The sequence below is a fragment of the Spermophilus citellus genome (genome assembly GCF_964194105.1).
Source record: "Spermophilus citellus genome assembly, chromosome: 5".
In the NCBI taxonomy this organism is placed as follows: Eukaryota; Metazoa; Chordata; class Mammalia; order Rodentia; family Sciuridae; genus Spermophilus; species Spermophilus citellus.
The window spans coordinates 26,095,865-26,167,953 of NC_138186.1; the positions used below are offsets into that span (position 1 = coordinate 26,095,865).

General features: G+C 44.4%; 1 protein-coding gene across 1 annotated transcript; it reads left to right on the forward strand.

Moving 5' to 3' along the window:
* Positions 1–24,354: 24,354 nt before the first annotated feature.
* On the forward strand, positions 24,355–37,660 carry LOC308649295 (PRAME family member 12-like; the record flags this gene model as incomplete). The annotated part of the gene is made up of 5 exons (XM_081294927.1): positions 24,355–24,399; positions 35,395–35,639; positions 35,999–36,242; positions 36,401–36,579; positions 37,399–37,660. The coding sequence occupies 5 exons, from the start codon at positions 24,355–24,357 to the stop codon at positions 37,658–37,660; spliced, it is 975 nt and encodes a 324-aa protein (XP_081151053.1).
* Between the last annotated feature and the right edge of the window lie 34,429 nt (positions 37,661–72,089).

Below are 72,089 nucleotides of genomic sequence, written 5' to 3' on the forward strand. Positions count from 1 at the left end.
ACGTACTTTTGTGGTTCTGGGGTTGGAACCCAGGTCCTTCCACATGCTAGGCAAGTGCTCTACCACTGAGCTATGTCCCCAGGCCCTCAGTTAATTTTTATGAAGTTCACTCATTTCTGTAGAAAAGTATGGGTTCTGGGTTCCTAGATTGTACAGGTGAAATTGGCCAGTGTTCCAGAAGGGGATCTAGACTCTTTTGATGCAGATGCACAAAGGAATGTGCATCTTTGACTAGCACTCCAGGAAGTGGAACCAAGTCCCCTTCAGACCCGGCCACCCTTAAACACCCGGTCATGTTTGTCATGACATCCTACAGTCCTGTGCTCTCTCACAGCACAGATGAACCTAGAGTCAAAAGAAGAGTAATTCAAAGAGCAGTCTGGGTGCTTTATCCCCAGAGCTATGTGGGGATACATGGACCTCGCAGTCCTTATACAATTCAAGGAGTCTGGACACACCAGAATATCTTCAAGTCCCTTTTTGGTCATGAAGATCCTTAAAAGAACAAATGATGACAAATCTTGTACTGCAGATCTTCCTTGCCTTTATTTGATCCTAAATCCAGCAGCAACGCAGAATGAATGCTGTTGAAATTTCCACCTGCCCCACATACAAGCTAGACTTAGAGCCCAAGGAAAGCAAGTGTCATAAACAGTGATGAAGCACAAAGATCGCTGTGTGGGGGCCAGATGGGCTGGCTGTGCTTGGCTGGGACTCTGCTACCTGTTCCTAGAGGGAGCTGCAGTCTGCTTACACATCAAATTGGGTTCCCATTCACTATGTGTGGAGAAGCCTTCAGGTTCAAATTAAAACACACATACAGGCAGCTTTAGGAAACCTCAAATAAAGATTGGGTGACTTCCTTCACCTCAGATGGGAAGCTAAGGCTAAGGTCACTGCACAACCCCACCAGCGTGAGTTCTCAGCAGGAGCTGTCACTTAGGGGATCATGGTCTCAGACCAGGCACCAAGTCAGGGTCACGCATTTCCCCAGAGCTACCCTATCCTTACTCGTCCTCTCACCATCTGCTGATTAAAAGAGGCCATCTTGTGTCCCTGGGTAGGGAGAGACTGGAAGTGTTTAAGGAAGATCTGTCAGTCATGAGCAGCCCCCACCTCACCAGAGGTTGTAATTTATTCAGTTTGAGTTAGAAATGCTTGCAAGTGTCATCTGTGTATATGATTCTACTATTTTGCTGAAAGGTAATCTGGATACCTTTATTGGTATACATTGCTGGTTTAATTGAGTAAAGACTACCCAGCAGGATGGCAGGCAAAGTTTGGTGAGGCCCAGAGGCTCTGGCCTGTTGCCAGTGCAGCCAAAGCCCAGGACCCAAGGCTTCTGGGTCTACACAGAGACCCATAAGAAGGGGCCAGTGCTGAGTTTCTGGCACTGAAGTCCCCTGAGGAATGGTTTTCTTCTAATTTCACTGAGCACTTAGAATGTTCAAGGCCTGCTGTGGGCACCTGTATGCCTTAAACCACAGAGTAGCCGCTACACATAATGACCAAATTTCAGTTTGATACCTTGAGTTCCTGGGGCTGAACCTCATTGAACACCAAGAACCCAGGGCCATCTTTCTCCATAAGCACCTGGAGAATCCCAAGGTTTAAATTAGAAATCCAGGTAAATCCATCACAAAGGATATGAGAAGACTAACCTTAAGATTCCTTTCATTTCTGACTATTTATTTATGCACCACCCATGAAAAAAAATAGCTTCTTCATATGTGCATGAAGCCTAAATCCCATTCTAGAAATCCAGGTCCCTAGTTATGACCCTACACAGACACATATGGCTGTATACAGAGGGTCTAATCTTCAAGGGGTTCCTTCCAATGTGTCCCCCTGCTTCAGTTTCCTTTCCAAATCTACATTTCAAGCAGTGTCTGAAATGCTGGGCTCTGAGTTTCCTTCACAATCATACTACATCCTGGTTATACCTCCAATTGCCTAGAAGACAGCTTTTTATACACACCCAACTAGGCAGCTGTTGGACAGGAACAGTGAATGAGGCCCTGGTTGTAGAAGAGCATGCTGCCACATTGAGGACATGAGACAGTACAGAACACAAGGACATTTGGCTGCCCAAAGTCCTTCAGTATTGCTGTGAGCTCAGCAGAGTTGAGAACATCTCCCTGGGTGGATGGCATCCTGGGCATCATAGCTCTCCAGAGCAGCAGGGTAGATTTCTATGCTCAACTGACTCAGCCTGGCAGTGTAAAGAAGCAGGTCCCTCAGGACTGACAGGACAGTAGCGGCTCAAGGCAGGCAGGATGGCTTGGAGCTGGGAGTCTGTCATCTCATAGGCTTCCAAGTCTAGGCTCTTCAGGGTGGCTGCAACAGTCTCCAGAAAAATTTGGAGGGGCACTGGACTGAAATTTGTCAGTTTGATGCCCCTTAGATCCAGGAGTCTGAGCTGGCTGGTCTTTGGGCAGCGGGAAAGATAACTCCAGTCAAAATCTGAGAGCAGGCAGTTGGTTATTGAGAAGGCCTCCAGGGGGGTCTTCAGGTGCCTAAGGAGAAACTGGCAGTGATTTCTGAGGGAGAAAATGAATTGGCCTAAACCTAATGTCTCCATGGCCATCTGAACATGGTTGACATTTTGCAGAATCTGCCCGTTCAGATCACTGCATTTCAGTCTGAGCCTTTTACCATCAATTTTGTGACCAGGTGGATCCACGATCTCTAAGAACCCCATCCTCAATAACAAGCAGAAAGCCACATCTCTGGTCAGAGGAGGTCAAGGGGAGTCATGTACGAAGGACAAACCAGGCAAGATGTGACGAACCTACTGGGGTTAACTCCCGCAGTGTTCACACCCTGCACCCTCAGCAAGGTCTCCATCCCTTCTCCTCTCCCTGGACTGCAGAATCACTACCTGGAGCTCAGAACAACCTTCCTTACATGGGCATTAGAGGTGGGTCTCTGTGATACCAGATGGAGAGCACAGAGCTTCCCTGTTGGGGGTACAGGTGTAGGGACTTCCCCTCCTTTCCTGCCCTCTCCTCTACCCTGCTTTGCACCTCTGTTGCTAGACAGGCCTCCCAGAAAAGGATCCTCACCCACCCTCACTAGCTCGTGTTCTCCTCAGCTGGCTTCCAAGAAGAGTTATGCTTCCCAGACCATGGACCCTGGTTTAGCCCTTTGCTCTAACACAGGTTAGGAGATCGAGCTTCAGGATACAACAGAAACAGATGATGGGTTATTTACCTTCCAGTGTTTTGTTCACCATGAGAGTGTCAGTGGCTGGCACACAGTATGTGCCCTTTCATATATACTGATGCTGGTCTGCAGAGGATGCTCACCCCCCTTACTCACCTCAGCACCTGTTCCATGTGGCCCTCGAGGAGGAGGACAGCATCCACACAGAACTTCCGCAGGTAGTCCATCTTGAGGAACTGAGAGATGAGCTGGGTGAGCAGCCGCTCCTGCTCCTCTGGGGAGATGTGGGCAGGCACGCGGACCTGGGAGACAAGCAGCTTCCTCAGGTTCCTCATCTGGCCCAAGAAAGAAGCACAAGCAGCCAAGGTGGAGGGCGCCCAGGTGCAGTGCATTTCCACCTTCTTGACAGAGTCCAGCTTCAACAGTCTCAGGACCTTCCTGGTGTGACCGGTGGGTTTCCCAAAGATCTTCAGCCTATTGCAACACAGGTGCAGCCTGTCCCTTCTCTGTGTGACCCACAGGAACAAGTGGGTCAGGAATTCATCCAGGGGCCTTTTTGTGAGGTTCAAGTTTATGAAAACCTTCAAGGGCAGCTTAGCTGCCATTGTTGGAACATGTTTCAGCATTTGATTCTTTTTCATTGCATCTGGTGAGCAGGCATTGACCATGGCTCCTGACCCCGTCCTCCAGAAGTTGTGGCGAACATTCTGCATATCCAGCACCTGCAGTTTCCACCTCCTGCAGGGAGGACAGCAGGGTCTCAGCCCTGAGGCCCCTTCCTTCACCTCTCAGCCTCTGCCCCCTGCCCCACCTCTTTATTCTGTCTTGCTTTCCTCCACCCACTTCCCTCCAATACAGGCTGCTGACTGGACCTGTAGGAGCTGAGGGAGGGGCAGATTCAGCCCTCTTCTATGGTCACCGCAGCTGCCACAAGCACCCTTCACATCTGGGGCACGTTCCCAGATGGGGCTCAGCATGGGCAAGGTCTCTCCAAAACGTCTCTGGTGGCACTCTTCAGCACCCAGTCTTTCCACCCACAGCCATCACTTCCCTGGTCCCCAGGGCACTTCCAGGCCACCTGGGTCCCCCTCACCTGGGGCGATCCTGCTGGGCAAGCAGCATGTACAGCCCATCCAGTGCCACTCGGAGCATCTCCAGCTATGGCTTCCTCATCAGGGCCCCCAGGGGCAGGCAGGTAAAGGGCCAGGCCTGCACCATTTTCTTCAGGACCTCAGTGTGTCCCCTGCTAAAGGCCTCCACAAAGAGTGGTGGGAAGAGCTCTATGGGCAGGTCCTCCAGATCTAGGATGGCCTTGGACTTGTTGCTCTGCAGGCTTCGCCCTGCCAGCTCCAGCAGTGTGGGTGGGGACTGGATGCTCATCCTGGGGAGTCTGAAAGAAGAAGGATCCTGAAAAATGGTCCAGAGAAAAAGGCCACTATCTCATACATGTGCAGCCACTGGTAAGGGGGTACTGGGTAGTCTAAAAGCTCACATCACCTGTAATGGGGGAAAGCCTTTGATTATTATTTTGTGCTTATAAAATGGGAAGTGGAATGTCATGTGACCTAATGCAGTAGGCTTCTCAGTTTCAACAACTACCAAGGCTGGGAAAGGACCAGCCCTCAAATGGATGATGTTACTTATAATTTTAAAAAATTAAATATACAATTATAAAGCATGTATCCATATTATAAAAGATTGGAAGTTACAGCAGAGTCACAAGGATATCTGTTACCCATGTGAGATTCTGCCATATTTGGGGGAGTTGAAGAGACAAAATGAATTAGAATAGAATCTGTGAATTGTTACATAATATGGTTTTAAGGTTTTTGTTTAATATGTTTAAACAAATTATAAAATTACAAAACACATAGGCCATAGAGTATCATGTTTTGGAGGGATAGTATTGGGGATTGAATTCAGGGCATTCAACCACTGACTCATTTCTTCAACCCTATTTTGCATGTAGTTGGAGACAGGGTCTCACTGAGTTGTTTAGCACCTGATGTTGATGTGGCTGGCTTTGAACACTAATCCTCCTGCTTCCTCAACCTCCTAAATTTCTGGGATTATAGGCTTGTGCCACCAAGCACAGCAAAAAGTATAATTTTAAGGATGCACAATATAAATATTTTTATTATCAGAAAATAGAATTCCAGGGCTGGGGATGTGGCTCAAGCGGTAGTGCGCTCGCCTGGCATGCGTGCGGCCCGGGTTCGATCCTCAGCACCACATACCAACAAAGATGTTGTGTCCACCGAGAACTAAAAAATAAATATTAAAAATTCTCTCTCTCTCTCTCTCTCTCTCTCTCTCTCTCTCTCTCCTCTCTCACTCTCTAATAATAAAAAAAAATAAAAAAAAAATAGAATTCCAGGGCTGGGGATATGGCTCAAGCAGTAGTGCACTTGCCTGGCATGCATGGGGCACTGGGTTCAATCCTCAACACCACATAAAAATAAAAAAATAAAGATATCATGTCTACCTAAATCTAAAAATTAAATATTAAATACAAATAAATAAATAAATTTTCCTTAAAAATTAAAATAGAATTCTAATCAATTAGATTGAAACAGGATTGCAATCTACTTAAGACATTTTAAAGTGAGTGGGGCTGGAGCTCAGTGGAAGACCAGTTGCCTGGGACGTGTGAAGCACTAGGTGTGATCCTCAGCAGCACATAAAAATTAATAAATGGTGGTCTTGGGATTAGGTCAGCTAGTATATTCTTGCCTCATATGCACAAGGCCCTGGTTTCAATCACCAGCACTGCCAAATAAATAGATAGATAAAAGAATGGAGTCCATGTAAACTTATTATTATTTTTTTTTAATGCGGGACATGCGTGCACAAGCCTATAATCTCAGGGGCTCTGGAGATTGAGACAGGAGGATGATGCATGCAAAGCCAGCCTCAGCAAGAGCAGTGCTAAGCAATTTAGTGAGATCCTGTCTCTAAATAAAATACGAAATAGGGCTGGGGTGTGGCTCAATGGTTGAGTGTCCCGGAGTTCAATCCCTGGAACCAAAAAAAAAAAAAAAAAGAAAGAAAGAAAGAATGAAAATTGAAAGAGACATAAAATAAAGTGGAAATCTTAATGTTCAGGATAAATGTAAAACCACACTGAGAGGCAAACCCTAAGTCCTAAATTGGTTCATGAGAAAAAACAGAAAATTGTTTCTGAATCCGCACAGGTGAGGAGTTGATGGGTGGTGCTCATGGAGGTGTGGGATTTACGGGATCTGTCCAGGTATGCGGGGTGATCGGAGCCTCAGCATGTGGTGATGGTTCTCCTTGGGCTCCAGGACTCTTATGTTTCTCCTCTGGCTCCGCAGAAACTTTTATGGACCTCCCAGACCACACCCCCGCCTCCACCTTTTGACTAGTATCCAATCAGAAAGCAGTATCTAATCATATTTCCCAATCTCCACCCACATAATCCTGATCGGATTTTCTTTCTCCAGATTAATTGATTGAATCCCATGTTTTTTTCAGGAGTGCAGAATCAGGGAGAGTGAGGGCCAGAAATGACTCCCTCCATGCACTCCACACGCAGAACTGAATTTTGCCCATATGTGACTCTCCTGTTCCTGCCTGGAAGACAGAAAAGCACTGAATCCCTACAGTAAGAAAAAACAAAACCTCCCAAATATCATTGTGATATCTTTGCCATATCCAAAATATTTTTAAAAAAATATTTCCTAAAGATTCCATAGTAAAAACAGCTTTTTGAAGATACTAGCATCATCCACGAAGAAAACAGATGGAAACCAGGTGTCCAAAAGTCACATAGGTGTGACATTACCCTGCAGTAGATCAGGGCCACTCAGGAGGAAGAATGGACACCAAGGGTGAAATCAGTCTTCTAGACTTGGGGCAAGACTTGTCCTGTTTGTCTGTATGAACTGGGGATTGAACCAATTGCTGCTCTACCACTGAGCCACATCCTAACCCTTCTCCTTTTTTTTTTTTTTTTTGTATTTTAAGACAGGGTCTCACAAAATTGCTTAGGTCCTCCCTAAGTTTCTGAGGCTGGCCTCAAACTTCCCATCCTCCTGCCTCAGTCTCCAGAGTCACTGGGATCACAGTCATGGGCCACCATGCCCCCACCAGAAGGAAAAATTGAAATCCACAGAGGGTGGAAACTGTGGGCAACTTGGAATGTTGGACAGAAAGACACAGGTTTGGATACCAGGTGTCCCTGACTTCAGGACAGCCACCACCTGAGACCCTTCCTTCAGAATCAGGGACCCCCCAGGGCACATCTCCCAGGCAAACTTGGCCCCAGGCAATTTCCAGGGCCCTTTGGGCTGTGAGAAGTACACAGACAGAGGAAAATATGAAGAGTCTGAAAAACATAATTCAGGAATTGAGGACAGAGAGACAGAAAGAGAGGGAGTGCTTGGATGATGAGCCATGTGATGGGAGGACTTACAGGGAAAATGTAGAAGGAATGGTTTGATTGGCGGCAGTTACAGGATTGCATTTCTGCTTTGTTGTTCTGTCTTTGTGTTAGTCAGTTTTTTCACGCTGTCACTACAACACCGAACCCCAACAACTACAGAAGAGGAAAAGTTTATTTGGGGACTCATGGTTTTAGCGGTCTCAATCCAGTGACTGCAGTCCATTGCTTGTGGCCTCACCTCCAAATGAGGCTGAACATCATGGTGGAAGAGTGTGGCAGAGGGAAGTGGCTCACATCATTAGAAAGCAGAGAGAGAGAGAGAGAGAGAGAGAGAGAGAGAGAGGGAGATGGCCATTTGCCAGATACAAAATATAAACTCATATTCACAAACCCCAATGATCAGCTTCCTCCAGCCACACTCTACCCTCCCCCCTTATCACTAATCCCATCAGGGATTGATTCACTAAGTCTATAAACCAATCATTTCTCGTCAAAAACATTGTCACATGTGAGCTGTTGGGAGACACATCATCTAAACCATTAAAGTCTTTTGGGGTCTCTTGTTGGGAAATATCCCTGCTCACATCACATAATCGTATGTTGGTTGGATATTTACAATTGTCTGAGGTTATCTTTGGTTTCTGTTTCACATAATGACTTACCACAAATGACCCACATTTCATCTCCTATGTGTGTAGTGAAGTAGGGCTAAGGCTATTTCAGAGACCTCATTGCTTTTTAAGCTCCACAACATTTGAGGTCTAGTCCCTGACTGAATTCTAAATTTCTCTGCCATTTGTCTGTGTTTCACCAGCTGAAAGGGTGCCTTTACTCCACAGCCCAGCCTTCTCTTACCACCCTTGACTTGGTGCAGGAGGCAGGTAGATGTTACTGTCAACCTAAGTCACAACAGACAGTGGCTCTCCAAAGAACAAGTGCAGTCAGACATAATAGGGTAGGAAGGCAGGACACCTAAAGAAAGATGAGTCAGAGCCCCATCCAGGAGGCAAAGGGAGACAGGGTGTCAAAGGCAGCTTTGAATCAATTATCACTGACTCCACAGATTCAGTACCAAGGGTGGCCTGAGTTCAAGGACAACAGGCAGCAACTGGCCAGGTGTCCTCCTAGAAAACATGGGGGTACAGGTTGGGGAAGGTTTTATGCACAGCTGAGGTTGTGGCTGACAGGTTTGTGATAGTTGTTGCATGAGGCAGTGCTGCCCACCAACCTTCTCCTCGAAGCACCCTCGCTCTCCCTCATCAGGATTTGACACATGTTACTCCCTGTTGATTTGGACACCATTTATATTTCCCTCTTGTTTAGGTGTTCATTTAAAAAAAATATTTAGGTGGTGATTTTATTTAGTTTCAATTTTCTCTAGCAGTGGGGAATAAACCTAGGGAGGGTTTAACAATCAGCTACATCCCCAGCCCATTTATTTATTTATTTATTTATTGAGACAGGTTCTCACTGAATTGCTCAGATTGAGGTCAAATTTGAGATCCTCATGCCTTAGCATCCTAAGAAGATGGGATTACAAGTGTGCACCACCACACCCTATTTTGAATTAAAATTTTAAAAGGTAGAGCATTTGCCTAGCATTCGGAAGAACCTGGATTTGCACCCTTGCATGAAAAGTATAAATAAATATACAGATAAATAAATAAGCAAACAAAAAAATCAGAAACCTGTGTTCAAGTACACTATTTAGAGTTATTTTTCTTCGTTTTCATTTCTTTCTTCTTTAAAAAACTTTTTTTGCATGAAGATGATTATAGTTACTTTTATGGAAAAAATCCAAATGTGTACACTTTCTGATAAACACTTAGAATACCCATGCTTAAAAATGTGTTGAGAATTTGCTTTAACCAGCTATTAACAAGGTGATTTGATTGGCATACATTTTAATATAGTGTCCTGAACTATGTCTGAAAACATATTAGAATTTTTATGAATTTAGTGGAATTTTGAAGCAAATATTAATAAAAGAACCAAATAAGTGTAACTTGAACAAGGTTATACTCATGTCTTATTTGACAGGGCTTCCCATCTCACAAATTAGGCTAATTGCCTTAATGTCTTTCTTCTAGAATTACCTTGAGAAATTCTGGAGCCCTGTGGAACATCCCAATGTTAGCTCAAGGTCAAGTGACAACGTAGAATTTGATCCTAGAGAAGTTAGTCAACAATCTAAAAAGGTTTAAAGCACTTAATGAAAGTAAGGGCTTAGATCATTATGAAAGATAAGTCATTTAGCAAGAGTGATGAAAGATTTTGAAAGCTAATATAGAAAATTGTGTCATAGGAAAAATAATTCAAATTTTAACAGAGATGACTCAGTTTTTCTTTTTCCAAGTAATCAGAGACCTTGTTAAAACCAACCTGAAGCTAGGAAGGCTGAGACAGGAAGACTGAGAGTTCAAAGCCAGCCTCAGCAAAGGCGAGGCACTAAGCAACTCAGTGAGACCCTGTCTCTAAATAAAATACAAAGTAGGGCTGGGGACATGGCTCAGTGGTCAAGTGCCCCTGAGTTCAATTCCTAGGATCAATCAAACAATAAATAATAAAAGGTTACTCCACACAGCTCTAGGACTGAGCATTGAACCAGGGGCACTCTACCACTAAGCCACCCGCCCAGTCCATTTTGTTTTATTTTGAAACAGGCTTGCCAAATTGCCAAGTCTGGCATGAATCTTGCCATCCTCCTGCCTTAGCCTTCTGAGAAGGTGGAATTACATGCATGGCTCATCTCACCTGGCTTAAAATGTACTTGTTAGAGTGCAGCTATTTGGCAGTTGTTCATCTGGAACATTCCACATGAAAGCTATCACCGTTTTGAATTATCTTTGGTATCATTTGTCCACCAATTTCCAAATGTGCTTAAGAATGAACCATAATAATCTCAGTTGGAGTGCAGAAAAAAGGACTTTGCAGGTCCCATTCTGTGTTTTATTAATCTCTTGGGAGCCAAGATAAAATCTTATGATCTTGTTTGGAAAGTCAGGGGTTTGGGAGCTGTGTGTGTGTGTGTGTGTGTGTGTGTGTGTGTGTGTGTGTGTGTGTTTATGTGGTTTTGGCAGAGTCCTCCTGAAAGTTCCTTTGATCAAAATATCAAGCTTAAGGTCCTTCTCTTGCATGGTCCCCTGCCTCCACTTTTGTCAGCTTTTGGTACAAATAAATTCATTTTGTTTCTGCAGAGTTTTACTGTAGCATCATTAGCAGGTAAACTGTGGTCATGGAATATCCTCAGCCATTACATGGTCACCGTTGGCTCCCTTGAGTTGTCTGAATCTGATGGCAATAATTTGGCATGCATGTGGCTGCTGGATCATGTGTGTGTGTGTGTGTGTGTGTGTGTGTGTGTGTGTAGTACTGGAGATTGAACCTGGGAATATTTACTACTGAGAAATACCCCCAGCCTTTTTTTTTTTTTTATTTTGAGGCAGGGTCTCTCTAGGTTGTCCAGACTGGCTTGAAACCTTCAAATCTCCTGTCTCAGCCTCCATGTTGCTGGGATTATAGGTGTGCACCATGGTACCTGGCCATAGAGCATTTAACACCTTTGAGAGATTGCATTGCACCAGGGAGCAAGCACCATACCTATGAGGAGAATAATAGCCTCGGACTGCAAAATTTCTCTGGATGAAGATTCCCAGGAACCAAGATTTATCCAACTGAATAAGTCAATGGTGGAGCATGTTCTCATCTCATGAAAATCACCCCTTTCTTCTTTAAAAACTTTTAGGTTTTTATCAGAAACATCACTTTTCACTAATTAGGGCACAAACTCCTTCCTGATGAATGTCAGGACAAAGAGATCACTTCCTCTCTGGAGTCTGCCTGAGGCCAAATCCCTCTTAGACTGCACTGCTAGTAGGCAATTCAAAGGGTTCAAACTGTTTGTAACAGTTGCTAAAATATTATTAAGTGAATTTTCCAATTTAGAGATTCCTACCTGAGGTAAAATTTCTCCTACAAAAGAATCCCTTCAGATGACTGGTACTGTAGTCCATTTTCTGTTACTGTAATGAAATACCTGAGACAGACTTTGATTTTTTAAAAGAGATTTATTTAGCTAACAGTTCTGAAAGATACAAGACCAAAATCTGGAATCCCCCTTGGTTTGGCATGGGGGAGGAAGCCAAAGAACAACCCTGGACTCAGGGTCAGGCTTGTAAACAACTCTCAGAAGGATGGACTCAGCATCCCAGGAGAACCATTCCTTTCTAAGAACACACAAATCTTCCAATACCTGAAGCTTTGAGGGATAAATTGCATCAAAACATAGCATAGGGATAGAGCTAGACATGATCACAGCCATCTCAGTCATTATGGCCAGTTTGCCCATCAGTTGATCCCAACCCCTAGAGGCCAACAAAGTTGTTAACAATCACAGAAACATGTTGTCCAAGTCACAGATCCCCAGACCTTTACTTCTCTTTCGACATCTATCTTTTGCTGGGGATTTACCTCCCATCATTTTTTATTTTGTATTTTAAGCCAGGATCTCCCTGGGTTGCTGAGGGTCTTTATAAGTTCCCAGGCTGGCCTTGAACTTGCCATTCTCGTGCCTCAGCCTCCCCAGCTGCTGGGATTACAGGCATGCCCTCACCAGGCCTGGCCTGACCTGTTTCTTAATGTCCACTGACGTGTCAGACACAGTATAGTTTTTGAGAATGTCCTGATACTGCCCCGGTGGAATTCCACTGTCTTGCTGCTGCTTGAGACACTTCTGCCTTAAGTCTCCAATAAGGGTTTTAAACTGTTTCTGGCATTAGGGAAGAAAAATGGAATTTATCATTCTTGGGGGTTCATTGTCCATGCAAACAAAACAAAAGAAAAACAAACAACATATATATGTTTACTAGATAAAAAACACAGAGATCCAGGTTTCCACTCCTGTAATTGCAGCAACTCAGGAGGCTGACACAAAATGATTGTGCTCTCGAGGCCAGCCTGGGCAGCTTAGCAAGACTGTGTCTCAACATAAAAAATGAAAAGGACTGGGCATGGAGCTCAGTGGTAGAGCACTCACCTAGTGATCCTGGGTTCCATCCCCTGTACTGAGACAGGAAGGAAGGAAGGAAAGAAAGATAGACCTGAGTGAACACTAGGAGTGAATGGTGGGCTCTTAGGGACATGATAGATAGAAACAGGGCCAAAGGCATCTGTCCTATCTCCATGATGGCTGTCATCTGGAGCCTTTTGAGTTCTTCCCAAAGTGGGATATTTCCCAAGCTGCATCAACCCTAATCAGTTTCTATGTCTCTTGAGCCCATAAGGGAATTCTCTGTAGCATAATGAAAGGAGAGAGTTTGAGTAACAGACAATCAGGAATTGGGGAGCATCAGAGTTAAAAAGTTGAGCACGTTCATGCAACCTGTCAGACACAAGTGCCTATGGGAAAATGCAAAAGGGATCTTTGTTGGTGTGTGTTGGTGTTGCAGCTCCAGGGATTGAATCCAGGGTGCTGTCCACCGAGCTCCACCCCTAGCCCTTTTTATTTATTATTATTTTTAGCTTCAGTGCAATTTTATTCTAATTCTTTGAAAATTGATAAACCATATCATATTGTAAAACTCAAATCACCAAAACATTCTTTCCCGTTCCCCATATCTCCACTCTCTTCGGTCATCTCAGTAAATGACAGTCTCTATAATGAACCTCAAGTAACTAGAACTTTTTTCTTTCATTATCTATCTATCTATCTATCTATCTATCTATCTATCTATCTATCTATTTTAATTAGGCATATATGACAGCAGAATGCATTTTGATTCACTGTACACAATTTCAGCACAACTTTTCCTTTCTCTGGTGGTACACGATGTAGCATCACACCATATGTGCAGTCACACATGACACATCCCTTTATTAAATTTGAGATAGGTCTTGCTATCTTACACAGGCTGGCCTGGAGCTTCTCATCCTCCTGCCTCAGCCTCATGAGTGGCTTTGGTTTGTTTTTGTTGGTTTGGGCTGTGCCCTTTTCTTAAGTGTTTAGCAGAAATCACCCATATTTGTTTCACTTATGTTTGCAGTCAAAACAGGCTTAGGATTATTTTTAAGACCTAGATGGTGGTTTTAGCTGAGGAATATTTGAAGCCCAGCCTTCAAATTTGACTTGTCTATCTTTTTCTTGCTTTGGGGCATCTCTTAAGGCAGCTGAACAAGAGGGTTGAAATGGCAAGGTGTCACTCTCAGTTGCCACCCTTGACTTGGTGCTTAGAACTAGAGACAGGTAGATGTTTCTGCCACACAGGTAACAACAGAGAGTGGCTCTCCAAACACTGTCTTTAGAAGGGATAGGGAATGCATGATACTCAAACAAAGAGAGTCAAGGGGCCCATCCAGGAGGCAAAGGAAGACAGGATTTCAAAGGCCACATAAGGTGCTTTGAAACCATTATCATAGGCTGCAACAATGCAGTAACAAGGGTGGCCTTGGTCCAGGATGACAAGCAGCTGCTGAGAAGGGTGTCTTTTCATAAAAATATAATTTTGTGTGGGACGCAGTGGTGCATGTAATTCCAGAGACTCAGGAGGTGGAGGCAGGAGGATTGCAAGTTCAAAGCCAGTCTGAGCAACTTAGTGAGGCCCTAATCATCTTAGTGAGATCCTGTTGCAAAATAAAAAATAAGAAAGGGTTGGGGATGTGGTTCAGTGGTATAGGGCCATAGGGTTCAATCCCTGGTACCTAAAAAATTTTAAAGAAAGAAAAATATTTTTTATGCACAATTTGTGGTGGATTTTTGCCACAGTCTGGCTGCATGCAGCAAAATAACGGGTGGGGGGGTGGGGGGGTGATGAGCAACTTGTGTAAATTGATACAGCAGGAGTGGGAGCCATTTATTGTAGGACAGGAGGGGTGTATATACATTTATACATTCCACACCGCTTATCTTAATTAACATAAACTAGATACAGCAGTCAACCAATAAGGAATCTCCACACTTAATGGCTCCCTGGAGTTACTTCACAAACCACTCCCTCTGGCAAAATGCCAGGTGCCATTCAGACTTGTTTACAGACTCTAACAGATTTTGCATAAGACTGTGGTTCTGTGAGTCTTTTGTTAAGGCTCTTGTTAGCAGGCAGCTGTGGTCCAGGATTCCCACTTCCTAGCACCCTGCCAGCCCTGCTGTGTTGGAGTAGTGTCATTTTGATGGAAAACTTTCACCATTAGCTTCACCTGTAAGTACACAGTTGTTCACAGCTGATCAACATCCTCAGCAAGGACACAACCAGTGTTGGATTCCTTGAGTTGTCTGAAACTGATGGCAGTAGTTTGGAGTGTGTGGTTGTAGGAATGTGTTTTGAAAGGAAAGTGTTCAGTCTTGAGCAGGGGCTTGGGCATTTGGGCTTGAAGCAAACAGGTGATAAAGAACAAGACAGAAGGGTTGGAGTGGCTAGGTCACCCTGCACCTAACTTTGTTTAGCATGCCCTGCAGGCAGCTTATTCAACCTGTCCTGAACCTAACATGTTTAAAACCCTTTAAAGCCAGGAAGGCAAGCATGGGGACTATATTAGAAATAATTGCCAATGGCCTAGGGAAAGGTATGCTGATCCTGCTTGCTTGCTTGATTATTTATTTTTAGTATTGGAGATTGAACCCAAGGGAGCTATACCATGGTTGCTAATAACTCAGTATCCCTGATGCCAACCCTATAAAAAGTACACAGTATTCAGAAAAAAGAAAAAGAATGTTTGTTAATTTGCTAGCAAAATAGGAAATGAGGGAACTCCTGTTCCAAAGGCTGTATTTCTGCCCATCAGCAGGAACAGGTTTTTTAAAAGAGCAGTTTCAGAGAAAATGGCATTAGAAAGGAGAAACCGGAAGGAGAAGATCATGGAGGAGAGGTAATGAAGAAGATTTGGGGGAGAAAAATGTAAGTTTCAAAGCTACAAGAGATATGTAAAAGTGCATCAAGTGAGCCCCTATTACACACTGAACCAATTCCTAACCTGCTCTTTTTTGGAGAAACTGAGGATTGAACACAAGTTTGTTTGACCACTGAGCCATATCCCAGGTCTTTTCTGTTTTTTATCTTGAGACAGGGTCTCACTAACTTGCCTAGGTTGTGCTTGAACTTACAATTCTCCTGCCTCAGCCTCTGAGTTGGTAGAATTACAAGTGTGTGCCACTGTGTCCACTACAATCTATTAAAAAAAAAGAAACACCTGTGCATCTCACACTATAAGAGGGCAGTGAGGACTGTTTTAAATGGGGGTTAGCAAATCGATATGGGATGCCCTCAAGGTGGGCCACCAATCAAGTGATAAGAATGACACCTGCTAGGGTCCAGTCCACAATTGCAGAGAATTGAGAGGAGGCAGCAGGCTTTGGGGAGTGGTAAAAGTACCAGGTCACCAGGGGACAGAGTGGGAGAAAAAGAAGAGGCAGAATTGGCTTTGCCAGAACAACATCCCTGTATTACCAAAGAAGGATCCTAGTGTATGCAAGAAGGGGCCAGAAAATATGAGGAGCAAGGGGTAGTGGAGAATCAGAGGGAGGTGAGCTGAGCAGGGAGGTGGGCTGTCCATATAGAAGCTCAAAGCGGAGGTGTTGAGTGGCTTCTTTGGGATGGCCTGTGACAGAGGAAGAGCCAAGGAAGGAGTTTAGTTCAGTCTAAATGTAATTCAAGGGGCAGTATACATTGAGGGAAGTTCCGTTTGCCAAAGTGAAGGCTCTGATGAGGACAACAAGTTCAGCCTGCTGATATTGGGAATGGAGGCTCTTACACAACCGAGGCTAGAGAGACTATTGCCTACCCTGCCTGATGAATTCCCTCCTGAAAGAAGAAGGAGCCATCTCTGAACCAAGACTCAGAGTGAACTTCTGAAGGAGAAGGGATGAGAAGGTCGAGAATCTTGGTGCTGGGCCAAGATCTAAGTTAACTTTTGCGTCTCAAGAGGAGACTTGTCACTGCCATCTCTAGGGGGTAGACTTGAGAGGACGAGGGGAGTAGAAGGGTAGAGTCACTTCCCCATGGGAGCCGGTGTGTGGATAAAGAAGAAGAGCGCTAGGTGAATGGAAAAATGTGTGTGGTCATTGTCCTGGGCCCTCAGACCAGGGTCCAAACCAGCTCAAATCCTCAGAGTGGAGAGAAATTCTGTTAGCATCAAGTCTGCTCTGCAGAGAGAGGGACAGCATCAGCAAGGAGGGAGAACAAGTGTTGTGATTGGGCAGAAAATGGAGGAGGTTTTGATAGATGTGAATGGGTTCATGGTGTGAGATGATAGAAGGACTGCAAACGTCCACCTCAGAAGCGGGTCATGGGAAGGTACTGGCCAAAAGAAGAGTGGCTGGTCCTAAGGTAAGGGTGAGGGTCAGGGGAGCAGCAGGGGAGTCTGCATGGAAGCATCCTTGAGGGGAGAAGCAGAGTATAGTCCCCAACTTTGTGACGATGTCCCTTCCCATAAGGGGAACAGGACACTGTGGAATGACCAAAAAGGAATGAGTAAAAATTAGAGAGCCACAAGCACAAACAAGGTTAGGTGTCTGTAAGAGTTGGTAGTCAGCCTCCAGAACACCTTGAGGACTGATTATGGAGCCGTGGTGTCTAGGAGGAAGGAGACATGCCTACCTGACATACACAGTGTTACCCTGAGTTTCCATGGAGTGATGGTAGTGGTTGGGTGATGGGGACCTGGATCTTTTCAGTCCTCTGCAGCCAGTCCTAAGAGTTGGAAAGGGGAACCCAAAGGGCCAGGTGGCTGGGGGGCCCCCATGTGCTCAGGGAATTGAACAGCCCAGTGTCGCTCTTGATGACATTTAGGACAAAAATCCAGAAAGTATGAGGCTTGGGACATGTACAAGCCCAGTGACCCATCTGACCACATTTAAAACAGGGTCTGAGTTGTCCTGAGGGACCATCCCATGGGGCAATGATACCAGGGACAGATGTCTTGCATGAGCATCTGCTATCTCTGCTTTCAGGCCTTCTCACCTCTCTCATCATGCACCTTAAAGGACACTTCCAGACCTCAGCTTTGGGATTTAGAAGCCAATCTCAAAACATCTGTCACAAGGAGACAAAATTGCAATGTATGAAGTCCAGGGGAGAAATAAAGCATGTTCATGTGCCTCTGCCCCTTTTGGCGCTTTATTCACTCAAAATACTCAATGCAATTTCACTCTATAGGTCCTTTTTTAATATTTATTTTTTAAGTGTAGATTGACACAACACCATGCCTTTATTTTATGTGGTGCTGAGGATTGAACCCATGTCCTGCCCATGCTAGGTGAGCGCTCTACCACTGAGCCACAATCACGGCCCTCTATATGTTCTTAGTAAGAAAATGACAATCCTTAATGCTAGGCACTCCAATAGACATAATCAATTCACAGCAAACAATTCTAGATTAATTTTAAGCATTACAAACACACTTAATTATGACATGCTAATGACAGACATTCCCTCTGCATGCTTATACTTCTGAAGCCTCCTTGCTGTGCCAATCCCTCCCCCAAACGCCCTTTATCTTGTAGAGGAACCAAAGAGTGCTTCTCCTTCCCTGTTTTCATGGGTAGGTTTTACAAGTCTCTGCTGTGTCTCTAACAATTAACTTCCAACTGTGTCTTTTCTCTTTAGTAATTATAAGGTTCTTGGTTAGCACCTGGATGGCCATCTTAAATGACAGCTGCCATTTTAAGGAAAACATTTCACTTTCCTGACCAAGAGTGTTTCTGAGAAAGGCTCACCACCATTCAAATTAAAGAATGCATTTCATTGTGTTCATATGGGCTCTGGTTCTCCTCACAGATAATTTTCTTCAAATTAAAACTCCCCCCTGGAGTCACATCAATATTGGATTTACTTGTTCATTTATTTGTTCACATACATTTGTGGTTCTGGAACCCAGGCCCTTCCACATGCTAGGCAAGTGCTTTACCATTGAGCTATGTCCCCAGGACCTCAGTTATTTTTTATGAAGTTCACTCATTTTTGTAGAAAAGCATGGGTTCTGAGTCCCTAGATTGTACAGGGGAAATTGGCCAGTATTTCAGAAGGGGATATGGACCCTTTTTATGCAGATGCACAAAGGAATTTGCACCTTTCAGTAGCACTACAGAGAGTAGAACCCAGTCCCCTTCTGATTTGTCCACCCTTACACACCCGGTCCTGTTTGTCATGACATCCTATAGTTGTGGGCTGTCTCACAGCACACATGAACCTAGAGTCAAAAGATGAGGAATTCAAAGAGCAGTCTGGGTGCTTTATCCCTAGGGCTGTGTGGGGACACATGCAGCTCTCAGTCCAGATACAATCTAAGGAGTCTGGACACACCAGAATATCTTCAAGTCCCTTTTTGGTCATGAAAACCCTTAAAACAACCAGTGATGAAACATCTCATATTTTGGATCTTCCTTGTCTTTATTTGATCCTAGAATCCAGCAGCAGAGCAGAATGAATGCTGTTCAGAATTCCCCACCCCACCCGCCACACATGCAAGTTAGACATAGAGCCAGAGGAAAGGAAGTGTCATAAAGAGGGGTGAGTCCCACAGATTGCTGTGTGTGGGACAGATGGGCTGGCTGTGTAGGACTTGAACTCTGCTACCTGTTCCAAGAGAGAGCTGTAGTCTGCTTACAGATCCAACTGGGTTCTAGTTCACTGTGTATGGAGAAGCCTTTAGGCCCAAATTAGAACATGTACACAGGCAGCTTTAGGATAACTCAAAAGAAGATTGGGTGGACCTCCTTCTCCTCCTTGGATGTGAAGCTAAGGCTAAGGTCACTACATAATCCCACCAGCCTGAGTCCTCAGCAGGAGTCATCATTTAGGGGATCTTGGTCGAGGACCAGGTAGCACAGGCAGGGCCACCCATTTGCCTAGAGCCACCTCATTCTTACTCATCCTCTGATCATCTGCTGATTGAAAACCTTGTGTCTCTGGGTAGGGAGAGATGGGAAGTATTAGGGGAAGATCTGTCAGTTATGAGCAGCCTTCTCCCCCACCAGAATGTGGTAATTTGTTAAGTTATTTTAGACACATTCAGAAGTGTTATCTACCTATATAATTCTACTATTTTGATGAAAGCTAATTTGGATGGTTTCATTGGCCATGACTACATTATTTCAGGAAAGACTTGGTAGCAGGATGACAGGCAAGGTTTTGTGAAGCCCAGAGACCTTCTTTTATTCTCATTTCATCCAAAGACCAAGATGCCAAGTTTCTAGGTCTTCATATGTGCATGAAGCCTAAATCCCATTCTAAAAATCCAGGCCCCTTGTTATGACTCTATACAGTCATATATGGCTCTATACAGAAGGTCCAATCTTCAGGGGCTTCCTTCCAATGTAGCCCCAGCATCTGATTCCTTTCCCCATCCACATTTCAGGCAGTATCTGAAATGCTGGGCTCTGAGTTTCCTTCATGATCCCTCTATATCCTGGTTATATATCCAATTGCGTAGAGGGCAGCTTTTATACACACCCAACTAGGCAGCTGTTGGACAGAAACAGTGATTGAGGCCCTGGTTGTAGATGAACATGTGGCCACATTGAGGACAGGGCACAGTATAGAAAATAAGGACCTTTGGCTGCCTAAACTCCTTCAATAGTGCTGTGAGCTCAGCACGGAGTTGGGAACATCTCTCTCGGTGGATGGCACCCTGGGCATCATAGCCCTCCAGAGGGGCAGGGTATAGCTCTCTGCTCAACTGGCTCAGCCTGGCAGTGTGACAGAGCAGGTCCTTGAGGATGGACATGGAGATGCGATTCCGGAAAAAGCACAAGGTCCTGAGCTGAGAGCAGCGGCTCAGGGCAGGCAAGATGGCTTGGAGCTGGCAGTCTGCAATCTCACAGGCTTCCAAGTCCAACCTGTTCAGGGTGCCTGCAACAGTCTCCAGCAGAAATTTGAGGGGCTCTGCACTGAAATTGGTCAGTTTGATGCATCTCAGATCCAGGTGTCTTAGCTGGCTGGTGTTTGGGCATCGGGAGAGATAATTCCAGTCGGAATCTGAGAGCGGGCAGTTGGTTATTGAGAGGGCCTCCAGGGGGGTCTTCAGGTGCCTAAGGAGGAACCAGGCAGTTACTCTGAGGGAGAAGACAAATTGGCCCAAACCCAAGGTCACTGTGACCATCTGACATGGTTGACATTTTGTAGAAATTGCTTATTCTGGTCACCCCATGTGACCTGAAACTTTCATCACTACTTGTGTGACCAGGTGGGTTTTCCATCTCTATGAATGTCACCCTCAATGACAAGCAGAAAGCCACATATCTAGCCACAGGAAGTCAGTACGAGTCATGCACCAAAGACAAATCCAGGAAAGATGTGTCAAAACACACTGTGGTTAACCCCTGCAGGGCTCACTCCCTGTCCCCTCAGCAAAGTCTTTCTCCCTGCTCTTCACTCACAACCCCTGAGAAATCACCTGGAGCTCAGACCTGCCTTCCCCAGGAGGGCAATAGAAGTGGGCTCCTCTGCTCCCAGAGGGAGGACACAGAGCTTCCTTGTTGAACAGGTACAGGTGTGGGGGCTTCCCTCCCTCAAAATCCTCAACTCTACCCTGCTTTGTACCCTTGTTGCTGGACAGGGCAACCAGAAAAGGAACCTCACTAACTCCTGTCTGCATTAGCTGGCTTCCCAGCATGATGTCACTTCCCAGACCATGAACCCTGGTTTAGCCCATTACTCTAACACAGGTTAGGAGATTGAGCTTCAGGATACAACAGAAACAGATGATGCGTTATTTACCTTCCAGTGCCTTGTTCACCATGAGAGTGTCAGTGGCTGGCACACAGTAGGTGCCCTTTCATATTTACTGATACTGGTCTACAGAGCATGCTCACCCCCCTTACTCACCTCAGCACCTGTTCCAGGTGACCCTCAAGGGGCAGGACACCATCCACACAGAACTTCCGCAGGCAGTCCATCCTGAGGAACTGCAAGGTGAGATGGGAGAGCAGCCACTCCTGCTCCTCTGGGGAGGTGTGGGCAGGCATGCGGACCTGGGAGACAAGCAGCTTCCTCAGGTTTCTCATCTGGCCCAAAAAAGGAGCATAAGCAGCCAAAGTGGAGGGCACCCAGGTGCAGTGCACTTCCACCTTCTGGACAGAGTCCAGCTGCAACAGTCTCAGGACCTTCCTGTTGTGGCCGGTGGGTTTCCCAAAGATCTTCAGCCTATTGCAACACAGGTGCAGCCTGTCCCTTCTCTGTGTGACCCATAGGAACAAGAGAGTCAGGAATTTATCCAGGGGCCCTTCTGTGAGGCACAAGTCTATGAATATCTTCAAGGGCAGCTTAGCTGCCATTGCTGGACCAAGTTTCAATGTTTGATTCTTCTTAATGTCTTTTTGTGAGCAGGCATCGAACAAGGCTCCAGACCACATCCTCCAGAAGTTCCTTGGAACCCTCCGCAAATCCAGCACCTGCAGTTTCCACCTCCTGTGGGGACCACAGCAGAATCTCAGCCCTGAGGCCCCTTCCTTCACCTCTCAACTGATGCTCCCTGCTCCACCTCTTCCTTCTGTCTCACTTTTCTCCATCCACTTCCCTCCAATCCAGCCTGGTGCACCCACTTGTACAGACTGAGGCAGGGGCAGGTACAGCCTCATTCAGGGGTCAGCACAGCTGCCACAAGCACCTCCACATCTGGAAGCCTTTCCCAGATGGGGCTCACCATGGCAAAGGCCTCTCCACTCCTCCTTTTTGGCAGCACAAGTCGTCTGTGGAGCACACTTCAGTACCCACTCTCCCTGCCTATACCCATCCCTTCCCTGGCACTGAGGGTGCTCCCTTCCAGGCCACCTGCATCCCCATCACCTTGGGCGATCCTGCTGGGCAAGCAGCATGTCCAGCCCATCCAGTGCCACTTGGAGCATCTCCAGCTGTGGCTTCCTCATCAGGGCCCCCAGGGGCAGGCAGGTGAAGGGCCAGGCCTGCACCATTTTCTTCAGGACCTCAGTGTGTCCCCTGCTGAAGGCCTCCACAAAGAGTGGTGGGAAGAGCTCTATGGGCAGGTCCTCCAGATCCTGGATGGCCCTGGACTTGTCACTCAGCAGGCTGCGCCCTGCCAGCTCCAGCAGCGTGGGTGGGGACTGGATGCTCATCCTGGGGAGTCTGAAAGAAGAAGGATCTTGGAAAATGGTCCAGAGAAAAGGCCACTATTTTATCTGTTGCCAGCCACTGGGAAGGGGTTACTGGGGAGTCCAAAAACTCACTCCAACCTTAATGGGAGAAAGCCTTTGATTATTATTTTGTCCTTATAAAATGGGAATTGGAATGTCATGTGACTTAATGCAGTAGGCTCCTCAGTTTCAATAACTACAGTGGCTCAGAAAGGAGTTGCCCTCACATGGGTGATGTTATTTTTCATTTCAAAAAATTAAATGGGCACTTATAAAGCATGTGCCCATATTATAAAACACTTGGAAACTGCAACATTGTCTCATGGATATCTGTTACACATGTGAGATTCTGCCACCTTAGAGGGGAGTTCAAGAGAACAAACAGATCAGAAGAACAGAGTCTGTGAACTGATGCATGAGATAGTTTGAAGCTTTTTGTTTATTTGTTCAAACAAATTATAAAATTACAAAACTAAATAAGCCTTAAAGTATAATTTGGGGGATGAGGAGATATTGGCGATGGAATTCAGAACTCTCAACCAGTAAGTCACTGCCCCCAGCCATATTGTGTATTTTATTTGTAGACAAGATCTCACTGATTTGGTTAGCACCTCTTGCTGCAATGGCTGGCTTTGAACTCTAATTCTCTGGCCTCCCCAAACTCTGGAGGTGTAGGGATTCCAGGTGTGTGCCACCACACCCAGCAAAACAGTATAATTTTAAGGGCACACAAAATAAATATTTTTATTATCAGAAAATAGAATTCCAATCAATTAGAATGAAATGGGATTGCAATTCACTTCCTTAGTTAAGTAATTTTAAATTGGCTTTGCCTAGAGCTCAGTGGAAGAGCACATTCCTAGGACAAATGAGGCACTGGGCTTAATCCTCAGCAGCAGGTAAAAATTATTAAATGATGGGCTGGGGACATACCTCTGTTGATAGAGTGCTTGCCTCACATGCACAAGGCCCTGGTTCAATCACCATACCCCAAAATAAATAAATGGATAAATAAATTATATTGTTCATATAAACGTTAGAAAACAACAATTTAGAAAAAGAAAAAGTGCGGGGCCTGTGCGCACAAGCCTGTAATCCCAGGGTCTCCAGAGACTGAGACAGGGGGATCATGCGATCAAAGTCAGCCTCAGCAAGTGCAGGTGCTAAGCAACTCAGTGAGACCACGTCTCTAAATATAGCACAAAATATGGCTGGAGATTTGGCTCAGTGTTTGAGTGCCCCTGGGTTCAATAGCGCATACCAAAGAAAGAAAGAAAAAAACTGAAAGTGGCATAAGCCAAAGTGGAAATCCTAGTGTTCAGGATCAAGGTAAAACTACACTGAGAGGCAAAATCGACGTTCTAAATTGATTCATGAGAAAAGACAGGAAAAACATTGTTTCTTAATCCTCACAGGTGAGGCGGGAACAGGGTGGTACTCAGGGCAGTGAGGGACTTACCGGATCTGTCCAAGTGTGCAGGGTTCTCGGAGCCTCAGCAGGCCAGGCTGGTTCTCCTTGGGCTCCAGGAGTCTTGTGTTTCTCTTCTGGCTCCATGGAAGCTTTTATAGACCTCTCTGACCACGCCCCCACCTCCATCTGGTTGACTGACATACAATCAGAAAGCAGTATCTGATCAGGTTCTCCAATCTCCACCCACTTAATCCGGATTGGATTTTCTTCCTCCAGATTGATTGATTGAATCCGATGGTCATGAAAGTGCGCAGAATCCGGGAGAGTGTGACAGTCAGGGTGCGTCCTTCCATGCACTCCACACCATGGACTCAATTTTGTCAATATGTGATCCTCCTGTTCTTCCCGTGAGACAGAAAAGCACTGAATCCCTAAGAAAAAAACAACACCTGAAAATATCTTTCAAAGGGGTCTTTGGTCATATCAAAATTATTTGATTTTTTTTCCAAAAATTCCATAGTAAAAACAGCTTTTTGAAGACAGTAGTGTCATCCACGAAGACCACAGAATGCAAACCATGTTGACAACAGTCACACAAGTGTCCAGTTACCTTGCAGCAAATCTGGGCACACTCAGAGAGGAAGAGCAGACAAGGAGGGTGGAATCAGTCTTCTAGACTTAGGGCAAGACTTCTCCTGTTTGTCTGTCTGTACTGGGGATTGAACCCATTGGTTCTCAATCACTGAACCACATCCCCTGCCCTTTGAATTTTTTGCTTTTATTTGGAGATAGTGTCTCACTAAATTGCGTAGGTCCTCACTAAGTTGCTGAGGCTGGCCACAAATTTGCCATCCTCCTGCCTCAGTATCCTGGGTTGCTATGATTATAGGCATGGGCCAACATGCCCCATCAGACTTGGAAAAGTCTGAAATCCACCAAGGGTGGAAACTGTGGGCAACTTGGGAATGGTAAAGAAAGACACATTGTTGGACAGCAGATGTTTCTGACATCAGGGAGGCCACCAACTGGAGATTCTTCTTGCAGAATCAGGGACCCAAGGGCACATCCCCCAGGCAACCTTTGCTCCAGGCAGTTTACAGGGCTCTTTAGGCTGTGAGAAGTTGACAGGCACAGGAAAATTTGAAGAGCCTGAGTAAAAAGTAATTCAGGAATTGAGGAAGGAGAGATGGAAAGAGAGGGAGTGCTTGGATGATGAGCCATGTGAGGGGAGGACTTACAGGGAAGATGTAGAAAAAAATGGTTTGATTGGCAGCAGTTACAGAAGTGCATTTCTGCTTTGTTGTTCTGTCTTTGTGTTAGTCAGCTTTTTCACGCTGTCACTACAACACCCAACCCCAACAACTACAGAGGAGAAAAAGTTTAATTAGGGACTCATGGTTTCAGAGGTCTCAATGCACACACAACATTCCATTTCTTGGGCCCTCACCTTCAAGGTGAGGCTGACCATTATGGTGAGAGATTGTGACAGAGGGAAGGTGATCACATTATTAGAGAACAGAGAAGGAGAGAGATGGCCCCTTGCCAGATACAAAATATACACACCATATTCACACCCCCAATGATCAGCTTCCTCCAGCCACACCCCAGCTGCTCCCTGTTGTCACTCAGTTAATCCCATTAGGAATTAATTTACTGACAAGGTTAAGGCTATAAACCAATAATGTCTCTTCCAAAACCATTCTCTTCACAGGGGAGCTGTTGGGAGACACAGCATCTAAACCATGATGATCTTCTTGGGTATCTGTTGGAAAATATCCCTGTTCACATCACAGTTTAATACTTATAGTTGGTTGAGATGATCATTGGTATCTGTTTCACATAATGACTTACCACAAATGACCCACATTTAATCTCCTATGTGTGCAGTGAAGTAGGGCTAATGCTATTTCAGAGACCTCTTTGCTTTTTAGGCTCCACAACAATGGATATCTAGTCTCTCAATTGAATTCTAAAACTCTCTGCCATTTGTCTGTGTGTAGCCAGCTGGAAAGGGTGACTTCATGCCACAGCCCTGCCTTCTCTTACCACCCTTGACTTGGTGCAGGAGGCAGGTTTCTGTCAACCAAAGACACAACAGACAGTGGCTCTCCAAAGAACAAGTGTAGTCAGATACAATAAGGCAGGAATGCAGGACACCTAAAGAAAGATGAGTCAGAGCCCCATCCAGGAGGCAAAGGGAAACAGGGTTTCAAAGGCAGCTTTGAATCAATTATCGCTGACTCCACAGATTGAGTACCAAGGGTGGCCTCAGTTCAAGGACAACAGGCGGCTAGTGGCCAGGGGTCCTCCAAGAGTTTGGGGGGTGCAGGTTGGGGTGGATTTTATGCACAGCTGAGGTTGGGGCTGACTGGTTTGTGATAGTTCCTGCCATCAGGAAGGGCTGCCCAGGGACCCTCCCTTCACAGCACCCTGCTTCCCCTTCATCAGGATTGGACACAGTTCCTGCCTGTTGATTTGAGCACCATTATGTTTCCCCCTTGGGATGAAGATTTTTTCTCTGGATGCATCACATAGTGTTTGATTCTCTCTCAGTACTAGGATGGACATTTCCTGGTTGGTCCAGTCTCCCATTGGAGGGAATTAATAGATGACTAGGAATCAATGTTGAAACTCATTGAGCCACATTTGAACAAGGTGGGTTTGGAGGGAGTGGCTCTCAGTGTTCCTCCACCAGGAAGTCACTGTTAAATTCAATTTTGCCTGTTCATTAGGCCTTAGGGTACCTCCTCTTCAATCTGCAGATTTATTATTCTATGAAGAATTAGACTTTTGCAGAAATTTTATGAGTACAGGTGTTCATTTTAAAAAAAATATTTAGGCCCTGAATTTATTTATTTTTATTTTTTACTTTTTGGCATTGGGGATTGAACCCAGGAGAGCTTTACCACTGAACTACATCCTCAGCTTTTTTCATTTTTTCATTAATTACTTAGTTAATTAAATTATTCATTTATTCAGTTTGGGTACCAAGGTTTGAACCCAGGGGGACTACACCACTGAGCTTCATTACAGCCCATTTTTTTAAAAAAAAAATTGTTTTGAGACAGGTTCTCACTAAATTACTGAGACAGGCCTTGAATTTGAGATCCTTCTGCCTTAGCCTGCTAAGAAGATGGTGTTATGGGGGTCCCTCCAGAAAGCACTCTAAGTCTGAATTTCAAATCAATAGAGACCTTTACTTACCTGACTAGGGACTGTCACCCACCAAAGAGACTCAAGCTCTGTGAGATGACAGCAGCTTCCTGGTTCATCCAAAAACTATATAAGCACAAAATCCACAACTCAGTGACTTGCTTATCGTCATGTAATCTAGCCAATTATAGAAATAAAAACATTAATAAGTGGGGCCTCTGGGCTCTAGTCAGGACCAGAATTTTCCAGTCAGCAAGCCAGCACATTAGCTTTGCAGTTCAGTTGATCATGGTCCTGGATTCAAGCAGGTGCTAGACAGTCACATCCTGAATTTGGGTGGGGTTCAGTTGAGCGAGAATGTACTTCAAAGTCATGTAGACCCACAATAGCATTCAAACCCAGGATGTAGCTCTCCATGACCACCAGTGCATCCTGAGTAGGGTACAATTTGTGGGGTACAAAGTACAGAATGGCAATTTCTTTTTTAATATTTATTGTTTAGTTTTTGTCGGACACAACATCTCTGTTTGTATGTGGTGCTGAGGATCAAACCTGGGCTGCATGCATGCCAGGCAAGCACACTACGGCTTGAGCCACATCCCCAGCCCCGGCAATTTTTTTTTTTTTTAATAAGAAAACAGCTTTCATTTCAGTTTCTCAGAAACAGCTCTTGTAACAGTTTTTCATAGGAGGCAGCAAAATGGAGTCTCAGGTGCTGCCTATGACAGTTCTTGCTTTATAATTGTCTTATCTCAATTTTCAAAATTTTATATCCATCCTCTGTGTTTTATTCTAATCTAGAACCTATAACTGACACTCTTATTGATTATATTTATCAGTTCATACCATAGCAGTTGGGATTACAAGTATTCACCGCCACACCTTTTTTAAATAATAATTTGAAAGGTAGACAATTTGCCTAGTATGAATGAGGCCCTGGGTTTGATCCTTAGCAATTCTAAATAAAGAAATGAATAGATAGATAGATAGATAGATAGATAGATAGATAGATAGATAGATATATGAGGGACCTGTGTTCAAGGAAACATGTTAGAGGGGTTTTCTTCTTAATCAATTAATTTGACTTTAGTTATGTTCAGGGAATAAATCCAAAAGATAACTCTTGATGACATAGATTTAGAATAATCATTATTAATATTTGCTTTAAAATGGAAAAAAAATATAAAAAATCTCATATGTCTTCAGACATAATTCTGAACACTATATTAAAATATATGCCAATCAAATCACCTTATTAATCATTGGTTATAGTAAATTCCTAACAGATTTTTAACCATGATTATTCTAAATCTTTATCATCAAGAGTTATCTTTTGGATTTAATCCCTGAACATAACGAAAATCAGATTAATTGATTAAGACAAAAACCCCTCTAAAATGTTTCCTTGGACACAGATCCCTCATCTATCTATCTATCTATCTATCTATTTATTTATTCATTTTTTATTTATAATTGCTAGGGATCAAACCCAGGGCCTCATTCATGCTAGGCAAATTGTCTACCTTTCAAATTATAATTTAAGAAAGGTGTGGTGGTGAATACTTGTAACCCCATCTACTATGGTATGAACTGATAAATATAACCAATAAGTGTGTCAGTTATAAGTTCTAGATTATAAAAAAATACATAGGATGGATATAAAATTTTGAAAAGTGAGATAAGACAATTATAAAGCAAGAACTGTCATAGGCAGCACCTGAGACTCCATTTTGCTGCCTCCTATGAAAAACTGTTACAAGAGCTGTTTCTGAGAAACTGAAATGAAAGCTGTTTTCTTACTTTAAAATAATTGCCATTCTGTGCTTTGTACCCCACAAATTGTACCCTACTCAGGATGCACTGGTGGTCATGGAGAGCTACATCCTGGGGTTGAATGCTATTGTGGGTCTACATGACTTTGAAGTACATTCTCACCCTCCTGACCTCCACCCAAATTCAGGATGCAACAGTCTAGCACCTGCTTGAAACCAGGACCATGCTCAACTGAACTGCAAAGCTAATGTGCTAGCTTGGTGACTGGAAAATTCTGGTCCTGACTAGAGGCCAGAGGCCCCATTTATTAATGTTTTAATTTCTATGATTGGTAGCTTACATGAAGATAAGCAAGTCACTAAGTTGTGGATTTTGTGCTTATATAGTCTTTGGATGAACCAGGAAGCTGCTGTCCTCTCACAGAGCTTGAGTCTCTTTGGTGGGTGACAGTCCCTAGTCAGGTAAGTAAAGGTCTCTATTGATTTGAAATTCAGACTTAGAGTGCTTTCTGGAGGGACTCCCCATAACACCACCTACTTAGCAGGCTAAGGCAGAAGGATCTCAAATTCAAGGCCTGTCTCAGCAGTTTAGTGAGAACTTGTCTCAAAATAATTTTTTTAAAAATGCTAGGAATGTAGCTCAGTGGTGTAGTTCCCCTGGGTTCAAACCTTGGTACCCAAACTGAATACATGAATAATTTAATTAACTAAATAATTAATTAATAAAATGAAAAAAGCTGAGGTTGTCATTCAGTGGTAAAGCTCTCCTGGGTTCAATCCCCAATGCCAAAAAATAAAAAAATAAAAAATAAAAATAAATAAATTCAGGGCCTAAATATTTTTTTTTAAAATGAACACCTGTACTCATAAAATTTCTGCAGAATCTCACTCTTCCTAGAAGAGTAAAGGCCAGAGCTTGGAGATGAAATACCCAAGGCCTAATGAACAGGCAAAATTGAATTAAACAGTGACTTCCTGGTGGAGGGACACTGACAGCCACTTCCTCCAAACCCACCTTGTTGTTCAAATGTGGCTCAATGAGTTTCAACATTGATTCCTAGTCATCTATTAATTTCCTCCAATGGGAGACTGGACCAACCAGGAAAAGTCTATCCTGGCACTGAGAGAGAATCAAACCCTAACCATTATGTGATGCATCCAGAGAAAAAAATCTTCATCCCAAGGGGGAAACATAATGGTGCTCAAATCAACAGGCAGGAACTGTGTCAAATCCTGATGTAGGGGAAGCAGGGTGTTGTGAAGGGAGGGTCCCTGGGCAACCCTGCCTGATGGCAAGAACTATCACATACCAGTCAGCCCCAACCTCAGCTGTGCATAAAATCTACCCCAACAGTACCCCCCAAAGTCTAGGAGGACACCTGGCCAGTAGCCACCTGTTGTCCTTGAACAGAGGTCACTGATGTTATTGTGGAGCAAGTGATAATTGATTCAAAGCTGTCCCTTTGCCTCCTGGATGGGGCTCTGACTAATCTTTCTTTAGGTGTCCTGCATTCCTGCCCTATTGTATCTGACTACACTTGTTCTTTGGAGAGCCACTGTCTGTTGTGACTTAGGTTGACTGTAATTTTGACCTGCCTTGTGCACCAAGTCAGGGGTAATAAGAGAAGCCAGGGCTGTGGCATGAAGTCACCCATTCAGCTGGTGAAACACAGACAAATTCCAGAGAAACTTCAAATTAAATCAGAGAGTTGACTTCAAATATTGTAGAGCATAAAAATCAGAGAAGGTGTTGGATAGCCTTAATCCTATATAGCTGCATGCACATGAAATTAAATGTGTTTCATTTGTGGTAAGTTTTTATGTGAAACAGAAACCAAATATAACCTTAGACAATTATAAGTATCCAACTAACATATGATTATGTGATATGAGCAGGGATATTTTCCAACAAGATACTGCAAAAGACCATCACAGTTTAGATGCTGTGTCTCCCAACAGCTCACATGTGACAATGTTTTTGGAGGAGAAATGATTGGTTTATAGCCTTAACCTAGCCAGTGAATTAACCCCTGATAGGATTAACTGGGGGATAACAGGGGCAGGTGGGGTGTGGCTGGAGGAAGCTCATCTTTGGGGTGTGAATATGGGTGTAGAGTTTGTATCTGCAAGTGGTCATGTCTCTCTGCTTTCTGGTAATGTGAGCCTCTTCCCTCTGTCACATGCTTCTGCCATGATGTTCAGTCTCACCTTGGAGGTATTGTCTCTGGATTGAGGTCGCTGAAACCAAGCCACCCAAATAAACTTTTCGTCCTCTGTAGTTGTTGTCGTTGGGTCTTTTAGTCACAGCTCCATAAAGCTGACTAAAACAAAGACAGACTGAAAAAACAGAAATGGATTCTCTAACTGCCACCCATCAAACCATTCCTTCTACATGTTCCCTGGAAGTGCTCCCCTCACATGGCACATCCAAGCATTCCATCTCTTTCTGTTTCTCCTTCCTCAATTTTAGAATTTTGTTTTACTCAGACTGTTGCAATTTTCCTTTGTTTCTGTTCTTCTCCCAGGCTAAAGGCCTTGGAAAGTGCCTGGGGCCAAGTTTTCTGGGAGATGTGCCCTGGGTTGGTCCCAGATTCTGAAGGAAGGCTCTCCACTTGGTGGCTGTCCTGAAGTCAAGGACACTTGCTGTCCAACCCTGTGTCTTTCTCTCTAAAATCCCAAGTTGCCCACCGCTTCCACCCTCAGTGGCTTTCAGACTTTTCCAAGTTTGATGGGGCACGGTGGCCCATGCCTGTAATCACAGCAACTCAGGAGACTTGAGGAAGGGGGATGGGAATTTGAGGCCACCCTCAGCAACTAAGTGAGGACCTAAGCAATTTCGTGAGACCCTGTCTCCAAATAAAAACAAAAAATAAAAAGGGCTGGGGATGTGGCTCAGTGGTAGAGGGCCAATGTGTTTCATCCCCAGTACAAAGAGACAGAAGAAATCTTGCCTGAAGTCTAGAAGACTGCTTCCACCCTCCTTGTGTGCTCTTCCTCCCTGAGTGTGCCCAGATTTGCTGCAAGTTAACTTGACACTTGTGTGACTGTTGGACACATGGTTTCCATTGTGTAATCTTTTTCAATGACACTACTGTCTTCAAAAAGCTGTCTTCTCTCTGGAATTTTCAAAATATTTTTGAAAATTATTTTTTTCAAATAATTTTAGTATGGCCAAAGTTCCCTGTAGAAAGGTATTTTCCAGGAATGTTTCTTCTTACATTAGGGATTAAGTACTTTTCTGTCTGACAGTAGAAACAGGAGGGTCACATATGAACAAAATTGAATCCATGGTGGGGAGTGCATGGACCAAGGCATCCCTGACTCTCACATCTCCCTGATTCTGTGCTCATGCATGAGCATTGGATTCAATGAACTAATCTCGAGGAAGAAAATCCCAATAGAATTAAGTGGGTGGAGACTGGGGAAGGTGATCACATACTGCTTTCTGATTGGTTGTCATCAATCAGATGGAGATGGGGGCATGGCCAGAGAGGTCCATAAAGGCTTCTGCAGAGTCAGAAGAGAAGCACAAGAGTCTGGCAGCCTAATGAGACAATCCTGGCCTGCTGAAGCTAAGAGCACCTGCACACCTGGCTAGATCCCTTAAGTCCCTCACTGGCCTAAGCACCAACGCATTTTCTCCTCACCTGTGTGGATTCAGGTACAATTTTGTTCCTATATTTTCTCATGAGCTAACTTAGGACTTTGATTTTGCCTCATAGTGTGGTTTTGCCTTTATGCTGAATATTAGGATTTCCATTTTGTTTTATGTTACTTTCAATTTTCTCTCTCTCTCTCTTTTTTTTTTTTTTTTTTTTTTTTTTTGGTACCCGATATTGAACTCAGGAGCACTCAACCACTGAGCTATATCCCCAGCCCTGTTTAGTATTTTATTTTTTTATTATTTTTTTACAGTAATATAGCCACATCAATGTTTATAGTAGCTCAATTCACAATAGCTACAATATGGAACCAACCTGGTGTCTCTTGATAGATGAATGGATAAAGAAAATATGTTATATATATATATTAAATGGAATGTTACTCAGCTTTAAAGAAAAAAAATGGCATTTTCTGGTAAATGGATGGAGTTAGAGAATATCATGCTAAGCAAAATAAGCAAACCCCCCCTCCCCAAAAAGACCAAATGTTTTCTCTAACATGCAGATGCTAATTCACAATAAGGGGGGATACTAGTGAAGAATAGAGTTATCTTAGATTAGGTAGACGGAGTGAAGGGAGGGAAGGGGAGGGAATATGAGGATAGGAAGGATAGTAGAATAAGACAGACATTGTTACTTTATGTATATATATGACTGCTTGACTAATGTGATTCTACAACATGTTCAATCAGAAAAATGAGAAATTATACTCCATCTATGTATTATATATCAAAGTACATAAATGCATTCTAGCATCCTGCATAACTAATTAAAACAAATAAAAAAATTTTTAAAAAAGGCATTTCAGAAAGAACAACAACAAAAAAGATTGCTATACCAACAAAGCTGTTCTTCAAAGAAGAAAAAATCCTTCTTATTACCCACGTCCCTCAAAGGCGAGGGATTGGGTTTCCCTTCCATGGGATGGGCTGGCTGAGAAATAAAAGCTAAGAAAAGTAGAATGATGAAATGACCACAGAATACAGAAAGTAATTTCAAAGAGGGGGCAGAGACCAGAAGCTGACCAGAATGGTCCAAATTCTAACAAAGAAAGGAGCCCATGTTTGCTGTATTTATATCGGAAGACATCAAAGACATTCTATGGAAGGTTCTTTACCAAAACAGGATAGAGGTGGGGGCATATAGGCTGCTCAGTTCCTAGCAGGTCACATCCATCTCCGGTGCCATGCAGGACCTTTCTGGACAGATTTGCAGGGGAGTTCACTTGCATCAGGCGATCTCTCCTGGTGGGATTGTCACTGGAAGTTCCCAATGCCAGAGTCTACCCCCTCACTGGCTGAGATGCTAAAAAGGTGCTCACACATTTCACGGATGGCTTCTTGCACCTTCTAGTGTGTGTGAGGCACTGGGTTCCATCCTCAGCACTGGGATGCGCTAGGCATCACTCCAGGAGCCAACTAGGAGCACTCTCTCAGAGTTTCTCAGGCCTGATGCGCAACTACTGCATCAGTCAAAGCCACGGACTCAGAGGCTCCGCCAGTTTTGTATTTTATTTACAGACAGGATCTGTTTTGTATTTTATTTACAGACAGGATCTCACTGAGTTGCTTAGCACCTGCTCTTGCTGAGGATGGCTTTGATCCCTTGATCCTCCTCTGTCAATCTCCAGAGCCCCTGGGATTACACATGTACGCTTGCACGCCCAACTTTTATTCATTTGTTTAATTTTTGCTTTTTAAGCTTTATATGGACAAAAAAATTAATTAATTAATTAACTAATTAATTAATTAATTTGGTGGTATGGTGATTGAACCGAGGGCCTTGTACATGTGAGGTAAGCACTCTAATAACAGAGGTATATCCCTAGGTCACCATTTATTAATTTTTATGTGCTGCTGAGGATCAAGCCCAGTTCCACCCCAGCCACTTTCTTCACCAAGGAGATTGGATTCCTATCTCATTCTAATTGATTGGAATTCTATTTTCAAATGATGGAAATATTTATATTGTGTGCCTATAAATTATACTCTTTTGCCGGGTGTGGTGGCGCACACCTATAATCCTGCCAACTCAAGAGGATGAGGAGGCAGGAGGACTAGAGTTCAAAGCCAGACTCAGCAACACAAAGTACTACACAAATCAGTAAGACCCTGTCTCCAACTAAAATACAAAATAGGGTTAGGGATGTGGATCAGTGGTGGAGTGTCCTAAACTCAGTTGCAATATCTGCTCCCTAAAAGAGTATACTGTATGGCCCATGTGATTTTTTTACTTTTATACTTTGTTTAAACAAATTAAACCAAAAGCTTCAAACTATCTGATGGAACAGATCACAGACTCTGTTCCGATCTGTTTGTTCTCTTCAACTCTGCCTAAGGTGGCAGAATCTCACATGTGTAATAGATATCCAAGGGACTCTGTTGTAATTTCCAAGTGTTTTATAATATGGGCACATGCTTTAAAATTGCTCATGATTTTTTAAAAATTAAAACTAACATCACCCATGGGAGGACAAGTCAATTCCCACCATGTAGTTGTTGAATCTAGGAGCCTACCGTTTAGGTCACATGACAGTCCAATTCCACTTTGAGAAGGATGAAATAATAATCGAAGGCTTTCCCCCATAAGGATGAGGAGTGCTTATAGACTCCCCAGTACCGCCCTCCCAGTGGCTGGCAATGGATGGGATAGTGGCCTTTTCTCTGGACCATTTTCCAGGATCCTTCTTCTTTCAGACTCCCCAGGATGAGCATCCAGTCCCCACCCACGCTGCTGGAGCTGGATAGCGCAGCCTGCTGAGCGACAAGTCCAGGGCCAACCTGGATCTGGAGGACCTGCACATAGAGCTCTTCCCACCACTCTTTGTGGAGACCTTCAGAAGGGGTCACACTGAGGTGCTGAAGAAAATGGTGCAGGCCTGGCCCTTCACCTGCCTGCCCCTGGGGGCCCTGATGAGGAAGCCACAGCTAGAGATGATCCGAATGGCACTGGATGGGCTGGACATGCTGCTTGCCCAGCAAGATCACCCCAGGTGAGGGGGACCCAGGTGGCCTGGAAGGGAGCATCCTTGGGATCCAAGGAAGTGACTGATGGATCCAAGGAGAGTGGGTGCTGAAGGGTGGACAAAGGGCTTCCTACTCTGCCAGCAAGGAGGGGTGGAGAGGCCTTGGCCATGCTGAGCCCCATCTGGGAGGTGCTTGTGTCAGCTGTGGTGACCCATAATGGAGGGTGCACCTGCATCTGACTCAGCTGGTACAGGTGGGGGCCAGGCTGGATTGGAGGGAAGTGGGTTGAGAAAACTGAGACAGAAGGAAGAGGTGGAGCAGGGAGCAGCAGCTCAGAGGGGAAGGAAGGGGCCTCAGGGCTGAGTCTCTGCTGTCATTCCCGCAGGAGGTGGAAACTGCAGGTGCTGGATTTGCAGAATGTTCCCCAGAACTTCTGGAGGATGTGGTCTGGAGCCATGGTGGATGCCCACTCACTAGAGGTCATGAAGAAGAATCAAACATTGAAACATGGTCCAGCAATGACAGCTAAGCCGCCCTTCAATGTAGACATAGACTTGTGCCTCACAGAAAGGCCCCTGGATGAATTCAAGGCCCACTTGTTCCTGTGGGTCACACAGAGAAGAGATATGGTACACCTGTGTTGCAATAGGCTGAAGATCTTTGGGACACCCACCGGCCACAGCAGGAAGGTCCTGAGACTGCTGCAGCTGGACTGTCCAGAAGGTGGAAGTGCACTGCAACTGGGTGCCCTCCACCTTGGGTGTTTTGTGCTTCTTTCTTGGGCCAGATGAGGAACCATAGGAAGCTGCTTGTTTCCCAGGTCTTTGTGCCTGCCCACACCTCCCCAGAGGAGCAGGAGCAGCTGCTCGCCCAGCTCACCTTGCAGTTTCTCAGGATGGACTGCCTGCGGAAGTTCTGTGTGGATGCTGTTCTCCTCCTCGAGGGCCACCTGGAGCAGGTGCTGAGGTGAGTAAGGGGGGTGAGCATCCTCCTAAAACCAGTTACAGGAAATTTCCACCGACCAGCCACTGATACTCTCATGGTTAATACGACACTGGAAGGAAAATAACCCATCCTTTTGTTCCTCTTGGATTCTGAAGCTAGATCGCATAACCTGTGTCAGAGCAGAGTCCTAAACCAGGGTCCATGGTCTGGGAAGTGCTACCATGCTGGTAATCCAGTTGGGAGGGACATGAGCTAGGGATGGGACTGATGTTCCCTTTGTGGGAGGCCAGTCCAGTGAAGGTGGTGGAAAGCAGGGTAGAGAAGAGGGCTTGGAAGGAGGGAAGCCCCCACACTTACACCTGTCAACAGGGAAGCACTCTGCTCCCCAGCTGGGAGCAGAGGACCTGCCTCTAATACCCACCTGGGGAAGGCTGTTCTGAGCTCCAGGTAGTGATCCTGGTGTGAGGGTGAGGAGCAGGGGTGGAAGTCTTGCTGAGGATATAGGGTGTGAGCCTCTCAGAGAATTAACCCCTGTGGATTTTGTTACATTCTGCCTGAATTTGACCTTCGTACATGACTCCCCATGACCTCTTGTGGCCAGACCTGTGACTTTCTGCTTGGCAGTGAGGAGGGGACACAGAAATGTGGACTCATCGGTTCACAGGAGTGGTGGTGAAAGGCTCACCTTGACATGGGGTGATGTGAATGACCAGATTCTGCAAAAGGCAGCATCCTGAGTGTGGACAATTGTCAGATAACCAGGATGACTTTGGTTTGGGCCAATTTGCCTTTTCCACCCTGACATTGCTCCTCAGAATTAACTGCCTTGTTTCTCCTTAGGTACCTGAAGACCGCCGTGGAGACCCTCTCAATAACCAAGTGCTGGCTGTCAGATTCTGACTGGAATTATCTTTCCCGATGTCCAAACACCAGACAGCTCAGACACCTGGAACTGAGGGGCATCAGACTGACCAAATTCAGTCCAGAGCCCCTCAAAATTCTGCTGGAAAGCACTTCAGCCTCCATGAAGAGCCTGGACTTGGAAGATTGTGGGATCACTGACTCCCAGCTCCAGGCCCTCCTGCCTGCCCTGAGCCACTGATCCCAGCTCAGGGTTTTGAGCTTCCATGGGAACCGCAACTCCATGTCAGCCTTAAGGGACCCGCTGCTTCACACTGCCAGGCTGAGCCAGTTGAGCGTAGAGCTATACCCTGCCCCTCTGGAGAGCTATGATGCCCAGTGTACCATCCACCCAGGGAGATGTTCCCAACTCTGTGCTGAGCTCACAGCAATAGTGAGGGACTTTAGGCAGCCAAATGTCCTTGTGTTCTGTACTTTTCCCTGGTTGTCATTGTGGCTACAAGTTCATATATAAAGAGGACCTCATTCACTGTTCCTGTCCAACAGCTGCCTAGTTGGGTGTGTTTCAAAAGCATACTTCTAGGCACTTGGATGTATAACCAGGATATAGGGTCACCTTAGAGGGAACACAGAACCCACCATTTCAGACACTGCCTGAAGTGTGGATGCAGAAAGGAAAGTGCAGCAGGGGGCTCCATTGGAGGGAGCCCCCTGCTGCACTTTCCTTTCTCATGGGTCTCCATGTAGACCCAGAAACCTCAGGTCCTGGTCTTTGGATGCGCTGGGCAAGAGCATCTTTGCATACAACAGGCCCCAGTGTCCCACTCCCAGTGCCTGCAGGAGGTGTCCATGCTGCACATTGATCAGAGCTCTGAGTCTCTTGCCTGTTATCTGCCTAGGTAGTCTGTCCTCAGTTAAACTAGTGGTGCCCATTGAAGGTATCCAACTTCCCTTTCAGCAAAATAGTAGAATCATATACGTAGATAACACTTGTGAATATTTCAAAATGAAACTGAATAAATTACAAGCTCTGGTGGGGCGGGGGTGCACATAACTGACAGATCTTCCCCTGACACTTCCCTCCCCTGAGGACTGGGCTGGTGGGCTTGTGCAGCGACCTTAGCCTTAGCTTCCCATCCAAGGATGAGAGCGAGGTCCCCCCCAGTCTTCATTTGAGGTGTTCTAAAGCTGCCTGTGGATGTGTTTTAATTATGGCTTGAATAATTCTCCACACATAGTGAACTGGAACCCACTTGGATGTGTAAGCAGATTGCAGCTCGCTCTTGGAACTGGTAGCAGAGTCTGGGCCAAGCACAGCTGGCCTCTCTGTCACCCACAGAGTGATCTTTGTGCCTAGCTCCCTCTTTAAGGCACTTCCTTTTCTTGGGCTCCAAGACTAGGTTGCAAGTGTGGGACGGGTGGAAGGTTCTGAACGGCATTCATTCTGCTGGATTCTAGGTTCAAATAAAGCCAAAGATCTGCATAATGAGATGTGTCATCATTTGTTCTTTTAAGAGTTATCATGACTAAAAAGGGACTTGAAGATATTCTGGTGCCTTCAGACCACTTGAACACTGGAAGGGTTGTGAGGACTCTTTGTTTTCCCAGAGCCCTGGGGTTAAAGCACCCAGACTGCTCTTTGAGCTCCTCATCTTTTGACTCTAGGTTCATTTGTGCTGTGAGAGAGCACACAACTGTAGGATGTCATGGTAAATAGGACCAGGTTTGTAAGGGTGGCCATATCAGGCAGTGGGGACTGGGTTTCACTCCTTGGCTACTGAAAGATGCAGAGTCCTTTGCATCCAAAGACTCTACAGCCCCTTCTGAACACTGGCCAATTTCTTCTCCATAATCTAGGAAACAAGAACCCATGCTTTTCTGGAGAAATGAGTGAACTTCATCAAAGCTAACTCAGGGATCTGGGGTCATTGGTCAGTGGTAGAGCACTTGCTAGCATGTGGAAGGGCCTGGGTTCCATCCAAGGCATCACAGAAATAAGTAAACAAATAAATAAATCCAAAAATGATATGACCACATTGGGAAGGTTTAATTGGAATAGAGCTGTCTGTTAGAAATACTTGAAAAGAAAAAGCAGAACCCACATGAAAACAATGGAATGCATTCTTTAATTGGTCTGGACAGGTGGGTCAAATAGATTTACTGAAAGGTTCTCTTCCAAAAACAACTGCAAAAGCGGGCTTGGTGGCACACAGCTGTAGTCCCAGCAGCCCAGGAGGCTGAGGCAGGAGGATGGTGAGTTCAAAGCCAGCCTCAGCAATTTAGTGAGGTTGTAAGCAAGTTTGTGAGACCCTGTTTCAAATCCAACCTGGGGATGGGGCTCACTGGTGTGGCGCCCTTGGGTTCACTGCCTGGTCCCCAAAACAATAACAAACAAGTATGAAAAGCCGGTTGCAGTGGCACATGACTGGGATCCCAGCTACTCGAGAAGCTTTATGATTTTATTCCTTCTCCCAATTTTACTAACTGGGGCATGACCCATCCTTATTTTTTCCAGTCCCTTAGATGCCATATTGGGCCATTTAATTGAGATTTATTTTCCTAATGTAGGTATTTCTTCTTGGGAACTTCCCACTTAGAATTTCTTTTGCTGTATCCACAGGTTTGAATATCTTGTGTAGTCCTGTTTATTGGTCTGCAGGCATTTTACACTTTCTTTTTTTATTTTTCTGTACTTTTAAAATTTTGTACATACATGACAATATTTTGATTTCTTCAATGACCCATTGATTGTTGGGGAACACGCTGAAGAATTTCCATGCTTTGTAACTGTCCAGGAGTTCCCCCTGCTATGGATTCCATTCTTATTAAATTTATGGAGATTTATTTTGAGAATAAATGGAGAATGTGCCATGTGCTGTTGAGAAGGATGTTTGCTCTGCAGTGTTGGGTAGGGTGGTCTGTAAATGTCTACTGTGTGCAGAGATTGATCTGTCCAGTGCTGAATAGGGGTGTTGAATCCCCACTTTTATTACTGTGTTGTAGTCAACTTTTTCTTTTACATTCCAGTAATATCTGTTTTGCACATGTGGGTGCTCAGGTGTCGGGTACATGTATGTGTACAATTGCTGTCTCATGTTGCTGAATTGACTCTTGATCATCGTGTGATCACCTTGTCTCTTTTTATTGTGTTTTAATCTCTAGTCTATTTTATCTGACAGGAGTCTAGCCATTCCTGCTCTAGGTTGGTTTCCTTTGTGTGGAATATCTTCTCCATCCCTTCACTGTCACTGTGTGTGTGTCTGAGGTGAAGTGACTTTCTTGTAGACAGCAGGTAACTGAGTCCATTGAAAAAGAAAATCTATTCAGTCACTTTACATCTTATAATTGGGGAGTTTATTCCCTTTAAATTCAAGGTTTTTATCAAAAGATACAGAATTATTTCTGACTGGTATTTTTTATTTTTAGTTTCTTTTTCTGATTTCTCTTTAGTTATTTTTCTCTCTTTTCCTCCCTACTCTCTAGTCTGTTTCTGTGGGTTGGTGTTTTCTTCTGGGATAAGTTTGCATTTCCTTCTTTGTCCTTTGTGAACATGCTGTCATTTTTGGTTTTTCTTTTGGGCTTCCTCTGGGATTTAGAAAATTTTTAGAGTTACCAAAGAGCATTTTAAGCTGAACAGAACCTGCCTCTGCTCTGATACCAGTACTCTGGATTCCATCTTTTTTCTTGTAACTTGTGCTTTGGTTGCCGTGGTTTCCTTCTCCTGGTTTTGTGCATTTCTTAATCTCTTACTGTGGCCATGCTTAACACTCACCATTTTGTTTTTAACTTTCCTATTAGTTATTTAATAGTTTAAATATTCCTGTTATGTAAACCAGGCACACTGCTGTATGCATGTAATCCCTCAGGAAACTGAGGAAGGAGGATTGCAAATTGAAAGCTATCCTTAGCAACTTAGCAAGGTCCTAGACAACTTCATGAGACCTTGTCTCAAAATAAAATATAAAAAGGGCTGACTTCCCATTAGATCCAACACCTTCAAGAGCCTGTACTCTCGCCTGTGGCCTTCACTGGAAGATATGCTGTGTTCCCTTCCTTCAGAAAGCTGGCTGTGAGATACAGCAAGAAATCACACAACACAGAAATAATTTTGAAATGCAAGGGCAGGCCAGCTCTGAGATCTTAAGGATGCTGCTTCCACACTGGAAGGAGAGAGAGAGAAAGAATGTGTGTTTTTTATTTTTCTATGGGGGATACACAAAGGCTTTTCCATAGAACATGCTTCACCAAATAAAGCAATGGGTGGGCTGTCCCAGCTTGACAGGTAACACCCAACCCCAGAGCCACAGAGCAGTCTCTATAACTGAGGGAAGACTGAGGTCATGTGCTTTCTGTAATAAGCCATGGAATGACTTGCAATGCCACACCGAAATCTCCTTGGCTTCAAGGCTGAGTAGAGACTATGCAAATGGCTCAGAGGTGGCCCCCCACACTGGCCCTTAGTGCTACAGTACTGACTGGAGTGGGAGGACAGACTGGGAGAGTTAAAAATGGATATGCACACATAAATATGTGCAGAGGTCTGTTCCTGTACATCTCCATCACATTCCCCTTCTCTGAACTCTCAAGAACTCTGGCGAGGGAGGCCAGCAGGACTCTTCAGGGGTAATAGAATAGGTTAGAGATGGTGCATACATGCATATATAGATAGGTAATATGTGTTAGTTTTTGTTTGTAGCTGAGGTGTAGTTTAGTTGGCCTCTGAATGAAAGCCCTTCCTGTGTCAAGGAATTCCCCACCCAACATGGGAGTCTCCAAGTAAGACAGGGTCCACCGTCAGTTGATAGGAATGAAAAAGTCAAATGTATTTTTCTTCCTCCTGATGTGGTTTGGGGTTAATGCCTAAGGTGTGGCATATGCCACAAATGTGCTATGTCACCTGGCAGCAGGTCCTAATCAGAGTGTCTGTGGGGGGGTCCAAGCTGTGGTCCAGTCTGGCTGTAAGGATGGCCTTAACATAAGAATGGCCTCAGCCTAAGTAATTCCAGTTGAAAATGAACCTGCAAGTCCACCAGGCACAGCCTCCAGAGCCCTCTAGTATGCATCAAGCACTGCTGATAAAGACAAGTCTCTTTCCACAACCCCGTTAAAACTCAAGAGTGAAGTCACGGTCATTTGCCTTCACCCTGATGGGAGTCAGAGGAGAGAGGTCAGGGCGACCTCAGAATGTAAGACGTCACTAAGAAACATGGTAATAGCTGATAGGGACTGAAAGGGTTAGCAGAACCCCAACATTTAGTAGAAATGATGAAGCAAGTGAACAGACATTCAGCCAGCTGCACTCATGGCCACATGCTGGAAAGCCTGATGAGGTCCTGTGCCACCTCTTCTCATCATCTGCCTGATCCTCTGCATCGTCCTCACCGCTCTCAGACTCTACAGCCACATCTCGACCCTGGTGAGAATGGTGACTTCCTATTAAGACTGTCTCCACAACCAGCTGTCACATCCAGCCCAGGAGAAGCCTCCATTGGTTCCTGACCTGATTACTGTGGTCTGAGCGAGTGAGCATCCGCCGGACGTCAACCCTTAGACTTGAGACTCTAAACCTGGCACTTGAGCTGAGCATGCAGAGGGAATGTCTGTAATGAGTCTGGCATGATTAAGTGTTTTCTGTGCTCAGAGTTAACTTCGAATTTTTAGTTTTGAATTGATTATGTGCATTGCAGTGCCCAGCACTAAGGATTATCATTTGCTTGATTAAGAACCTATACAGTGAAATTGTATTGAGTGATTTGAGTGAATAAAGCATTGAAAAAAGCATTAGTGTGTGAATATGATTTATTTCTCCCCTCCACTGCAGATGTCACACCTTTGCCCATCCCAACACTAGCCAGCTTCCCTTGGTCCCTGCCCACTTTCACAGTACTGTCCCAACTTTCCCAGTAATCTTGTGGGCTTTACAACATGCTTACAGTTGTTCTCTCTGCTTAAATGTACCTGGGTTAGTTTTTTGATACTAAGAACCATGTTTGCCAGTCACAGAGCACATGCCTGTAATCCCAGTGTATCAGGAGGCTGAGATAGGAGGATCATGGGTTCAAACCCAGCCTCAGCAATGGCAAGGCACTAAGCTCGTCAGGGAGACCCTGTCTCTAAAATATATACACAATAGTGCTGGGGATGTGCCTCCATGGTCGAGTGCCCCTGAGTTCAATCCCTGGTACCCACCACAAAACCAATGATTGTTGATGTGTGAAAATATGTAGGGTTCAAGTGACCTAAAGAGTAAACATATATGTGAAAATTATACTCCCTAGCCCAAGGTCAAGACAGCCTTCACTCAGTATCCACAGTGAATTGATTCCAGGACACCCCCGCCCCCTTTGTATACCAAACTCTGCACATGTTCAAGGTCAGGTATAAATGATGCAGTGTTTTCATATAACCTATGCACATCCTCTTGTGTGCTTTAAACCATCTCAAGGTTCCTTATAACATTTAATACAATGGGAACATTACATAGCGATTTACACTGTGCTGTTTAGAGAATAATGACAAGAAAAAAGTCTCTACACATTCAGCCCAGATGCACTTATTTTCAACCATGTCCAATCCAAGGTTGATTGAGTCCAAGGATGCAGACCCTACAGCCTCAGAGCCCAGACGAGAGACGCAGTAGCACAGAAGTATGAGCAGAGACAGAAGTGAACAGAGACATCAGTTACAGAAGATGACCAAAGAACCAGGAAGAGCAGCCTTGAGATTTAGAAGCACCACAGCCCTGACATCTGCTTAGTGTTGGCACAAAGAGACCTACACCCCTGGGGCCAGTAAGGGCATTTATGAGAGACAAATAAGACTAGCAAAATGCAACTGGTAAATTTCATTCAGTGCCTAGGTTTCAGTAATGCAGGGAATTGTGTCTCTATTAAGTTTTCAATGAAACATTCCAATGTTTCATCTTACCTCAAAACAATAAGCTTCAGAAATCAGGGAACTGAACTAATAGGAAAGGCCTAATTGCCCAACATTTTGTATAATTAAACTCTTCATTTCCTATAACCTGTATTTACTGAATTTAGAAAAAATGCTAGAACTGCGGCTCAGTGGTTTAGTGTCCTTGGGTTCTCCTCCTGGTACAAAAGGGGGTGGAGGTAAGAAGAGAGGTACAAAACAAAAGTACCTTGTTCTTTTGCTGAATAAAATTTTTGAATGGGGAGTTTTAAAAAATGTGGATTGTAGTGGACACAGTGGCACAACTCAGGAGCTGAGGCAAGAGGATTGCAAGTTCACAGACATCTTGGTCAAGTTAGCGATAACCTCTCTCAAAATAAAACACAAAATGTCCTAGGGAGGTGGCTCAGTGTTAAAGTACCCCTGGGTTCAATGCCCAGTTCCTGCAAAAAAGGGGGAGTTGGGGATGTGGTTCAGTGTGTAACAGGGTTTTGCTTGATGCTTTCACTAAATCCCTTGTGGCTTTGAATCTTACATATGTTTTTCTTTCCCCCAAATCTTCTCCCTAACTTCCTCCTCCCTGATCTTTTTGTCCCTGATGTTCTCCTTCCTGGTTTCTTCTCTCTAATCTAATTTTCTCAGAATTACCTCTTTAAAAACAACCTGTTCAGCAGTAATCTCTAGGGTATATAAAGAACTCAAAAAGCTAAGCACCAAAAACACATGTAATCCAATCAACAAATGGGCCTAGGACCTGAACAGACACTTCTCAGAAGAGGATATACAATCAATCAACAAATATATGAAAAGGTGTTCATCATCTCTAGCATTCAGAGAAATGCAAATCAAAACTACTCTAAGATATCATCTCACTCCAGTCAGAATGGCAGCTATTATGAAGACAAACAACAATAACTGTTGGTGAGGATGTGGGGAAAAAGGCACACTCATACATTGCTGGTGGGATTGCAAATTGGTGCAGCCAATATGGAAAGCGGTATGGAGATTCCTTGGAAATCTGGGAATGGAATTACCATTTGACAAAGCTATTACTCTCCTCAGACTATACCCAAAGGACTTAAAAACAGCATACTACAGGGATACAGCCACATCAATGTTATAGCAGCACAGTTCACAATCACTGAACTGTGGAGCCAACCTAGATGCCCTTCAGTAGATGAATGGATAAAAAAAATGTGGCATATATACACAATGGAATTTTATTCAGCATTAAAAAAGAATAAAATCATGGCATTTGCAAGTAAATAGATGGCGTTGGAGTAGATAATGCTAAGTGAAGTTAGAAAATACCCCCCAAAACAAATGTCAAATGTTTTCTCAGACAGAAGGAGGCTGACTCATAGTGGGGTAGGGAGAGGGACCATGGGAGGAGTAGATGAATTCTAGATAGTTCAGAGGAGTGGGAGGGAAAGGGAGTGGGCAGGGGATTAGCAAGGATGGTGGAATGTGATGAACATCATTACACAAAGTACATGTATGAAGACACAAATTGGTGTCAACATACTTTATATACAACCAGAGATATGAAAAATTGTGCTGTATGCATGTAGTAAGAATTGTAATGCATTCTGCTGTCATTTATTTTTTTAAAAAATCAAGTAAAAAAAAAAAACCTGTTCCTCTGATAGGCAGTATGACAGCCTTTGGGACAGAAGACCCTCCGTTTTTTCTTTTTTTGCTACCAAAATAGTAAGCATTCCCTTTCCTTTTTCTCAAAACTGTGTCCTCATTATTACATTAGCATCAGGGATGAGAATAAAGCATTTGGCAACAAGTGCTTTAGTGTTGTAGGGCAACTGAGCCTAAAAGAGAACTTTTAGAGGGTCTACTCCCAGACAGTCTTCCCTAGTAACCTACACTTTCCCTAGTGCCTGCAAACCCAGCAACGCTGAGGCAGGAGAAGCACAAGTGGGAGGCCAGCCTCAGCAAATTAGCAAGATCCTGTCTCAAAATAAAAATAGAAGGAGGTGGAGATGGAGCCCCATAGAAGAGAACCACTGGGTTCATTCCCCAGTACCAAAAAAGAAACACAAAATGGTGGCACATAGTTTGTGATGCAAAGAGAATATCACATTTCTTTCTCTTCAAATGACCAGAAGTTCGGACTTAGTGTCTCTACATGCAGTTTCCCATCATCCCAATAGTTTTTATTTCTGCTTTGGTTTAGATCATATGAAACTTCTTTCCTTCTGTATTTCTTTTCCTTTTTCTGTTGTATTTTTTGTTTTGTTTTTGTTTTGGTTCTGGGGATTGAATCCAGGTGCACTACAGCACAGAGCTACATCTCCTCTTCACTTATATATTTTCAGTTTGAGACAGGGTCTTACTAAGTGGATTAGAGTCTCATTAAATTGCTGAAGCTGCCCTGGAACTTGTGATCCTCCTGCCTCAGCCTCCTGGGTAGCTGGGATTACAGGTGCAGGTCATCAAACCTGGAACCACACAATATTTTTATAGGCTGGACTCTATTCTGATCTATTTCTTTCCTGGAACTCCATTCCAAAGTGGCACGTTGTCACGTGTACAAGATACACATGACAATCAAGCCTCATCTCAGAGTTAGCATTTTCCATCTCTTACTTGCCAATGTTCTCAAATAGTATATGTGGCTTTTAGCATTGCTTACATTTAAACTGAGCATGGTGGTACATGTCTGTAATCCAGCTATTTAAGAGGCTGCAGCAGGATGATCATGCATTTGAGACGAGTATGGACAACAAAGTGAGATCCTGTCTCAGCATAAGATAGAGCGTGTAGCCAGGTATGGTGGCCTATTATTGTAATCCCAGCAGCTTAGGAGGCTGAGGCAAAGGATCACAAGTTCAAAGCCAGCCTCAGCAACCTAACAAGGCCATAAGCAGCTTAGTGAGATCCTGCCTCAATAAAAATAGAAAAGAGCTGGGGATGTGGCTCAGTGTTTAATTACCCTGAGTTCAAACACCTGTACCAAAAAAGAAGATGAAGAATCCAGAGGAGAAAGAGGGGTAAAAGGAGAATAAGAAGGAGGAGGAGGAGGAGGAGCAGGAGGAGGTGGAGGAGAGAAAGAAAAGAAAAACAGCTAAGGGAAAATGGGCAACCCTGACCTAAGGCAGAGTCCACCCACAAGCTGCCCATTCCCTCTACTGTGCACAATGACATCTGGCTCTAGAACTCAACAGTAGAAATTTACTTGATAGGAAAGGGGACACACTGGGACAACCTGCCCCCTAGTGGCTCATTTGACACTGATTTCTAGGTGGCTATTGCTTCAGATTACACTTTTCTGTGATTGGTGCTGACTGTGGAGAGCAGCCATGAAAATTAATTCAAAACCAATCTCCCCCACCCTCAGAAGTGATTTCCTGTTTGTTTGTTTTTGTTACTGGATGGTGTGTAGGGGCTGCTGGTCCAGTAGAGGCATCTGGGTGGGCCCTGGGGAGATGAAACTAGAAAACTGGACCCTGGCTGTTGGTGAATCTAGCTTTCCTGCTGGGTGTTGTTTCTTCCTGGACTAGAGATCCTGTGACCCCTGGTGCAGGCAGAGCCTGGCTGCCTCTGGCTCCTGGGAACCCAGGGCCTCAACTCCCCAACTCCCCCCAAGGCCAGTCTTACTACCCTTGCCACTACAGGTTTCTTCCTGAGGAGGAGAAGCTTTACTCCTCTGTGTGGTGCAAGAGAGCAAACTCGGGTCAAGTTGCCCAGGGCCACCTCTAGGATCTGCCAAGCTACCCATGGTCACTCAAGTGCAAGCCAGTCTTTCTAACCTTGGTGGCAATGATTCCTCTGATGGTGTCTCTGTTTCTTGTTAATTTCCTCTAGGGAGCATGGTCCTCTCAACAGCCTTCTGGAAATGGAAATAGAGCTCAGGCCATGTTACAAGCCTGCCCAAACCTGCCAATTGCCACTTAGCAAGCCCTGCCTGGGGCCGCCTCTCCAGCCCCAGCTCCCTGCTCTCCCCTAGTTCCAGGTGATGAGTGGTCTCCTATGTGCCTTCTATGGGAACCTCCCAGCCAGACATTCTGGTCATCCCCCCACACCTTTTCTCACTCCAGTGGCTTGGGTCATAAGATTATCTCGAGAGTCCTGACAAGCTATCAGACTGAAAGACTGTAGGACAGAAAGGACAGGACTCTTTGAATTTGGAAAAGGCCTTGGACAAACAAAAGCTCTGGAAAAGACCAAGGAAGACCCCTGAGGAGGAAAGTTGAACTGTGTCCTGGTTGGGACGGCACCTCCCTGGGTTATGGAAACCCAGCTAAAACCAGTCATTGTCAGAGGACCTTAGCAGACAGAGAGGGCTTCTGAAACTGCATTTGGTCAGTGGTTATCTAGGATTCAAAACATGCTAATTATCAGAATACACACACACACACACACACTCACACACAGAAATATATCCATTTGATGGATTAATCCACTGATTGGATTACAGCTCTCATGATCTGATCATTTCACCTTCTGCATCAACACAGAGACTTTTGGAGGAGAACTCATATCCAAACCATATCAGAGACACTTGCCTTTGACACGTATCTTCTGCTCCCCAACTTCCCAGAGAGCTCACAGTTCCCACCCTCAGTGGATAATGAAGACCGGACTCTCATATGTAACCATACAATGGGACCCCAACCTGGGTGACTCTCCTGAGGAGAGCAATGGAGTTCCCTCTTTGGGAAGTTCCTTCAGGGAGGAATAAGGCCCTGTCATTTGTCTATGTTCCCTGAATTCTTTTCACCTTTATTCAGCAGGTCCACCTCAGGAAGAAGGACAGAAAGGTTTTTGAAAGTCTATATTTGTTAAAATCATAATTCTGATCTGATACACCTAGGTTAATATGTTTTTGATTACATTCTGCTTTGTTCTAAGGCCAAATCACAAGGGTTAATTCTCAGTCTAATAGGTTTTTAACAAATAACCTACAAGGCTGTTGTCTGTCTATTTTGTGTAGGTGCACCGGTGTACTGTCCATCTTCATGTATTGCTGTGTCTACATATATTTGATACTAAAAATTGACATATGAACTCGTAAATTAAGATTTTAAAATGGATCCAAATACCTTTGCTTCATATTATTTAAAAGGTTCAATTGAAATTGGGTAAATAAGTAAAAGTAAAAATGTCTTTAAAGTTACTAATGCAACTTAAACAAGTTACAGATTTGTTTCTAGGTGGTCAAACAGTTGTTAATAAAATGTTAATGTCTATAAAGTGTCTAATATCCATTGTCTCTAGGATTTTTCTTCAATTGGAAAAATTACAAATACTATTCAATGCACCTGTCTTATACCTTTTTTTAAAAAAAATGTAAATTAGATCTGACCTATATGAAATTAATCATGAATGTGTTGTGAGAGACATCTCATTGGTTTACAAAGTTTAAATGGTAACTATTAAATATAATATCAATTAATCTTAACTCCTTAAATTCCATTAGTAAAAATATTTATGCACTGTTGGTGTTTTCATATATTGGTAAATTTTAAAAATTTAAAATTACGTTATCACAAAAACAAGGTTACTAAAAGTTAAAAGTCACAGCGGGTATAATTCTATATATAAAAAGTCAAGAGGTTTCAACTGCATTTCAATTAGAGTACTGTAAATATATTTCCTGTTATTAAAATGGATTAATTTATCTAAAGTCAGAAATTGATAAGGGTTATTTTAAGGTGTAAACAAAAAGAGGGATCCATGGATTAAAAATTATTAAAAGGTTCTAAATATAAAAAATATATTTAGTAAAAAAAACATATTTCTAGGTAAGAAAGTCTTTATGTGGTAAAATATAATTATAATACATCTAAGAAAACAATAGGATCTAAGTAAGTAATATAAACATCTATAAATAAAGGTTAAATATTAAAATGTTTCTTTATAATAAGTTGTTTATATATGTAACACAAATACTTAAAAGTACACAAGGTTATTCCCTAAGAGCAAATATTAATGTGCTGATATAAACCAAAGTTTATTTACATATTAAAATGACAAACACTTCTTAAAATATTAATTATATTGTGTCTGTTAAGTTTTATTCTCTAGAGCAACTAACGGGACAAATGAAGGTTTGTACATCTCTGGTGAAAGAGCAACTGTTATTTCAGAGTATTGTTCCACATTACAGAGTCTAAAACTTGGTTAATATAAAAACATCAATAAAATTTTAGTACACTGCTCTTCTTCTCATATTCAATGTGCTTCCTTACATTGGCTAGACCCCCAAATATCCCTTTTGTGGTTTTTTGGCTTAAATATGAGGCATCACTGAAGGTGGTGTGCTACTCTGACCATCTCACTTTTAGAGAGTAGAGTGTCTGCTGCTGGCCAGCAATAAAGGCTTAATTGGAATGACAATGTGTGGTCTAAGAGTTATTTAAGGGTCTTGGTATTGGTATAACATTAAACCAGAGGAATTTTGCAGTCTGAGGCTATTATTCTCCTTTTAGTTATGGCACTTGCTCCCCAGTGCAATGTAATCTCTTGAGGGTTTTCAATGCTCTATGGCTAGGTACTGAGGTGCACTCTTACAATCCCAGTAACTTGGGAGACTGAGGCAGGAGGATTGGAGATTCCAAGCCAGCCTGGGCAACATCATCAGACCCTGTCTCAAATAAAAATATAAAAAGTTTTGGGGGTGTAGCTCAGTAGTAAAGTGCCCCAGGTACACAATCCCTAGTACTACACACATGCACACACACACACACACACACACACACACACACACACACAGTCCATCAGCCTCATGCATGCCAAGTGATTGCCATCAGATTTAGACAACTCAAGGGAGCCAATACTGACCATGTAATAGCTTAGAATATTCCGTGGCCACAGTGTCCCAGCTGATGATGCTACTGTAAAAGACTGCAGAATCAAAATGGAATTATTTGTTCCAAAACCTCACAAAAGTGGAGGGCAGGGGACCATGCAGGAGAAGGTCCTTGAGCTTGGTCCTTTGATAATAGACTTTCAGGATGACTCTGCCAAAACCACAACATTACACACCCCCCCAAAATTGCTTCTAAACTCCTTACTCTCCAAACAAGATCATAGGATTTTTATCATTGGCTCTCAAGAGATTAATAAAACACATAATGGGACCTACAAATTCCAAGAAACTCCAGGAGAGCCTTTCTTCTGCACTGCAGAGGAATCTATTATGGTTCCTTCTCAAGCACATTTTGAAATTGGTGGGCAAATGATTCGAAAGACAATTAAAAACAGCAATGGCTTCCTCGTGGAATGTTCCAGTTGAACATTTCTCAAACAGCTGCTCTTTAAGAAGTACATTTTAAGCCAGGTGAGGTGGGCCATGCCTGTAATTCCAGATTCTCAGGAGCCTGAGGCAAGAGGATGGCAAGATTCAGGCCAGACTTGGCAATTTGGTAAGTCTGTTTGAAAATAAAACAAAGAGAATTGGGCAGGTAGCTTAGTGGTAGAGTGCCCCTGGTTCAATGCTCAGTACTGGAGAAGGAGAGAGTAAGTTTTTAGGCTTCAAGTTGTTTTTTTCAAGTTCTCTGATTACATGGGAAAATGAAAACTGAGTCATCTCTGTTAAAAGTTGAAGTATTATTTCATAGGACATAAATTTCCTTATTCACTTTAAATATCTTTCATGACTCTGGTTAAATGACTTATCTTTTATAATGAACTAGGAACCCAAGTTTCATGAAGTGCTTTAAATCTTTTGAGATTATTTACTAACTTCTCTATGATCAAAGTCTACATTGTCACTTGACCTTGAGCTAACATTGGGATGTTCTAGAGAATTCCATAGTTGCTCAAGGGATTTCTAGAAGAGAGACATTAAGACAATTAGCCTAATTTGATATGATGGGAAATCCTGTCAAATATGACATAACTTTTTCAAGTTGTATTTATTTGGATATTTTATTATATTTGCTTTAAAATGGCAAAAATTCATAAAAAATCTCATATGTTTTCAGACATAATTCTGGACACTATATTAAAATGTATGCCAATAAAATCACCTTGTTAATACCTGTTTATAGTAAATTCCCAACAAATTTTTAACCATGTTAAAAAATCTAAATTTTTATCATAAAGAGCTATCATTTGGATTTTTTTCCCTGAACATAACTAAAATCAGATTATTTGATTAAGAAGAAAAAACCTCTAACAAGTTTACTTGAACACAGGTCTCTCATCTATCTATCTATATATTTATGTATTCATTTCTTTATTTATTATTGCTAGGGATCAAACCCAGGGCCTCATGCATGCTAGGCAAATGCTCTACCTTTACAAAATTGTAATTAAAAAAACAGAGTGTGGTGGTGAACACTTGTAATCCCATCTGCTGTCCTGTGAACTGATAAATACAATCAATAAGTGTGTCAGTTATCAGTTATGGATTAGTAAAAAAAATATAGATGACGCATATAAAATTTTGAAAAGTGAGATAAGACAATTATAAAGCAAGAACTGTCATAGGCAGCACCTGAGACTCCATTTTGCTGCCTCCTATGAAAAACTGTTACAAGAGCTGTTTCTGAGAAACTGAAATGAAAGCTGTTTTCTTATTTTAAAGAAATTGCCATTCTGTACTTTGTACCCCACAGATTGTACCCTACTTAGGATGCAGTGGTGGTCATGGAGAGCTACATCCTGGGTTTGACTGCTATTGTGGGTCTACATGACTTTGAAGTACATTGTCGCCCCACTGACCCCCACCCAAATTCAGGATGCGACTGTCTAGCACCTGCTTGAACCCAGGACCATGCTCAACAAAACTGCAAAGCTAATGTGCTGGCTTTCTGACTGGAAAATTCTGGTCCTGCCTAGAGCCCAGAGGCCCCACTTATTAATGCTTTGATTTCTATGATTGGCTAGCTTACATGATGATAAGCAAGTCACTGAGTTGTGGATTTTGTGCTTATATAGTTTTTGGATAGACCAGGAAGCTGCTGTCCTCTCACAGAGCTTGAGTCTCTGGTGGGTGACAGTCCCTAGTAAGGTAAGTAAAGCTCTCTTTTGATTTGAAATTGAGACTTAGAGTGCTTTCTGGAGGGACTCCTCATAACAGCATCTACTTAGCAGGCTAAGGCAGAAGGATCTCAAATTCAAGGCCTGTCTCAGTAATTTAGTGAGAACCTGTCTCAAAACAAAATTAAAAAAAAAATGGGCTGGGAATGTAGCTCCGTGGTATAGTTCCCCTGGGTTCAAACCTTGTAACCAAAGTGAATAAATGAATAATTTAATTACCTAAGTAATTAATGAAAAAATGAAAAAAGCTGAGGTTGTAGCTCAGTGGTAAAGCTCTCCTGGGTTAAATCCTCAATACTAAAAAACAAAAAAATAAAAATAAATAAATTCAGGGCCTAAACATATTTTAAAAATCAACACCTTTATTCATAAAATTTCTGCAAAAGTCTAACTCTTCATAGAATAATAAAGACTAAAGCTTTGAAATGAGGTACCCAAGACCTAATGAATAGGCAAAATTGAATTTAACTTCCTGGTGAAAGAACACCGAGAGCCACTCCCTCCAAACCCACCTTTTTCAAATGTGGCTCAATGAGTTTCAACATTGATTCCTAGTCATTAATTACCTCCAATGGGAGACTGGACCAACCAGGAAAAGTCCATCCTGGCAATGAGAGAGAATCAAACCCTCAGCATTATGTGATGCATCCAGAGAAAAAATCTTCATCCCAAGGGGGAAACATAATGGTGCTCAAATCAACAGGCAGGAACTGTGTCCAATCCTGATGAAGGGGAAGCAGGGTGCTGTGAAGGGAGGGTCCCTGGGCAGCCCTTCCTGATGGCAGGAACTATCACAAACCAGTCAGCCCCAACCTCAGCTGTGCATAAAATCCACCCCAACCTGCACCCCCCAAACTCTAGGAGGACACCTGGCCAGTAGCCACCTGTTGTCCTTGAACTGAGGCCACCCTTGGTACTCAATCTGTGGAGTCAGTGATAATTGATTCAAAGCTGCCTTTGAAACCCTGTCTCCCTTTGCCTCCTGGATGGGGCTCTGACTCATCTTTCTTTAGGTGTCCTGCATTCCTGCCTTATTGTATCTGACTACACTTGTTCTTTGGAGAGCCACTGTCTGTTGTGTCTTTGGTTGACAGAAACCTGCCTCCTGCACCAAGTCAAGGGTGGTAAGAGAAGGCAGGGCTGTGGCATGAAGTCACCCTTTCCAGCTGGCTACACACAGACAAATGGCAGAGAGTTTTAGAATTCAATTGAGAGACTAGATATCCATTGTTGTGGAGCCTAAAAAGCAAAGAGGTCTCTGAAATAGCATTAGCCCTACTTCACTGCACACATAGGAGATTAAATGTGGGTCATTTGTGGTAAGACATTATGTGAAACAGAAATTAAAGATCATCTCAGCCAACTGTAAGTATCCAACTGTGATGTGAGCAGGGATATTTTCCAACAGATACCCAAGAAGACCATCATGGTTTAGATGCTGTGTCTCCCAACACATCACCTATGAGACAATGGTTTTGGAGGAGACATGATTGGTTTATACCCTTAAACTTGTCAGTAAGTTAATTCCTAATAGGATTAACTGAGTGATAACAGGGAACAGCTGGGGTGTGGCTGGAGGAAGCCGATCATTGGGGTGTGAATATGGTGTGTATATTTTGTATCTGGCAAGGGGCCATCTCTCACCCTCTCTGTTCTCTAATAATGTGAGCACCTTCCCTCTGCCACAGTCTCCCACCATAATGGTCAGCCTCACCTTGAAGGTGAGGGCCCAAGAAATGGAATCTGTTGTGTATGCATTGAGATCTCTGAAACCATGAGTCCCCAAATAAACTTTTCCTCCTCTGTAGTTGTTGTGCTTGGGTGTTGTAGTGACAGCATGAAAAAGCTGACTAACACATAGACAGAACAAACCAGAAATGCAATTCTGTAACTGCCGCCAATCAAACCATTCCTTCTACATCTTCCCTGCAAGTCCTCCCCTCACATGGCTCATCATCCAAGCACTCCCTCTCTTTCCATCTCTCTTTCCTCAATTCCTGAATTACTTTTTACTCAGGCTCTTCAAATTTTCCTTTGCCTGTGAATTTCTCACAGCCTAAAGAGCCCTAGAAACTGCCTGGAGCAAAGGCTGCCTGAGAGATGTGCCCTCGGATCCCTGATTCTGCAGGAAGAATCTCCAGTTGGTGGCCTCCCTGATGTCAGAAACATCTGCTGTCCAACCCTGTGTCTTTCTTTACCATTCCCAAGTTGCCCACAGTTTCCACCCTTGGTGGATTTCAGACTTTTCCAATTCTTATGGGGCATGTTGTCCCATGCCTATAATCACAGCAACCCAGGAGACTGAGGCAGGAGGATGGCAAATTTGAGGCCAGCCTCAGCAACTTAGTGAGGACCTAAGCAATTTAGTGAGACACTATCTCCAAATAAAAGTAAAAAATAAAAAGGGCATAGGATGTGGTTCAGTGGTTGAGAACCAATGGGTTCAATCCCCAGTACAGACAGACAAACAGGAGAAGTCTTGCCCTAAGTCTAGAAGACTGATTCCAACCTCCTTGTCTGCTCTTTCTCTCTGAGTGTGCCCAGATTTGCTGCAAGGTAACTGGACACTTGTGTGACTGTTGTCAACATGGTTTCCATTCTGTGGTCTTCATGGATGACACTAGTGTCTTCAAAAAGCTGTTTTTACTATGGAATTTTCCGAAAAAAATTCAAATAATTTGATATGGCCAAAGACCCCTTTGAAAGATATTTTTTTTTAAAGAGAGAGAGTGAGAGAGGAGAGAGAGAGAGAGAGAATTTTTAATATTTATTTTTTTTTAGTTCTCGGCAGACACAACATCCTTGTTGGTATGTGGTGCTGAGGATCGAACCCGGGCCGCACACATGCGAGGCGAGCGTGCTACCGCTTGAGCCACATCCCCAGCCCCTTGAAAGATATTTTCAGGTGTTCTTTTTTCTTAGGGATTCAGTGCTGTTCTGTCTTACGGGAGGAACAGGAGGGTCACATATGGACAAAATTGAGACCATGGTGTGGAGTGCATGGAAGGACGCACCCCTGACTGTCACACTCTCCTGGATTCTGAGCAAACCAGTCAGCCCCATGACCATGGGATTCAATCAATCAATCTGGAGGAAGAAAATCCAATCCAGATTAAGTGGGTGGAGAACCTGATCAGATACTGCTTTCTGATTGTATGCCAGCCAATCAGATGGAGGTGGGAGCATGGTCAGAGAGGTCCATAAAAGCTTCTGTGGAGCCAGAAGAGAAACACAAGAGTCCTGGAGCCCAAGGAGAACCAGCCTGGCCTGCTGAGGCTCCAAGAACCCTGCACACCTGGACAGATCCAGTAAGTCCCTCACTGCCCTGAGCACCACCCTGTCCCGCCTCACCTCTGCGGATTCAGAAACAACTTTTTTCCTGTCTTTTCTCATGATCCAATTTAGAATGTTGATTTTGACTCTCAGTGTAGTTTTACCTTGATCCTGAACACTAGGATTTCCACTTTGGTTTATTTCACTTTCAATTTTCTTTCTTTCTTTCTTTGGTATGGGCTATCAAACCCAGGGGCACTCAAACACTGAGCCACATCCCCAGCCCTGTTTTGTGCTGTATTTAGAGACAGGGTCTCACTTAGTTGCTAAGCGCCTGCTCTTGGTGAGGCTGACTGTGATCGAATGATCCCCCTGTCTCAGTCTCTGGAGACCCTGGGATTATAGTTTTGTGCACACATGCCCCGCACTTTTTCTTTTTCAAAATTGTTGTTTTCTAAAGTTTATATGGACAATATAATTTATTTATCCATTTATTTATTTGGGGATTGAACCAGGGCCTTGTGCATGTGAGGCAAGCACTCTATCAACAGAGGTATGTCCACAGCCCAACATTTAATAATTTTTACCTGCTGCTGAGGATCAAGCCCAGTGCCTCACATGTCCTAAGAAAGTGCTCTTCCACTGAGCTCCAGGCAAAGCCAATTTAAAATTACTTAACCAAGGAAGTGGATTGCAATACTATTTCATTCTAATTGATTGGAATTCTATTTTCTGATAATAAAAATATTTATTATGTGTGCCCTTAAAATCATACTGTTTTGCTGGGCATGGTGGCACACACCTGTAATCCATACACCTCCAGAGTTTGAAGAGGCCAGAGAATTAGAGTTCAAAGCCAGCCACAGCAGCAAGAAGTGCTAAACAAATCAGTGAGATCTTGTCTCCAACTAAAATACAAAATATGGCTGGGGGCAGTGACTTACTGGTTGAGTGTCCTGAATTCAATTGCCAATATCGCCTCATCCCCCAAATTATACTTTGAGGCTTATGTTTTTTGTAATTTTATAATTTGTTTGAACAAATAAACAAAAAGCTTCAAACTATCAAATGCATCAGTTCACAGACTCTGTACTTCTGATCTGTTTGTTCTCTTGAACTCCCCCCTAAGGTGGCAGAATCTCACATGTGTAACAGATATCCATGAGACAATGTTGAAATTTCCAAGTGTTTTATAATATGGGCACATGCTTTATAAGTGCCCATTTAATTTTTTGAAATGAAAAATAACATCACCCATGTGACTGCAACTCTTTTCTGAGCCACTGTATATTACTGAAACTGAGGAGCCTACTGCCCTGATGAGGAAGCCAGAGCTGGAGATGCTACGAGTGGCACTGGATGGGCTGGACATGCTGCTTGCCCAGCAGCATCGCCCCAGGTGAGGGGGACCCAGGTGGCCTGGAAGCACCCTGGGGACCAGGGAAGTGATGGCTGTGGGTGGGGAGACTGGGTGCTGAAGAGTGCCACAAGAGACGTTTTGGAGAGACTTTGCCCATGCTGAGCTCCATCTGGGAATGTGTTCCAGATGTGAAGGGTGCTTGTGGCAGCTGCGGTGACCACTGAAGAGGGCTGAATCTGCCCCTCCCTCAGCTCCTACAGATCGGATCAGCAACCTGTATTGGAGGGAAGTGGTTGAATGCCCTGAATTCAATCCCCAATACTATCCCTCCAAAACATGATACTTTATGGCCTATGTGTTTTGTAATTTTATAGTTTGTTTAAACATATTAAACAAAAACCTTAAAACCATATTATGTAACAATTCACAGACTCTGTTCTAATTCATTTTGTCTCTTCAACTCCCCATAAGATGGCAGAATCTCACATGGGTAACATATATCCTTGTGACTACTGTAATTTCCAATCTTTTATAATATGGGTACATGCTTTATAATTGCATATTTGTTTTTTTAAAATTATAAGTAACATCATGCATTTGAGGGCTAGTCCTTTCCCAGCCTTGGTAGTTGTTGAAACTGAGGAGCCTACTACATTAGGTCACATGACAATCCACTTCCCATTTTATAAGGACAAAATAATAATCAAAGGCTTTCCCCCATTAAGGTTGGAGTGAGTTTTTGGACTCCCCAGTACCCCCTTCCCAGTGGCTGGCAATGGATGGGATAGTGGCCTTTTCTCTGGACCATTTTCCAGGATCCTTCTTCTTTCAGACTCCCCAGGATGAGCATCCAGTCCCCACCCACACTGCTGGAGCTGGCAGGGCGCAGCCTGCTGAGCGACAAGTCCAGGGCCAACCTGGATCTGGAGGACCTGCACATAGAGCTCTTCCCACCACTCTTTGTAGAGGCCTTCAACTGGGGACACACTGAGGTCCTGAAGAAAATGGTGCAGGCCTGGCCCTTCACCTGCCTGCCCCTGGGGGCCCTGATGAGGAAGCCACAGCTGGAGATGATCCGAGTGGCACTGGATGGGCTGGACATGCTGCTTGCCCAGCAGGGTCGCCCCAGGTGAGGGGGACCCAGGTGGCCTGGAAGGGAGCACCCTCAGTGCCAGGGAAGGGATGGGTAAAGGCAGGGAGAGTGGGTGCTGAAGTGTGCTCCACAAGCTTCCTTTGCTGCCAGCAAGGAGGGGTGGAGAGGCCTTGGCCCTGCTGAGCCCCATCTGGGAAAGGCTTCCAGATGTGGAGGTGCTTGTGGCAGCTGTGCTGACCCCTGAATGAGGCTGTACCTGCCGCTGCCTCAGTCTATACAAGTGGGTTCACCAGGCTGGATTGGAGAAAAGTGTGACAGAAGAAAGTAGTGGAGCACGGAGCAGCAGCTGAGAGGTGAAGGAAGGGGCCTCAGGGCTGAGACTCTGCTGTGGTCCCCACAGGAGGTGGAAACCACAGGTGCTGGATTTGCGGATGGTTCCAAGGAACTTCTGGAGGAAGTGGTCTGGAGACATGGTCGATGCCTGCTTACCAGAGGACATTAAGAAAAATTGAACATTGGAACTTGGTCCAGCAATGACAGCTAAGCTGCCCTTGAAGATTTTCATAGACTTGTGCCTCACAGAAGGGCCCCTGGATGAATTCCTAACTCTCATGTTCCTATGGGTCACACAGAGAAGGGACAGGCTGCACTTGTGTTGCAATAGGCTTAAGATCCTTGTGAAACCCACCGGTCACTCCAGGAAGGTCCTGAGACTGTTGCAGCTGGACTCTGTCAAGAAGGTGGAATTGCACTACACCTGGGTGCCCTCCACCTTGGCTGCTTATGCTCCTTTCTTGGGCCAGATGAGGAACCTGAGGAAGCTGCTTGTCTCCCAGGTCTGCATGCCTGCCCACACCTCCCCAGAGAAGCAGGAGTGGCTGCTCTCCCATCTCACCTTGCAGTTCCTCAGGATGGACTGCCTGTGGAAGTTCTGTGTGGATGCTGTCCTCCTTCTCGAGGGCCACCTGGAACAGGTGCTGAGGTGAGTAAGGGGGATGAGCTTCCTCTGCAGACCAGTATCAGGAAATATGAAAGGGCACCTACTGTGTGCCAGCCACTGACACTCTCATGGTGAACAAGGCACTGGAAGGTAAATACCCCATCATCTGTTCCTGTTGTATCCTGAAGCTCGATCTCCTAACCTGTGTTAGAGCAAAAAGTTAAACCAGGGCTCATGGTCTGGGAAGTGACATCATTCTGGGAAGCCAGCTGATGCAGACAGGAGCTAGTGAGGGTGGGTGAGGTTCCTTTTCTGGGAGGCCTTTTCAGCGACAAGTGTACAAAGCTGGGTAGAGGTGAGGACTTTGAAGGAGGGAAGCCCCCATACCTGTACCTGTTCAACAAGGAATCTCTGTTTTCTTCCTTCTGGGAGCAGAGGAGCCCACTTCTAAATTCCTCATGGGCAGGCCGCTGGAGTTCCAGGTGTTGACTCAGGGGATGTGAGTGAAGAGCAGAAAGTAAGCCCTTGCTGAGGGGACAGGGAGTGAGCCCTGCAGGGGTTAACCCCAGTGTGTTTTGACACATATTTCCTGGATTTGTCTTTGGTGCATGACTCTTCCTGATTTCCTGTGGCTAGATATATGGCTCTCTGCTTGTCACTGAGGATGACACTCATAGAGATGGAGGACCCACCTGGTCTCACCAGTAGTGGTGAAAGTTTCAGGTTGAAATGGAGTGACCTGAATGAGCAGATTCTACAAAATGTGAACCATATTCAGATGGCCGTGGAGACATTGGGTTTAGGCCAATTCATTTTCTCCCTCAGAACTAACTGCCTTGTTTTTCCTTAGGAACCTGAAGACCCCCCTATAGGCCCTCTCAATAACCAACTGCTTGCTCTCAAATTCTGACTGGAATTATCTCTCCCAATGCCCAAACACCAGCCAGCTAAGGCACCTGGATCTGAGATACATCAAACTGACCAATTTTCAGTCCTCAAAATTCTGCTGGAGACTGTTGCCTACACCCTGAACAGGTTGGACTTGGAAGCCTGTGAGATTGCAGACTCCCAACTCCAAGCCATCCTGCCTGCCCTGAGCCACTGCTCTCACCTCAGGACCTTGTGCTTTTTCCGGAATCGCATCTCCATGTCGGTCCTCAGGGACCTGCTCTGTCACACTGCCAGGCTGAGCCAGTTGAGCATAGACCTATACCCTGCCCCTCTGGAGAGCTATGATGCCCAGGGTGCCATCCACCGAGAGAGATGTTCCCAACTCTGTGCTGAGCTCACAGCACTATTGAAGGACTTTAGGCAGCCAAAGGTCCTTATTTTCAATACTGTGCCCTGTCCTCAATGTGGCCACATGTTCATCTACAACCAGGGCATCATTCACTGTTTCTGTCCAACAGATGCCTAGTTGGGTGTGTATAAAAAGCTGCCCTCTACACAATTGGATGTATAACCAGGATGTAGAGGGATCATGAAGTAAACTCAGAGCCCAGCATTTCAGATACTGCCTGAAATGTGGATGGGGAAAGGAATCAGATGCTGGGGCTACATTGGAAGGAAGCCCCTGAAGATTGGACCTTTTGTATAGAGCCATATGTGACTGTATAGAGTCATAACAAGGGGCCTGGATTTTTAGAATGGGATTTAGGCTTCATGCACATATGAAGAAACTATTTTGTTTCATGGATAGTCCATAAATAAATAGTCTGAGGTGAATGGAATCTCAAGATTAGTCCTCTGACATCTTCCATGATGGTTTTACCCAGTTTTCTGATTTTGACACTGGAATTCTCCAGGGGCTGATGGAGAAATTCCACCAAGTGCTTGGTGATCAATGAGGTTCATTCCCAGAAACTCAAAGCATCAAACTGAAATCAGGTCATTATCTGTGGCTACACTGTGGCATAATCCATGTAGGGGAACACAGGAGGCCTGGAGCATTCTAAGTAAACAGTAAAATTTCAAAAAGCCCTTCTTAGGCCACCTCAGTGCCACCCAGACACTCAAGGTACACCCATCCTTGTGGGTGTCCACATAGACCTAGAAACTTGGCATCTTGGTCTTTGGATGCAATGAGAATAAAATAGGGTCTCTGGGCCTCACAAAACCTTGCCTGTCATCCTGCTTGCAAGTCTTTCCTGAAATAATGTAGTCATGGCCAATGAAACCATCCAAATTAGCTTTCATCAAAATAGTAGAATTATATAGGTAGATAACACTTCTGAATGTGTCTAAAATAACTTAACAAATTACCACATTCTGGTGGGGGAGAAGGCTGCTCATAACTGACAGATCTTCCCCTAATACTTCCCAACTCTCCCTACCCAGAGACACAATGTTTTCAATCAGCAGATGATCAGAGGATGAGTAAAGATGAGGTGGCTGTGGGCAAATGTGAGGCCCTGCCTGTGCTGCCTGATCCTAGACCAAGATCCCCTAAATGACAACTCCTGCTGAGGACTAAGGCTGGTGGGATTATGCAGTGACCTTAGCCTTAGCTTCCCATCCAAGGTGGAGAAGGAGGTCTACCCAAACTTTTTTTAAGTTATCCTAAAGCTGCCTGTGTACATGATCTAATTTGGGCCTGTAGGCTTCTCCATACACAGTAAACTAGAACCCAGTTCGATGTGTAAGCAGACTGCAGCTCACTCTTGGAACAGGTAACAGAGTCCAGGTCCTACACAGCCAGCCCATCTGTCCCCCACACAGTGATCTGTGTGCCTCATGCCTCTTTATGACACTTCCTTTCTTCTGGCTCTACATCTAACTTGTGTGTGTGTGGCAAATGAGGTGGGGAGTTCTGAACAGCATTCATTCTGCTCTGCTGCTGGATTCTAGGATCAAATAAAGGCAAGGAAGATCTGCAATATGAGATGTGTCATCACTGGTTGTTTTAAGAGATTTCATGACCAAAAAGGGACTTGAAGATATTCTGGTGTGTCCAGACTCCTTGAATTGTATAAGGACTGAGAGCTGCATGTGTCCCCACACAGACCTAGGGATAAAGTACCCAGATTGCTCTTTGAATTACTCTTCTTTTGACTCTAGGTTCATGTGTGCTGTGAGACAGCCCACAACTGTAGGATGTCATGACAAACAGGACAGGATGTGTAAGGGTGGCCAGGCCAGAAGGGGACTGGGTTCCACTCTCTGGAGTGCTACTGAAATGTGCACATTCCTTTGTGCATCTGCATCAAAAGAGTCTAGATCCCTTACTGGAACACTGGCCAATTTTCTCTATACAATCTAGGGACCCAGAACCCATGCTTTTCTACAGAAATGAGTAAACTTCATAAAAATAAACTGAGGGCCTTGGGACATAGCTCAATGCTAAAGCACTTGCCTAGCATGTGGAAGGGCCTGGGTTCCATCCCCAGAACCACAAATGTATGTGAACAAATAAATGAATAAGTAAATCCAATATTGATGTGACTCCAGGGGGAAGTTTTAATTTGAAGAAAATTATCTAACTGTGAGGAGAACCAGAACCCATATGAACACAATGAAAAGCATTCTTTAATTTGAATAGTGGTGAGCCTTTCTCAGAAACACCCTTGGTCAGGAAAGTGAAATGTTTTCCTTAAAATGGCAGCTGTCATTTAAGATGGCCATCCAGGTGCTAACCAAGAATCGTATAAGTACTAAACAGAAAAGAGACAGATGGAAGTTAATTGTTAGAGACACAGTAGAGACTCCTAAAACCTACCTGTGAGAACAGGGAGGGAGAAGCACTCTTTGGTTCCCCTACAAGATAAAGGGTGTTTGGGAGGGGGATTGGCTCAGCAAGGAGGCTTGAGAAAAATAAGCATGCAGAGGGAATGTCTATCATTAGCCTGTCATGATTAAGTGTGTTTGCAATGCTTTAAATTAATCTAGAATTGTTTGGTGTGAATTGATTATGTCTATTGCAGTGCCTAGCATTAAGGATTATCATTATCTTGATTAAGAACATATAGAGGGCTGTGATTGTGGCTCAGCGGTAGAGTGATCACCCAGCATGGGCAAGACATGGGTTAGATCCTCAGCACCACATAAAAATAAAGGCATGGTGTTTTGCCCATCTACACCTAAAAAATAAATGTTAAATAAAAGAACCTAAAGTGTGAAATTGTATTGAGTAATTTGAGTGAATAAAGCACCGAAAGGGGCAGAAGCACGTGCATATGCTTTCTTTCTCCCCTGGCCTGCATACATTGCAATTTTGTCTCCTTGTGACAGATGCTTTGAGAGGGGGTTTCTAAATACCATACCTGAGGTTCTGGAAGTGACCTTTAAGGTGGATAATGAGAGAGGTGAGAAGGCCTAAAAGCAGAGATAGCAGATGCTCGCTCAAACCATCTGTCCCTGGTGTCACTGGCCCATGGGGCTGTCCCTCAGGACAACTCAGACCCTGTTTTAAATGTGGTCAGATGGGTCACTGGGTTTGTACATGTCCCAAGCCTCATAATTTCTGGATTTTTGTCCTAAATGTCATAAGAGGGACACTGGGATGTTCACATTCCCCAAGCACATGGGAGCCCCCCCAGCCACCTGGCCCTTTGGGTTCCCCTTTCCAACTCTTAGGACTGGCTGCAGAGGACTGAAAAGAGCCAGGTCCCCATAACCCAACCACTACCATCACTCCATGAAAACTCAGGGTAACACTGAGTATGTCAGGTAGGCCTGTCTCCTTTTTCCTAGACACCAGAGCTACATATTCATCCCTCAAGGTGTTCTGGCGGCCCACTACCAACCCTTACAGACACCTAGCCTTGTTTGTGCTTGTGGCTCTCTAATTTTTACTCATTCCTTTTTGGTCATTCCACAGTGTCCTGTTCCCCTTATGGGAAGGGACATCATCACAAAGTTGGGGACTATGCTCTGCTTCTCCCCTTATATATGCTTCCATGCAGACTCACCTGCTGCTCCCCTGACCCTCACCCTTACCATAGGACCATCACCTATTCTGTTGGCCAGTGACTTCCCATGACCCGCTTCTGAGGTGGATGTTTCCAGTCTTTCTATCACCTCACACCACCATTCACATCTGTCTCAAATCCTCCTCCATTTTCTGCCCAATCACAACACCTGCTCTCCCTCTTTGCTGATGCTATCCCTCTCTTTGCAGAGAAGACTTGACCCCAACAGCTTTTCTCAACCCTTTGGACCCTGGCCTGAGGGCCCAGTACAATGACCACACACCTTCTTCCATTCACCTAGGGCTCTTCTTCTTTATCCACATACCGGCTCCCATGGGGAAGTGACCCTATCCTTCTCCTCCCCTCCTCCTAATAAGTCTACCCCTAGAGATGGCAGTGACAAGTCTCCTCTTGAGACACAAAATTTAACTTAGATCTTGGCCCAGCACCAAAATTCTCGACCTTCCCATCCCTTCTTCGCAAGTTCACTCTGAGTCCTGGTTCACAGATGGCTCCTTCTTCCTTCAGGAGGGAATTCCCGGGAAGGGTAGGAAATAGTCTCTCTAGCCTCAGTTGTGTAAGAGCCTCCACTCCCAATATCAGCAGGCTGAACTTGTTGTCCTCATCAGAGCCTTCACTTTGGCAAAGAGACCTCCTCTCAATGTCTACTGCCCCTTGAATTACATTTAGACTGAACTAAATTTCTCTTTTGGCTCTTCCTCTGTCACAGGCCCTCCCAAAGAAGCCACTCAACATCTCCCCTTTAAGCTTCTATATGGACAGTCCACCTCCCTGCTCAGCTCAACATCCTTTGATTCTCTACTACCCCTCACTCTTCATCTCTTCTGGCTCCTTGCATACACTAGGATCCTTCTTTGGCAACACAGGGATGTTGTTCTGGCAAAGCCAATTATGCCTCTTCTCTTTCTACCACTCTATATTCTGGTGACTTGGTACTTTTACCACTCCCAATATCCTGCCTCCTCCTATCAATTCTCTGCATAATGGACTGGTTTCTATCAGGTCATTCTTACCACTTGTTTGGTGGCCCACCTTGAGGGCATCCCATATTGAGTTCCTAACCCCCATTTAAAACAGTCCTCTCTGCCCTCTTATACAGTGAGACCCACAGGCCCTCTCATGCTGCGTCTCTCCAAGGTTGAAACCCCAATCTTCCTTTGGTCTGTGAGGACCACAAGGACACTGCAGAACCATGAGTGCCAACCTTCACTTTTTCATGTTTTTTTTAAGAGAGAGAGAGAGAGAGAGAGAGAGAGAGAGAGAGAGAGAAATCTTTTAATATTTTTTAAAGATACAGAGAACTTTTTAAATATTTATTTATTTATTTTTTAGTTTTCGGTGGACACAACATCTTTATTTTATATTTATGTGGTGCTGAGGATGGAACCCAGAGTCCCGCGTGTGCCAGGTGAGCATGCTACCACTTGAGCCACATCCACAGCCCCCCTTTTTCATTTTTGCCCTCCTCCCTGACTCTGCACTCACCTCCCAGTGGTGCCGCCACCAGGGATTACCATTCCAGTGTTCAGGAGACTTACAGCAACTTGCTCAAACCATAGTAGCCATACAATGCCAGATTGATTCTTTAGCTGCTGTGGCTCTGCAGAATCCACGGGGCCTTGACCTTTTTATGGACAAGAAAGGTGGATTTGTCTGAACCTACAGGAGAAATGCTACTAACATGGCCATCAATCTGGTAAGTAAAGGACAAGATAAAACAACTCCAACAAGACCTTGAACATAGGAAAACACAGCTCTCCTCTGCTGAAGGAATACCAATCCCTCACCAAACCTGGGCCACCTGGGACAGCATTCCACCACCACTGAACCTCCATCATTGTCCCAATGATTGAAACATTGCCCCTTCCCAGCAGGAAGCAGTTTGAGAAGATTGACCTACATCCCTTTCCCTATGGAGCCCAACAAAAAACAAAAATAGAGGGAATATAAGGTCCTTGCTTAGCATCTCCAGGGCCATCTTAACTGCCACGTGCCATTTCAGGAAAAAACTTCACTTTCCCACCCAAGGGTGTTTCTGAGAAAGGCTCACCACCCCCTCATACCAACCCAATCCTTAACCACCAGCATTGGGACCCTCTCAGCTCTGATTTCCTGATCTTCCCCCATAAAGGACCCAGAACTCAAGGCTGTTTTTCCCTCTCTCCTTGTCAAGTCTGAAAAGTAAACTCGCTTATGTATCTCTGCCTGTACTCCATGTTTCACTTCTTACACTTCATTCTCTTCCATTAGGTTGTATTTCCTGTATTGAAAAAGACTAGAAATATGGTTCAGTGGTTAACTGTCCCTGGGTTCACCTCTGGTACAAAAGAAAGAAAAAAGTGACTTGTGGCTGAGGATATGGCTTAAGTGGTAGCGCGCTCATCTGGCATGCTCGGGGCGCTGGGTTGGATCTTCAGCACCACATAAACATAAAATAAAGATGTTATGGTAACAAAAAACTAAAAAAATAAATATTAAATATTCTCTCTCTCTCTCTCTCTCTCTCTCTCTCTCTCTCTTAAAAAAGTGGCTTGTTAACTTCTTTTTCTGAATAAAATTTGGGGGTGGGTGTTTAAAAGAAAAAGTGATTGTAGTGGACACAGTGGCACACACCTGTAATTCTGCCAACTCAGGAGTTGAGGCAGGAGGATTGCAATTTAAGGACAGCTTGGACAAGTTAGTGAGAGTTTGTCTCATAACAAAAAACATAAAGGACTGGGGATATGCTCAGTGATCAAACAACCCTGCATTCAATCCCCAGTTCCTTCAAAAAAGAGGGGGTTATGAATGTGTAACAGGGGATCACTGGATGCTCTTTTACTATTGTTATGCTTCAGTTCTGGACACCCAAAAGAACACCAGAGACTGAGATCGATGTAAGCAGCAAAGAGGCATTTATTGCAAGCTAGCTGGGTCCTCTGTGCACACAACAATTGGTAACACTGAGAGGCCCTGAGCCCATGGTTTGAGCAGTTTTATACACTCTTTGGGGAAGGCAGGGACTTCACATACATCATAGCATCTCTTAGCAAATCATCACACACCATGGGGAAATCATAAAACAACTCTAAAACATGATTAGCACATTTACTGGTGGGAACAAGTTGGGTAGGGATGATTGGTTACTACAAGAAGGGGATTCCTTTGAACTGATTGCTTTAAGCCATGAGGGAAGTACTGCTGAACTACCTGGTTTCCCAACACGTTATCAACCACCATAAACTAATGGGAGGGTCATCTGGCATCCCAGGTATTTTCCCTGTCTCAGGCTGATTGGTAGTTGCTAGGGGGTTGCTATGGGTCCTCACCTAGCCTAACTGAGTCAGGGACACCTGGTGCCTCAGATCTCTCCTGTTATTTGCAGATAAACAACTCAGCAGGGTGGGTATGTGCCTAGGAGTGCTCTGTGGGTTTTTCCAAGGACAAGGGTCATGCCCCCTTCCTTGGACAGGCTTTGCTCTGAGGTAGAGGCTGATTTCTCAAAAATGGAGTCACATCAGTTTCTCACTATATGCCCTGTGGCTTTGAAATTTACATATTTTCCCCAAAACCTTCTCCCTAACCTTCTCCTCCCTGAACTTCCTTTCCCTGATCTTCTCCTTCCTGGTTTCTCCTCCCTAATCTCATTTTCTCTGAAACACCTCTTTAAAAACAACCTGTTCCTGCTGATGGGCAGAATCACAGCCTTTGAGACAGGAGTCCCCTGTGTTACTCCTTTGCTAGCAAAAAAACAAACAAAAAACATTCTTTTTCCTTTTTCTGAAAACTGTGTCCTGTTATTGGATTGACACTTGGGAGCCTGACAGTTTACTAACCCTTGTATAGTTCCCCTGGTTTCAATCTTCAATACTAAAAATAAATAAATAATCAGGCAAGCAAGCAGGATGGATGAGCATACCTATCTCTCCGTCATTGGCAATTATTCCTTTTATAGTCCCCATGCTTGCCTTCCTGGCTTTAAAGGGTTTTAAACACTTTCCTACAACCACAAGCACTCCAAACTGTTGTCTTCAGTTTCAGACAACTCAAGGAAACCAACTCTGGTTGTGTCCTTGCTGAGGATGTCTATCAGCTGTGAACTCCTGTGCACTTACAGGTGGAGCTAATGGTGAAACTTTTCCATCAAAATGACACCACTCCATGTCAAACTCTGACAAAACAGGGCTAAGGGAGGTGCTAGGAAGAGGGCATCTTGAACTACCCAAGTAGCTGGGATTACAGGGGTAGGTCACCAAACCTGGTACTACACAATATTTTTAATAGGCTGGACTCTTCTGATCTATTTCTTTCCCTGGATTTCACTCCACAGTGGCACACTGTCATGTGTACAAGATACACATGACAATCGAGCCTCATCTCAGAATTAGAATTTTCCATCTCTTATTTCCAAATGCTCTCAAATACTATATGTGGCTTTTAGCATTGCTTACTGCAGCAGTCTTGGCTGGGCACAAAATCACGAGCCACCACACACCTTGTAGATTCAAACAGCAATTCTTTATTCCCGAACTCACACGGGCCCTCCACAAACACGTTCTGGGGAAATCCAAGTTCTGGGCACAATTCACGTCTCAAAATACTTTCTCAATTCCATGAGAACTCAACGGGAACTCAGGCAGCAGGATACACCCTATTCCCAGCAGCAATAACCTTAAACCTGGAACTTCCCTAAACCCAGATTGTCTTAATCCCGGAACGCCTTAAACCCAAATTATCCTAAACCGAGATACTTCCTAAAACCTGCAGGATACACCCTAAACCTGGATCCACCCTCGTCCTTGAGCAGGGTCACCTTTCTCAAACACACATGCAATGTCACAGCGAATTTCCAAGGCAAGTCCATTTAACATGGGGTACACTGGCAAGGAAATTTCGATGTGTCATTCCTACTTGGCAATGGCCCTCAGCAGCTTACATTTAAACTGAGCATGGTGGTACCTGTCTATAATCCAGCTATTCAAGAGGCTGAGCAGGAGGATCATGAGGTTGAGGCTAGTCTGGAAAACTTAGTGAGATCCTGTCTCAAAATAAAATATGGCTGGGAGCCAAATGTGGTGGCAAGTGTCTGTAATCCCAGTGGCTTGAGAGGCTGTGGCAGAAGGATAGTGAGTTCAAAGCCAGACTCAGCAATTTACCATGGCCCTAAGCAGCTTAGTGAGAACCTGCCTCAATAAAAAATAAAAAGAGCTGGGAATGTGGCTCAGTGCTTAAGCAACCCTGAGTTCAATGCCCAGTATGAAGAAAGAAGGAGATAAAGAAGGGGGAGGAGAAAGGGTGGCAAAAAGACAATAAGGAGGAGGAGGAAGAGAAGAAGGGAAAGAAAAATAAACCAGCTAAGGGCAAGTGGACAACCCAGACCTGAGGCAGAGTCCACCCATGAGCTGACCATTCCCTCTACTGGGCACAATGAAATCTGGCTCTAGAACCGAGCAGTGGAAAATTGCTTGGGGGAGATGGGACACACTGAAACATGCCTGCCCCCTAGTGCCCTAGTGGCTCATATACAGGTGGCTCTGGCTTCAGATTTCATTTTTCTGTTTGGTGCTCACTCTGGAGAGCAGACTTGAAAATTAATTCAAAACTATATCTCCACCACCCCAGAAAGTGATTTTTTGTTTGTTTATTTTTGTTATTAGAAACAGTGGCGGGGGGAAGAAGCACTGTTGGTGCACCTAGGTAGTGTCCTGATGCTTGGAGAGCTTGAACTTGAATGCAATCTGATGTTGGCCTTGAGTCTTTTAGGGCTCACTTGAGGTCTCTGTCAGCTAGATATGAAGGTGCTGGCCCCAAGGCCTTGGATTTTGCACCTGAGATATGGGGCATCTTGGAGGTCGCTGGGTAGATGAAACTGGAAACTGGATCCTAGTTGCTGGTGAATCTAGCTTTCCTGCTGGGTTTTGCTTTTCCTGGACTAGAGATCCCCTGACTCCTGCTGCAGGCAGAGCCTGGCCTCATGTCCTCTCTGAGAACCAAGGGCCTCAACTCCCCATCTGACTGCATGGCCAGTCTTGCTACCCTTGTCACTACAGAAATATCCCTGACCCAAGAGAAGCTTTACTCCTCTGTGTAGTGCAAATCATCAGCCTCCAGTCAAGTTGCCCAGGGTGCCAAGCTTCCCAAGGTCACTCAAGTGCAAGCCAGTCTTTCCCACCTGGTGCTACTGAGTCCTCTGATAGTGTCCAAATAGGGACAAGAAATAGTCTTGTTAATTCATTCTGTTGGTCCTCTCAACAGCCTTCTGGAAATGAAAATGACCTCAGGCCATGTTGCAACATTATGCAAGCATGCCAACTGCCTCTTGGCAAGCTTTGCCCTGGGGGCACCTCTCCAGGCCCACCTCCCCTCTCTCCCTAGTTCAAGGTGATGAGTTGCCATTACTCCAGCTAAAACCAGTCTTGTCAGAGGACCTGAGCAGGCAAGAATCCAGTCTCTATAATCTACTGAGGGTGGAAGCTATAAGCTCTTTGAGAAGTTGGGGAGAAGTGTTCATGGGTCAAAGGCATGTGTCCTAATCATGGTTTGGATATGAGGGAGGTGTCCTTCAAAAACTGCTGTATTAAGAAGGGTTACTCACCCTTTACGTGGGAAGGACAGAGTCACTGAGAAAGCCCAGATCACTGAGAAAGCCCAGAGGCCGTGGTAAGTCCCCAACCCCCCCCACCAGCCACCCCCCACCCCCCGCCCCCCGCGGCAACTTCAGTGTTTAGTAGGGGAAGATTCACAGCCTCTACCTGCCTGGGCGGAGGATTTAGGAGATTATAGATGCTTTCTATGGCCCAGCCCCTTGGCGAGATGCCTTGGTCCCCTAAACTTTAGCATGCCTGAAAATCCACCAAGGAAATTGTTGAACAAAGATTCCTGGGTCCCACTCTCACAGGCTCCAGGTAGGAGACCAAGAATTCGCGCCTCCAGCAGCTCCTAGGCGCTGGGATCTGTCAGCATTGATCGCTCCTCTGATGGCACTGCCCTGTCTGCCCCTGGGGCCCCACTTCCTTCCAGGTTAGGGGCCATTAGCAAAACGCAAGGCAGGAACCGCCTCATCACAAGCTCTTTTTGTGCCTTGTGATTTCTGGAACAAGACCTTAGAAGGGCCCTGGATCCCTCCGACTAGGACAGCGTGGAAAAAGCTGGAGAAGCTGGCATGGTGGGGGAGGGTCG